Source organism: Diabrotica undecimpunctata, chromosome 8 (genome assembly GCF_040954645.1).
Source record: "Diabrotica undecimpunctata isolate CICGRU chromosome 8, icDiaUnde3, whole genome shotgun sequence".
Classification (NCBI taxonomy): Eukaryota; Metazoa; Arthropoda; class Insecta; order Coleoptera; family Chrysomelidae; genus Diabrotica; species Diabrotica undecimpunctata.
The window spans coordinates 103,063,605-103,124,825 of NC_092810.1; the positions used below are offsets into that span (position 1 = coordinate 103,063,605).

Consider the following 61,221-nt stretch of genomic DNA (forward strand, 5'->3'; position numbering starts at 1 on the left):
AAATCAAAGCACTGGTTTAATATAAGACGAGTATGGGTCGGTTGGGAGGACCCCCTCCACTCCCACTCAGCTGTCACAAGCCCCGCCCACTGACGGCACAATCCCCGCCCACTGATGTCACAAGCCCACCACGATGCCGGCTGACAGCTGTCATCTGTCATGTCAACTGTCATCGTTCAAACGTAAAGATATCGTCAATTCTTCTTCTTTCGTCTATCAAGCTTACGTATCCTTATATCCTCACGTCCCAACCAATACGTATCCTTATGCCCCACGCCTCGACGTGTATAGACCAATACGTATCCTCATGGCTCCACGCCCGACGTATATCGACCAATGATGGTATAGGAGCTCTCCCAAGTAAACACTTGAATGGTGACATGTAAACGCTCCAAACGAGGACGGTGGTATTACGTATAGAATACAAAGACAATACGAAACACAGAATTACGTATAGATTAGGTAATATACAGGGTATAGCTAGAAAGTCAAAGCAAATAATGTATCGCTGGAAAGAATATAACGTAAAGAAGACAATGACAAGAATCAAACATGACGACCGGACAAGGAGGTAATAGATTTGTAACACCGAAACGGCCTGACGTACAACGACATGTGTGGTATCGTCGGAAAGGGGAGAAGAAATACGTTAACACAAAAAACAAAGATGGCGGCGTATTGCCAAAAGGACACTAAGCTCGTAACGTCTAAACTGCTTAACGTACAACAAGGTGCAAGGTAGCGATGGAAAGGGGAGGGGCAAACAAATACGCACACAGAAAAAAACATGGCGGCGTATTGCCAAAAGAACACTAAGCTTGTAACGTCTTAACGGCTTAACGTTTAACAATGTGCAGGGCATCCATGGAAAGGGTAGTTGGTAATGAATATCTTAGGACAAAAAACACAAACGTAAAGACAATGCCAAAACGGCATTATATCGTTTCTCTGTTGTTATTAATCAGATTACTACGTGTGATACGTTAAATTAAAGAGAAGGCATATCCAATACGTTAAAACAAAAAAAACAGACGGAAAGACATTGCCAAAACGGCACTATATTGTATCCCCTTGTTATTGGTTCGAGTTTGACGTATGAGAAATAAAATGAAAGAGGATGCTAATGAATATGTTATCACAAAAAAACAAACGCAAAGACATCGCCAAAACGACAACCACGCAATAAATATTAATATACTTAAAACTTAGTTTCAATGTTAAACAACAGTTAACAGTTATCTAATGCGATCTAAAATATAGCAGACGTATACCAGACGCAAGATGGGACAGAACAATCGCTACCGAAAATCTATCGGAAAAACGAAATTTGTCAGAGTAAAAAATGAAAAAATCGTAAGAAATTGTATGCGTTAAACACAGAATAACGAAGGACGTATAATCAATCAGTGCAAATCCTGGCCTTTGCTAATTATATCAATATTGCTGGGAGAACGGATAACGCTGCACAAAAAGCGTATATAGCATTAAAAGAATCAGCTACAAAAATGTTATAGTAACGACGTCATTGAAGCAGTGAACGAATTTTTTTACCTGAAAGCGCTCCTTAACATTGAAAATAATACTACCGCAGAGATAAACCGCAAAATTTGCACGGTCAACAGATGCTATTTTGGGCTCAATCTCCTCCCTAAATCCACAAGTATATCGAGAAATACAAAAATAACAAGACTCTACAAAACAATAATACGCCCAGTCCTAATTTGGTTCAGGGACCTGGACTCTAACAAAAAAAAAATGAAAGCATCTTAGGATGTTTCGAAAGAAAAGTACTTAGGCGAATCTATGGAGCAGTGAATGACAATGGGGTGTGGAGAAAACGATTCAACTTCGAAATGTATAAAATATACTAGCAACCTGATATCGTAAAACATATTAAGATAGGACGTCTGAGGTGAATAGAGCATGTAATGCGGATAGAACAAAATGACCCAGCTAAAAAAACGCTCCTTGATAGGCCCATTGGTCAAAGAAAAAGAGGAAGACTCAGGATAAGGTTCCTTGAAAACATCGATGAAGACATGAGAAAGATGGGAATACATGCTTGGCGGAGTAAGGCGATGAATAGGGACGACTGGACAGAAATTTGTGAGGAGGCTAGGACCCACGCAGGGTTGTAAAGCCAGAATGATGATGATGTTTAAAATACTTTCATTAATTTTCAATATTCTTCAAAAACCAATACTGTTGAAATCGAATACGGCTACAAACCTAGTGTTATATATCATGGTTCTATATAACCTTGTAGACGCAAAGACAAAAGGGTTTATATGGACAAAAGATAAATTCAGTTCTAATAAATTAATGAATAGGCAGAAAATAGCTAGACGGAATAAAAATAATGTACAAAAATTAAGAAAAAAAGTTATGGAATAATTTGTTATCCACAATCAGAAGTCAAATGTCTTTATAATAAGTAAAGCTCTCGAAACTAGGGATGGGAAAAACCTACCGGTTTTAACCGAAAACCGGTTTTTTTACTTCGCAATAACCGGTTTTATCGGTTGTTTTTTGTCCCGGTTATAACCGGTTTCTTATTTTTAAAGTAAAAACCGGGTATTAGGTTTTTAGGGGTGGTTAGAATTAGGTTAGGTATTATTTTGGATCCCAATCATAATTATTATTCTCAAGTAATTATTCCAAACAAAACTATAATTCAAATTTTATTTTATTTTATAAATACACAAACAAACTTGTAACCTATTGGATTAAAAAAACCGAAAACCGGTTTTTGCAAAAACCGGTTTTTTTGGCCGGTTATAACCGCCAGGTTAAACTGTAAGCAAAAAAAAACCGGTATAACCGAAAACCGGTATTTTATCAAAAACCGCCATCCCTACTCGAAACGATATAAACGATAAGATACAAATATCTAAAAATTATTCGTGGATCTTTTATTTTAAAAAGTAATATTTTTTTTGGCATATGCATTTGCCATTCAGCCAATCACAAATAAATTAAAACATTAACTAGATTGGGTCACGGATAGTAGGTTTAAAACAAATGGGATAAAACAAGGGTTACAATTTTAACTGGGCTTACAAATTGAAGTTAATTTTCGAAATAGATTCTGTTAAGTAGTTATATACAATTTTGTTATTTAACGACAGAAGGTAACAAATGTTATAGGGTGGAAGATTTTATGTTTGATTAATTTTTTTATTAAGTCGTCAGTTTGTTGTATATATTTTGTACATTCAAAGAAAATGTGGTTTAAATCTGCTTCTTTTTAACAAACTTCACATAAATTGGAATTTACAATTTTAAGTTTTGCCAAATGAGCCGGATAACATGCGTGTCCTGACTTCATTCTGATAATAGATGTAATGTATCTACGGGTTGTCTGAGTGCATATTGTGAGTTAGAGTGTTGACTATTTTCATAATATTCTTATTTCCACTGATTGTTTACAATATTCTTGATTGTTACAAATACATCTGGTATGCAGAGCTTATAATCTGTTTCCGCACCAGAATCAATGGCTTTCTTAGATAATATGTATACATACTCAATATGCTTAAGCCCTATGTGAGCTTTAATCCACAAAAATTAAACTGTTCTTTGTTCCTGATGTAATTCAAAAATAATTTTTTTGATTAAAAGGATGTAAATATTTGTGCTTTTGCTAGGAAAAGATAAAGTCTCAATGCCTGTAAGAACCTACAAAGAATCAGATGAAATTATTGTGGAGTTGTCATTGGAATTCTTATTATACTTTAATGCTTTCTAAATTGATATGGCTTCAGCAGTAAAAATTGAAAAATTATGATCTAGAGTAAACATGTTTTCTATATCTTTTGAAGGAATATAAAAAGCGCATCCAGTGCCAAGAGAAGACTTTGATGTGTCTGTATAAATAACTGTTGATGCTGGCCAGTTTTCTAATAAATTCCTTGTAGCTGATTGCAGCATTTACATGGTACCTTGGTTTAATTACCGTAACAGTTTGCAAAAAAAAACATGAAATTCTTCAAAGTTTGAACTATCATATGTGTATGAGTTGGTGTAATTGCAATTTGAGAGATTTCTAAAAGCGTAACAAAGTGGAGGAGAGTTTTTGTTGATCCAATATTTATTTGTTAAATCTGCATTATTAAGTTTGCTAATACTGCAGTAAAGAAACAGGTTTCTATGCCGAATATTAATCAGAAATTTTTGACTAAGATATTCTCTTCTATATTTGAGTGGAAATTATTGTGCTTCAACATATAACGAATTGGTTGGAGTTGATTTCATAGTACCTAGGCAAATACGTAATATTGTATTTTGAAACACGTCTATATTCCTCAGGATATACTTAGCTACTGAACCATACAAAACACATCCATAATCTATGATTGATTTTATGTACTATCGATAAAAAAGTAAAGTAGTTTCTACATCGGCTCCCCACCAAGATTTAGAAATTGCTTTAAGGAAAGTTAATGTGTAACTTCCAAGTCAATTTATGGTCAAGAATAATCCCTAAGTATTTAATCGAAGAACAAAAATTATATTTCCGACTGTTCACTGTTAACTTGTCTATATTTGGGAGATTTTGCTTTGTGAAAATACATATACTAGATTTACTTGGTGCTTTTTCTAACTCATTTTCTTTAAACCAGCTATTGGAGAAATCGTCCCTTTTTCCAAAAATTTGTATGCACTTATCGTATGTTTTGGAAGATGCATATATAAGAAAATCATCAGCGTATTGTATTATATGAAAACTGTTATTGAATAAGGAGACATTGTTCAAATCAGATGTATATAGATTCAATAATAAAGGACTCAAACCTGACCCCTGTGGAAGTCCTAGGTTGTTCTATCGAGGACCTATAAGTTTATTGTTATTTGATCTCAAATAAATTTTTCTGCAAGTGTAAAAGTTGAGAATGGTTTTCACAAATGCAGCTGGTATATGAAAATTTCTAATCATTTTTTCCATAACAATGTCAAGACAATCGTTATTATAAGCACCTTCTATGTCCAAACATATTGTAGGTGGGTATGTATAATGTCCGTTACTAATGTAGCAAGAGCATCTATAGTACCACATACTTTTTTGTATCCAAATTGAAGGTCTGGAAGCATTTTCTTTTTATCTAACCACCATTCCCGTCTATGTTTGATCATTCGTTCTAATGTTTTTAATATTCAAAACATCAGGAAAATTGGTCTGTATGACTCGGAAAAATTGAGATTTTTACCTGGTGTGAGAATAGGAATAATAATTACTGACATCTTTAAATTTATGGATAACCGAATTATTGATAGTGTAGTGTTTTTATTAAATCTAATTTATTGTCTTTATTTATTATAAAAGGTTTAACATTTATAACACTTACAAGTTTATTAGAATCTTTATATATTTATTACAGTTTTACACTTATCATTAAGAACTAGAACACAACTACTTTAATTTATATCATTTATTTACAATATTTATTTCGATCTAAAAACTCGACTTCATATTCAAAACTAACTGTAACTTAAATAAAAGGTTCCTCTATATTTATACTAAACAACCGTTAGACTAGAATTCCGGCGATTCCCTTCGAACAGACGAGAAGGTCACCTGAAATGGTTTTCATTCGACCTGCTTCTGGAAACTTCGAATCGTAGGAGACCCGTCAGGTATTACCTGTGATTTCTGCCGGCTGGTGTATGATCTAGAAAAGACTTGAATGGAATAGAATTAGAAATTTAATGTTTACAGTTAAATATAAATCATATATTTATGGTAACAATAGTTATGTCATTGAATATATCCAATAAAAATAGTTTAGCAATTTTTGCAAGAAACTGAATCATAGAATATTTAATATTATCCAATCCTAGACTTGAATTATTTTTGTTTTTGAGTGCATACTCAAATTCAGTCATATTAAATGGTTCTAGTAAAAATTCCTTTCCGTTATTCGTAAAATGTATTGTAATTTCCCGTTGTATGACAGATGGTGGTGTTATTTGATCTGTCAAAGCATTTTGTGTTCGATATTGGTTTTCGGTTTATTTTCCTGGCTTCATTCTATAAAGCTGATGATGGAGTATTTTTATTTAAGGCGGAAACAAAATTTTTCCAGCTTTGTTTGTCTATTGCTTTTAGTTTTTTCTTACCGTGTGCTATGATCTCTTGGCATTTTAAATAATTTTCAAAATTTGAATTATGTTTATATATTCTTGTCTCTTACTGATGACTCTATCGCAGTCTCTATTCCACCAAGGGAGAGGGTTTCGAATTTTGTTTTTAAAAGGTTTATACTATGGAATTGAAATATTAAATATTAAAAGTAATGTTAGAATACATAATATATAGTTGAACTTACTTCAGTATTTTTAGTACTTTTAGGCGTATTCCTATTCCTCAGAAATGGTAAACACGTAAAACAAAACTATTTTGACTTATAATTTTTATCGGTACCATTACCAAAATTACAGCTATCTTTTTTATTTCTAATTCACGGGAGAAATGACTCAACAGTTTTTTTTTATTACCTGTCAATTTCCACCTTCTTCACTTTAAAATGGCAATATCAATAACAGGATCGTGCCGTTTATTTTTATTTTTGTAATCTGTTGGATGGAAATTTCTTTTTCATGATATATCTTGATGAGATTTAAAACATATTTATTGGTCCAGTTCATAATTCACTTCAATGACTTCACAAGCACCAATAAATACAGAGTGTATGTATGCCACAACTTACGTCCAAACTATGCAGGCCGACAGAGCTTCCTTTGAAACAGACCACCACTAAGCCGAACCGTATTTCAAGCCGATCGGCTTAGCGCGGCATCAAAAACGCCGAGCGGCATTATATCTACATAAGCGCGGCATTTGCTAACCAGTCATATCCATCGGCATAATGTGGACTCACCTTTAAACAACAACTACATAACGATATAATACTGCACTGTGTTTATACGTCATTCCCCACCGACACCTTTAGACTCGGTGAGCTTTACGTCGCCCGAATTGTATTTCCGAAAAAGGTATTTTGTTTCAATACCTATGGAAATTTTTATAATAGAAAATGTATCTGAAATTATCCCTAGAACTTGCTTTATTTTAAAAAGTTTACATAACAATTTTTTTTCGTATATATTTATTTTATTTTGATAATCAACGAATACGAAGAGTCGTTGTCTATGCGAGAATCGTGAGGTTTCTACATAAAGTGGGGGAGAAAGACCAAATAAAACATGTTTAAAAACTTTTAAAGGCATTTCTTTTAGTTCTTTTACTGGGACTAATATTAGTATAACCCCAGATTAAATGACGAAATTACGAAACGTTTATATCGTGTGTACTATGAGTGTTACTGTGTTTAATTTTAAAATGAAACTGATTTGCAAAAGTGACTAACAGTATTAAAATAATAAAAATGTTTCTATCTATGTAATATTTAAATATAAATAAATATTACGATTTTCCAGTTGTTTACTTGCCACGTCGCCAAAAAACGGCTGGCAGTAACTTTTTGTCGGAGGCCACGTCCGTCATTTATAACTGACAGAGGTTTTTACGTTAACGCCGCACCGTTTTAACGGGAATAGTATAATGTTAATTGTATCATATAATTTTAACGGATAAAAGTGGTCTCGTTTAGCGTGACGCCCTATATTACGTAAAAAAGATAAGTGGCAGGTAGTGTGTTAAAAAAACAAAACAAGCTTTGAAAAATTAATATTTTACCATTGAAAGCCGAGATATTTTAAATTTATTATTAAAAAATAAAAAACTATCAACTTTATCAGATACTTAATATTTGCTTATAACTTTGCTTCTTCGCAACGTAAAAGAGTTTAAAGTACCTCATTTTGAAGCTATGACGCCTATGATTATAAGCTTTAAGGGGACTTTTACTTTTTAAATTTTCAAAACATAAATCTTGTTTTTTACGTAAAAATGTTCCTTAGTATTATAAAAATACTGTCCTAAAATTATATTAAGAAATTCGAAATAGAAACGAAATTATAGCTTTATAACGGTAACTCGTTTGTATACAACACCGCGCGCCCCGCTTTACCTGTGCACCTACAACTCTACAATTAATGCTTTCTAAAGCTTATAAAAGCGAGCAAGTGTTTTATATTCAAAAATTATCATTTTGAAAATCGGAAAAATGCCTGGTTCTAGTGGTCATTTAAAAGGCAGTCGAAGTAAGGGGACGCATAGAAATAATTATAATATGAATATGCGCAAAATATGCATGAATTTACCCAAAACTTTCTTTCTTTCTCCCCTTTCTTTTACCCTATCAGGGTGTCGGATCTAGGCTAGCTATTTTAATTTCCATTTACCCATCTCTTCCATTCTTTTCTGTTTCCTGCCATTATTTTGAATTCCTCGAGTGATTTTTGTTTAAGGTTTCCCGCCTCTACTACTTGCTGTATCCATTTTTTTCTTCGCCTGCCCCTTTTTCTTTTTCCGATGTTTTTTGCTTCATAAATTTTTCTTGTTATTGTATTGGATTGCATCTTCATCAGATGTCCATACCAGTTCATTTGTCTCTTTGCTATTTTGTTCATTATCGGTTCCTGGTTGGCCATTCTCCTCATAGTCTCGTTGCTTAATCTATCCCATTTTGTCTTTCCAACTATCCTTCTTAGATGTATCATCTCCATTGCGTTTATCCTACTATGTTTTTCCAGAATTGTACAGTTTTTACTTGCATAGAGCACAGTCGGTATCACTATTGTGTTATATATATTTATTCTTGTTTCTCGTGCAAGTTCTCTTTTTCCCATTATTGGGACTAACGCATAATATAACTTGTTTGATTTCTTTGCTATATTTGTTATTTCTCAGTCTATTTTTCCGTCATTAGTTATTATACTTCCCAGGTATTCGTAAGTTGTTACTATTTCCAATTCTGAGTTTTTACATTTTATCTTTATTTGATTATCTTCCTTATCTCCTTTGCCGCTGATTATCATTATCTTACTTTTTCCTCGTTTATCTCCATTTTTAGTTCTTCTATTTGTTCTACCCATATATTCATTAGTTTCTGCATTTTATTCTCGGAATCTGCTATTAGTACTATGTCGTCTGCATACATTAAGGACTCTATTGTTACCGGTTGTAATCTGCGGTAACCTATTATTGTCTGTAGTTGATTGGTTCTGACTCTAGTGTTTCTTATCAATTCGTTCATTACTATTATGAATAGCAAAGGCTTCCTCCTCGTCGGATGAGTTATCGGGTTCTGGTTTATTTCTTTTGCTGTTCATTTGATTTTGTTACCTTCTATATGAATATATATTTTCTATATTAATATACACCAATATAGTATTTTCCTATATTAATTTAACTTTTTTATTACAATAACACTTAATATTTATTATTTTAATTTATTTTAATTCTAATCTTAACTTTAAACTAATTTATTCTAATGCCGGATCTGGATTTTTGTAATAAACTTATGAGGCTTTTATTTTAATATTTAATTTTTGTCGGCACTAATTACATTCTTATCTGCCAAGAAACCAAAAAACGCGTAGGAATGCCTAAGCGGGTCGACCCCTCGGACTTAAAACATTCGCCAAAACCAGTTTTTTAATCTTTCACACAATTATTTATTTACTCAAAACGTGTTAAAATTATTAAAATGGTTATATCTTACTTGTCTGATGGTATTTCCTTTATTCACTACTATCACCTGTATGCACTTAACTTATAACTCTTATTTTTGAACTTTGTTGAATTTTCTAACTTGTAATTCCCCAATTATTTGAAGTTGAAAGTGAAATAATATTCCTTAGAATTATAACAACAATAAATGACCAAATGTTTTTTTTTTAATTTTCCAATAAAAACCTATGGCTTCTATCTGTGTATATATATTATTTAATATTTTAAATTTACAAAAATATTTGGTTTTAAATCTATTTCGCAAAAATTATCAGCATGAACATCAGCTACCTTAGTTAGTTTCTGGAATCCCCATTGGTTTTTGAATTATTGTTTCAAATTTTTGTAAAATATCTTTTCATTGTCATCTTTTGACGAGTTGATCTAATTTCTTTTATTAGGGCTATGCTTTCTACCAAGGACAACTTTAATGATTCTAGTTGACGAAGCAATAGTTTCTTGAAGTAAACTAAAATTTGATTTAAAAATGAAAGTTGCTACTGAACAACGTTGTTTCTTAAAATATGTTTAGCATCTTCCACAGATTCCGAACATTCATTCCTTAAAAGGTCAATTAATTTTTTAAATCTACGAAATAGTCTGAATAGAAAAAAGCGGCTTCCAACCTTGTTCCCCGTCATGTTAGAATAGTTTCTGGATGATATATAATATTTAGAAGCATTTCTTTGTTGAAGTTGAATTTTTATAGGAGTTTTAAACAATACTTTTTTTGCGTTTGATATCAAGGAGTTTACAACATGAAACTTTTTTCTAATTTTTTCCGCACTCTGTTCATTACATGTGCTAAACAAGTAACGTGTTTTCAATTGGTTCAACATATTTTTTAATTTTGTCCTGCTATTAAGGTATAGCATCTAATAAAAAAGCAATAATTTAGAGCTAGGAGCAGCTGCAGGAAAAAAAATTTTGATATTTCTGCTTGTACAAAACGTGATAATATTACAAAGTTGGTTTTTTCTAACTGCTTGCACAAAATTTAATAGGATTTTGGTAAGATCTGATCGCTTAGATTACCAATCATTAAATAAGCGATATATCTTCCTGACGAATCAGTGGTTTCGTCAACACACACGTAGAAGTAATTGTTACCGATATAAATTTTTATTTATCTATTACTGACAAGTGCAACGAGTTAACGTGATTTCTCTTTAGAGTTCTTTTACTTGGAATGTTCAATTTACAATCTTTTTGAAAAAAGAAGTTTTAAATTTTCATTGAATAATTTTAAGAGCAGTATATGAAGAGATTAATGCACGGCACAAGTCTTCATTTAAAGTATCTTGTACCTTTCCTTTATTCGAACTTGACCGAGTAAAAGACTTAATCCAAGCCAAAGCTTAATATTTTTCTCCATATTTAGTTTTGTCTTTTTTGGCTAAATGTGAGGCAAATCTGAGACGTTGATCTATTTAAAATTTCTTAGAAATTTTTAATATAGAAAAGTATTATATTTATGTTGTTACAATTTTGTCACCAAACAACAAACTTGTCCATATTCTAGATAGGTCTTTGTAAGGTTTAATCCAAAGTAATCCACTTTTGAAAACAAAATGATTTGCAAAAGAACAACTCTATTCATACCACACTCAATAAACTTGTTTATTTTACTGCATGGGAATATACCAAATATAATATTCCAACAAACCTCTAATTCTAATTATAATTCTCTAATAAGAACTAATCTTATTCAGTAATAATTAAAGCAATATGGAGTCGGGCAAATTACCCCACGAAAGCATTAAGCTTACTGATCAGATTTACACTAATTAGGATTTTGTAAGGATGCAGAGAACTTTCTAGAGGTATATAAACCTACATATACCTATCTACTACATCTTCAGAAAGTGTTAATATATGTATATATATATATATATATATATATATATATATATATATATATATATATATATATATATATATATATATATGGTTTCTGTGGTTTTCCGGGTTTGACTCCACGTTGAATAATTTTGGTTTTGAGAAAAACCATTATTTTGACAACGTTTCAGCAAGGCCACACTACTTGCCATTGTCAAATCAGGTAGCGATGCTTGAAGTAAACAGTCTTTCTAATCAAAGAAATAACGTTGTTTATTTGTTCTTTATCTTGGATATGTTATGATTACGCTTTACTTTTTTTTAATCTTGGATGACCTGGGAAATGGGCTATCCGACAGGCCTTTCTGCGGCGATGCCTCTTTCGTAGGGGTTTTGCGCCTTTTTCACTTGTTTACTTTACATGTGCAGTGGCCTTGGTTTTTAGCTTTGGTCACAAGCCCCTTTCACTGGGGTTTTGTGTGTGCGGAACGATCGGCGGCTGACTTGGCAAACAGTGTTTGATTACATCGTCATCCGACCATCTGGAGAACCGGGCCACCAAGCCGTACCTAGCAATGCACGGCATCAATGCTTATAAATCTCGGTTGCCCCATCTGGGGTACCTGTGCAAACAAATTCTGTCGTCTTTTGAATAAACTCAAAAATAAGTTCAGTGAATGGTGTGAAGTAGTAGTACTGTTGCCTGTACTATCTTCTTCTTCTTCTTCTTTTTATATAAACATGACTCTGTCTGTTTTTCAATGTGCCTCCAGTAAGTTGTCATTTCATCGTTTGCGTGGTCTTCCTACTGATCGTCTTTCTATTGGGAACTGTCTCTTGCCGTCTTTACTGCTCTATTTGTTGTCATTCGGCTTATATAATCGTTCCATTCTACTCTTCTATTTCTTACCCAGTTTTTGATGTTCTCCACCTCGCATCTATGTCGTATATCTGTACTTCTAGCTCTGTCCCATAGTGTCTTACCATCAATTTTTCTGAGTGTTTTTATCTCTGCTGTTTCTAACATCCTTTTTGTTCTCTCTGTGTCAGGTCTTGTTTCTGCCGCGTATGTCATTATTGGTCTGATGACTGTTTTGTAAATTCTGCCTTTCGTTTCTTTCCCGATATTTTTATTTCTCCATATTGTTTCGTTTAGGCAGCCTGCGGCTCTGTCTGCTCTATTCACTTGATCATCAACTTCGGTTTCGAGCTTTCCGTAGCTAGATAATGTGATGCCTAGATATTTAAACTCCATCACTTGTTCTAATATCTGACCTTCCAGCTCCAATTTACATCTTAGTAAATTTGCTGTTATAACCATGCATTTTGTCTTTGTTGGGGAAATTAACATGTTAAATTTTCTGGCGGTTATATTAAATCGGTGCAGCATTCTTTGAGAGAGTAGTATTGCGTCGTCTGCATAGCAGATTATTTTAAGTTGTTTTTCTCCCATTTGGTATCCTTTTTTAGTTCTTACTTTTTTTTATTATTTCATCCATAATCAGGTTGAACAATAGAGGACTCAGGGAATCTCCCTGTCTTATCCCATTGCCAGCTTCAATAGGGTCGGTTAGTTCTTCTTCTACTTTACTTTTGTATTCTGTATTATGTGGGGGAATACCAGTGGACAATCATCTTATGTTAATTTCTTTTTAAATCTAACAAGACCATTTACTTATTGTAAATACCGTATTACAAATTATAAATAAAGGAAAAAGTATGTGCTTTATGTTTCATATATACTGACAAATAATAAATACATGATTAAACACGAATGTCCAGAAAGCATTTTTATAATTCTATTGTATTTGTTTAAATAGAACTGGATAATATAACGCTTCATAAGAAAAATAATACATATTTAGATCCATATCCATGTTTTTTAATCTAAATCTTCCAATTAATTAAAATATCATTATCTATTCTACTTCTAGATAATTTAAACTTTTTCTCTTTTTACAAAAGTTTGTATTAGATTATAAACTCAGAAGAAAAGAGTTAATGATTACGATTGCAATACCGACTTTTAATAAAAACTCATAAAACAAAAAGATCCCTTTAATGATTGTGACAGAGCTTCTTTAGACAGATTATAATTAATTACCATATAATAGAAAAAGTTTTTCTACCTTAAAGAGCGTTTCTAAAACGTTTTGTCATAATTGGGATTATAGGGAATGCCGAAAGGAAAGAAATCTATTTGGGTTTTTATTTTTCTTTCGGACGATTAAAAACTACTTAAGAATTTTTAATTAAAGTAGGATAACTAAAGTAAGCACATAAGTTATGAATAATAATAAAAAATTAATAGCATAAAGCCGTTCTAAAAACGAAATCTTTATACACTAAGTACAACATTAGGTAAGTAGTTATTAACTTGTTTATATATACATATATATATATATATATATATATATATATATATATATATATATATATATATATATATAAATATATATACAACAAGAAAAAGGTTAATGCCAGTTGATAGTAAAATAAAGGTAAAAGATATCGGCATAGCTTGCAACAAAGAAAAAAATATATAATAAAACATGTGTATAAGATGGAAGGCAAATTGGATCTCTAAGTACAATAATAGAGAGAGTACCCAGTTGATTTATGACAGCACTAGCTTCGACTGTTTTTTTTTTAATTAATTAGATGGCTTTGGTAAAGACCAATTAGCCAGGTGATTTTTTCTCTAACTATTATATTTTGAAAAAAAAAATAAACAAAAAAAGGAAATTTAAAGAAAGCTCATCCTTCTTCACAATAACAATCTTGTATACTAAAACGCTAAGCCCTTTTCTTGTCCACCACTTTACTGAAAAACCATATTAGATAATTAAAATATTTTTTCGGAATAATATTAGTATTACGTATGAGATTGTCAAGATATACTTTTGGTACAAAAATTCACTTCCGGTTTTGAGATGACCGGAAGTTAAAATTTACTTTAAGTTTTAGACCCCACAATGTATATATGGATCGAAAGGTCTCGTCGAGACGAATCTAAATATGTACTTCCGGTTACGATACGACACCGGAAGTGACCCGAAACGCGCATAAAACGTCGATAGAGCAAATCTGACATCGGATTCGTGATCAGCATGCAAAATTAACTGCTAAATGATATCCATGTCGACATTTGATGAACTAAAAATTGCATTCCGGTTTTGAGGTCGACTTCCGGTTTCGTTTTTATTAGTCAAATCAATAGAGAATTCAACGTAGAGTTCAAAAATGTAATTTCACGAAATTATCATTTATAGTTTTTGAGTTCTTGATAAAAATATTTTTACTTCTGATCATTGTATATATTGTATATTTTTCTCGCAAAATAAAAATTTCATTTAAAAAACTCGATGTCGAGTTGGTCCGCTAGTGCTTAAAGTATTAGTAGTGTAAAAGTTAAGTGTGAGCAGTGTATGTTTTTTTTTTAACTTTTATTTTAAGCTTTTATTTTCTATTTTTTTTGTGTTATTTTTTTTGTTATTTTTTTTTTTTTCGTCGCCCACTTACAAGATCTAACTAGTTGCATAATTGCTAACAAAGAGATGGTTAGTAATTTACAATTTCATTTTGCACCTTTTGGTGTGATTATATAAGCAGTACAATATATTAATATTCTTATTGAAAATTATACAATTTAAATTTATGGCTAAGCAAATTTTGTTATTAACAACTTCATTATAAAATTTATCTGTGCTTTGAGTATTTAATGAACAACCAAGTAGAATGTGTGTTAAGTCTCCAAGTTCACCACATAAACATGAGGAATCATCAATTAAACCGATTTTGCATTTATAGCTTGGTGACATTGCATGACTTGCTCTTATTCTGTTTAAAGTAATAATAAAGTTCCTGTTGTTTTGGTTGTGGAACCATCTTATTATTGGGATTTGGACTTGACATGATTTATAATTTAATCCTATTTGTTTGCTGTTTTATAGTTCCTGCCATTTAGTCCTAAGTTGAACTTTAACTGTGTAATTCAAATCTGTATATGGAATACACTAGTTAATAGAATCTCTGTGTAAATCTGATTCGAATTTTGCAAACTTATCAGCAATTTCGTTTCCTTGTATACCCGAATGCCCTTTGATCCAAACTATTAGCACCTCCCGTTGCGAGCTAAGTATTTCGTGATTGGTCTGTAATATTTCTACTTCTAGATGACTTAAGTTCTTGGCCGCACTTATATTTTTTAGTCTCTCTATGACACCTCTACAATCCGTAAATATGACACTTTTAAGTCTATACGTCCTAAGTATATATTTTAGAGCTTCACTTATTGCAAACATTTCTGCTGTATATATCGTTGCCTCATCTGGTAATCTGAACTCTTCATGATATTTTGAGGTGTGATCGTAAAAAGTGGAACCTGTACGAATTTGTTTTGATCCATCGGTGTAAATCTAATAATAGTCAGGCCATCGTTGATTGACCGTTTCGAGGAAGTGGTCGTTTTTGTCAATCTGATACGTCTTAATTTTTTTAGAAAAAAGGATATGCGGATGTTCTGAAAATATTGGTTGGGTTTTTGATGTGTACAGTACCGGCCTAAATTGGGAAAGAGTGGTATAACTTTCACAAATTAGCGGAGTTTTCTTTCTTAGCCAATAAGACTGTGTGAGTACTGAAATTGACAGTTCATGGATAGGAATTATATAACTTGCGGATTTAGCAAATGCTTTTGTAATAAACTTGTTACTAATTAGTTGCCTTCTTAGTTATAACGGTGGTTCTACAGCTTCTGCTTCCATAATATTTATTGGGGTTGACTTGAGATATCCAAGACATATTCTTAGACTTTTGTTTTTTTGGGTTTCTAGTTCGTCTAAATTAATTTGTGCCGCTGATCCATACAAATGACTACCATAATCCAGGATTGATCTTATCATGGTTCTATAAAATATTAAGGCGATATTCAGCCCCCCATTTTGTATAACAAAAGGCTATTAGTATGTTAATAGCATTTTCAGACTTTTTTGTTATTTGATAGATACAATCTTTCCATAGCAGTTTCCGATCTAGATATAATCCTAAGTATCTCACAACATTTTTTATTTGGAAATTATAAGGTCCCAGTTTTACATGATCCTGTTCAATGTTTTGTTTTCGGCTAAATAGACACATCTCTGTTTTGTGTTCAGAAAGTGTAAAATAATTTTCATTCAGCCACTCGTGGAAGATATCATAAGTTTTATTTAATTCATATTCACACGTTTCAAAGTTTTTCCTTGTACAATAAAAAACAATATCATCTACAAATTGTATTGTTCATATATTTTGAAGTTTAATACTGACATCCATTGTATATAATAAAAACAAAACAGGACTTAAAATACTGCCTTGAGGGAGTCCTAGGTTCGTAGGTCTAGGTATAGTGGTTACCTGATTTATTTTTATAAGTATTTTCCTGTTTGTGTACAGCCAGGTTATAAAGTTCGCTAATTGCGTATTAAATCCAATCGAAATCAATTTATTGGTTAAAACATCTAGTTTAACGTTATCAAATGCACCTGTAATATTGAAACCGGCCATAGTCATGAGGTTACTAGTAAATCCAGCTAAAATATCTGTTACAATTACTGTTACTGCTTCCAATTTTGACCTAGATTTTCTGAAGCCATATTGTATATCAGGTAGAATATGTTCTTTATCTAACCATTGCTCAAGACGATTTTTGATAAGTCTCTCAAAGGTTTTCAACAGACATGATAGCTTCGACTGTTAACTCTTAATTCTTAATGATCTACTTCTGTTATTTTCCAGGTATTTAACTTACTGGCGTTTGTTTATACATTCTTGTTTTACTAAAATAATTTGTACACAATATTAAATAAGCTTATGATTACATCGCAAGTTTCACTTGGTCAGCGTCTCGGTAAGCGTGTTCTAGTTACACCGATAGTTTTAATGTCATAAACAAACAGTCGCATTGAGCAATAAGCAATGATTAATATTATTAAAAGGAGTTTAAATTCTTAAACTGAATTGGGTTACTTAAATATGATTTCTGGATGCTTAAATCCCGTTACATCGAGCTTGGTCGTGGTGGGACAAAACTAACAGGTACCTATTGTTATCCACCTAAGTAATGAACGATGTAAAATAAAATATGCAATGAGTTGTATACACTCGCCCTTATAGAACATAATTGAAAATGGTTTCTAAGGCCGCAGGGTAATTTGGTTCGCCATGAATTTAACGAGAATTAAGCAAACGAAAAACCAGTTCAATACCTATGAGCATGTCTATAGGTTCTGGTTGCTAAAATGTGTGATCTGGAAGTTTCAGATCATAAATATGAGTGAGATCGCTTACAATTGCGTCCAACGAAAAAATTGGACCGTCGTTATCACTCAGTTTAATGAGACAGAAAGTAAGTAGTACCATGAGTGGTACCTGTTGACATTCTATTCAGAACTTCAGCAGGGATTGATAGCTTATTAAGAGAAAGCTCTAAATGCCAAACAGAACTGTCCGAAATAGAATGGGCTGTGGAGCCTGTATCCAGCAGGATGCGAGTTCTATGAAAGTTGCCGAAAACATATTTGATATATATATCAACCGCATGAAAAGAAATTTTGCTACAAAACATTAAACGCGGTTTTGTAGCGAAATAAGAAATATTGGTATTTAAGGAAGTGGTTGTCTGAAGGAACAAAATTAATTTGACAGTTGGTTAAAAAATGAAGAACAATGCCGTGATTTCCGAACCCTACAATTGTGCGAAGAAATGGAGCGACGAAATGGGATGAAATCAAGCAGTGTGTATAAGCAATATGTTATTTAACCAACAAGAAAAGTTTTTGAGGCCGCTTGGTCATAAAACAAGACTACCATTTATATAAAGGTAAAAATCACAATACACATTTAACACCTTGATTAGTTCTTCGTCTCATTGCGCCGTCTCCTTTCGAAGGTTGGCGATCCAAATGGCAATTGTAGTTTTGGAAACTGCTGCGCGAAAGATCTCTGCGGATGAGCGGTCGAACCATCTCCTCAGGTCTTTCAGCCACGAGTTCTGGCGTCTTCCTATTGATCTTTTGTCCTGTACTTTTCCTTCCAGTATAACTTGAAGTAATTTATATCTTTCGCCTCTTAACACATGACCCAAGTATTGCATTTTCCTCTCTTTGATTATTCTTAGTAATTCTTTTTGTTTACACATGCGACGAAGTACCTCAATATTAGTAACTCTTTGTACCCATTTAATCCTCAACATTCGTCTGTATATATACATCTCAAAGGTATCTATTCTTTTTTCTATTTCAGAGTCCATTGTCCAACTTTCACAGCCATACAGTAAGACAGAAAAAGCGTAACATCTGATCATTCGGATTCTAAGCTGTAGACTAAGGTCTTGATATTTGTTCCCAAATATTTTATGGAATTTACCTGTTCTATTATTTGACCCTTGGCATACACCTGTACGTTTGTTGGTGTCTTTGAAAATACTAAAGGTTTAGTTTTGGAAACGTTTAGATGTAAACCGAACATTTCTCTCTGTGGTGAACTACTGCATTTATTATATTTTGTAGTTCTTGTACGTTGCTTGCTATTAAGACGGTATAATCAGCATATCTGATGTTGTCTATGCTGATTCCGTTAATCTTAATTCTGCCTTGAACCTCGTCTAATGCTTCTCTGAATATAGACTCCGAATACAAATTAAAGAGTAGCGGTGATAAAACGCAACCCCTCCTCGTCGAATTTGTATGTCTTCGATTGTTGTGTGCTCTATTTCAATTGTTGCCGTTTGGTGCCAGTATAGTTCTGAGATAATTCGCAAGTCTTGTTCGTCAACTCCAGTTGTTCTCAGAATTTCGATCATCTTTTGATGGTTAACGCAGTCAAATGCTTTTCGATAGTCAATAAAACATGCATATACATCTACATTCATGTCTCTGCATGGTTGCGTTAACACATTTAAAGCAAAAAGAGCCTCTCGTGTTCCCAATCCATTTCGAAATCCGAATTGAGTGTCACTCATCTGGAACTCGCACTTCTTGTAAATTCTGGATTAGTCACCTTAGTGTTACCCCTAAACTATTTAGGGGTATTAATTTTTTCTCTTGGTTTGTCACAATTTCCCTTTTTGGATAATAAGATACTTTCCTATGCCTTTGCCTTTCGTTTCCTTTTTTTTTTTTGGTAATGAATAACATCTCTAGAGGATTCTATAAAATTGGTTTTACATAATCCTATAAACTGCAGTCCCTCACTCCAGTCTGCTTTATTTTACTTTATTTACCTGAAAACTAGATATTTTACTAAAATAAATAATAATTTCATGCTCGCCAGCCTTTAAATAGAAGCGAACCTACCACGACTCCGTTCAAACTATAAACCAAAATCCCTTTGTGTCGCTCGAAATTACCGACTCATAAAGGATGCAAGCGGTGTTACCAGTTTAATGAATAATAATTTTAATACATATGAAAGGTTTCTTACATGTAACGACATTTTATATGATTCAATATATAGAAACTATGGCTACGGCTCCACGAGCGACAGATTGTCGCTAGCAGTGGCAGTAAAATATAGCTTGATAAATGAAAACAACAGCAGTGATACTGAGTGGCTCCACGCGCTGTGGATTGTCGCTTCGTTTCGAGACCGAGACGCGTCGTCAAGGTCGTGTCGCGTTCGAATAGATCCGGACCTATTTTTTAGCAGTAATTTGTAGCGCGTTTGTGACTCCACTAGCAGTAATTTGTCGCTTGTAGCGGTAATTGTCATTTAATCGGATATTTTTGTTCTTGTTTGTTTATTTCTCTGTGTTTGTTAAGTTGTTTCTTTGTTTTTATAAATTACTTTAAAGTTTTTTCATACAATTTTGTGTCTCAAATCGTAACAAAAAATTATAAGTTCTAAGAAAGAAATAAATCCAATATTTTCTTTATCGATATTCTAGATAACAAAAATCAATGGATGGTTTTTTTTTCAATCCCAATTAACCGTATCAAACTGTACTTAATAATAGATGCCATTATTAAACAAGAAAAAGTTGAATAGAGAGAATAAACAGTTTTTATTGATTTCCCGAAAATAAATTTTTTGGATTTCCTTCTTCGAACTGGTGATTCATTTATATATAAGTGGTTGTCTAATCATGTCACATAAATAAAATTTTAATAATTATTGTTAATAGTAAAATTTTATTATCCTTCAGTACTAATGTTTCGTTTTCGATAGCTTGGCGTGATTCATAAATAAAAGAATGCAACAAAGCAGATTTTATGTCGCATCAGAATTTTTTAAATTATTGTAACATAAAAAAGCAAGTTGGAAAATGAAGATTCATTACATCAACCCAATATGATAAATGAATATAATCGACATATGGGAACCGTCGATCTACTTGATAATTCAGTAGCTAATTACAGAATACGCATAAGGTAAGAAGTTGTGGCGGCCCCTTTTTATTCTAATGAAAGTTAAATAGTTAAATATTTTGTTTTTTTTTATTTTTAGGTAGATACATGTATAGGATTATAAAATATGTAATTTGAAATCTTACTTTAAGGTAGGTAATTGCTAATTTTTCTTCTGGGCTTAGGCTATCACGCATTGATGTATCCTGTTTTCGTATGACATCTTCTATTTCACATAATAAAAAATTAAAAGAAGACACTGACATCCTGTAATATTCAAACTTTTTATTGAAATGGTAGATTATCAATACTATATTATTGTATTATCGGTCTGAATTTATTTTACTTACTTATTTATTTATTTTATCTGCTATATACACGGACACTATATAAACGGACAAGATGCCACTGATTGTAGCTGCGTCATATTAACGCTCATGGAGCCACTACAAGACCAAAACGCGGCGATATGCCCGCTGTAAACTGTCGCTCGTGGAGCCATGATTTTACTGCTTTACTGCCGCCGTAATTTTACTGCTACTGCTAGCGACAATCTGTCGCTCGAGGAGCCATAGTCTAACTATTATCTTTTTCGGTACTGTACATTTACACAAAGTATTTTATTTTATATTATAAAGGACGAGTTTCATTATTTTTTTTTTATTTTTCTACTTTAAAGTAATACAATACTACTATCTAAATCAAAAATTTGCATATTGTAGAATTGGTAAACTATTATCTAACTTTCTTTAGAGGCGTTTTTGCCCATTTCAATTCCATAATTAAATTTTAATCTCCTCCGCAAATCAAATATTTTCCCGTATTCGCTAATCCAATTAACATGTGTTCTGGACAAAGCTAATTGACTAATGTTTTGTTTGTACAAGTTTTTATAGTGATTTTAAATTTTGAATCCTTCTTTATTAATGAAATTGGCCGTTAGTGATGGAAATTCAAGTTCAAAGTCTATTCAACTGAACATATTTTTCTACCTGTGAAGTATGATCATTTTAAAATAACTAAAAGCTTTAGGAATCAGCAAAACTCATATTAATTTGCACCTGCAACAGCATTAGTCTATAGACCAGTCAACATATTATACCATTGCGATTCAGCTTTGCTATAGTAGGCATAACCTTGGTCAGTGTTTCATTTATTAAATATTTGTTATAATCAACGCTATAGTTATATGCTAAGGTAATATTAAGTTAAGCAACAATAATTATTACTGGAAAAATAAGAAGATTACGAGAAAACGACGTTTTAAAATAAAAATATAAACATATGTTATGATGCGGAGTCATTGATAATATTTTTAGGTCCATAAACGTTACCGTTGATAATTCTGACTTCAATATAGATGGACTGTAGTAATAAAAAACTGGTGATTGCACTATATTTGAGATTTTATTAACACTACTGAATGTACTAAAAAACTAATATAATTAAAACGAAATATGTATGTCTTATTTTAATGTAACCAAAAAATGTAATGTTCTAAAGTCCTCTGTCTTTTTTCTTGCGCATGCGGTTGTTTTCACACTTCTTTCAATGCGCCACTGCCGTCAGTGGAGTTCAGCCACACACAGGACCGGCTTAGTTTTTAAGTGAATGAATCACAATCTTAACATACTCCCCCCTTTTGAACAGCATGTTCAAAAATTCTTATCAAAACACATCGTCATTAGGAGAAGGGAGTGGACAAATTTTCGAAACACCCCGTTTAAAAGTATTTTGCGAAGTTTTTATAGTCACTACCCGCACTACACCATCATCGCCTGGATGGACATCAACAATTCTTCCCAAAATCCATTTAATAGAAGGCAGGTTATCATGCTTTACGACGACCCGGTCACCAATATTGACATCCATTTTCCAGTTTTCCATTTGTGTCGTTTCTGCAGTTCAGAGAGATAAAAACAGGACCATCTTTTCCAAAAGCTTTGATTCATTTGCTGCAATAATTGAAATCTGGACAGCCGGTTAATTGTAATACTTTCATATAGTGGGTCAGGAGGTGATGTGAGAGCATGTCCAATCAATAGGTGAGAAGGGGTAATTGGGTTTAAATCGTTGGGATCTGAGGACATAGGATACAAAGGTCTAGAGTTTAATGTTGCCTCAATTTGCGTTAATAGTGTTGAATACTCCTCAAATGTTAAAATAGATTCTCCTATTACTCTGTGGAGATGATGTTTAATGTTTTTAATATTTGACTCCCAAAGACCTCCAAAATGTGGAGTATTTGGTGGAATAAAATGCCACGAAATTTTTTGCTGTGAACAGATTGTAACAAACTCAGATTGAGAATTTTCTAAAAACTTATATAACTTTTGCAGCTCTTTATAAGCTCCAACAAAATTAGATCCATTATCGGAATATAAATGATTAGGAGTACCACGTCGAGCGGCAAACCTTCTAAATGTAGCAAGAAATGCTTCACTCGTTAACTCAGTGACCAGCTCAATGTGAACACCCTTAGTGGCAAAACATATAAATAAACAAATATATGCCTTATAAGTTTTATAAGGTCGGCCCTTTCTATCACGCAACAGTACTGGACCAGCGTAATCAATTCCAGTATTTGCAAAAGGTTTTAAAATTTGAACCCTATGTTTAGGGAGGTCAGCCATGATTGAGGCGGTTTGTCTAGGTTTATTTTTAAAACATTGTATGCAATTTCGTACCACCTTCTTGGCAAGACACATGCCAGCAGTCGCCCAGAACTTCTCACATACTGAAAACAATAAAAGTTGTGGACCTGCATGTTGTAATCGTAAATGTTCGGCGTGAAATATTAATTTTGTGAATAAATGTTTACCATCTAGGAGATATGGATGCTTTTCATCAAATGACAAAGAGGAATTTTTAAGTCTACCCCCTACTCTCAGAAAACTGTTTGAATCTAAGAATGGACTTAGAGAAAGTAACCTATGTTCATGAGGCAAATTTTTTTGTTGACTAATAATAGAAATTTCATTTTTAAAACTTTCCTTTTGTGCAAATTTAGTTAAACATAACATACTGTTTTCCATCTCTAGAACGCTAAGAGGACCTTTTGTCCTTGTACGTTCCTTTAGGTTTGTAATGAAGCGTAAGCAATATGCAAAAACTCGTTTTAATCTATTAAGAGAGGAGAACCGTTGAACCAATAATAATTGTTCGGTAACAACAAGCGTGTGACAAATTTTACGGATTTCTGGAAGCTCCTTGTTATCTCCAGCTTGAAATAATCGTGGCCAGAATGGTTTTTCATATAAAAATGAGGGTCCATTCCACCATACCTTGCAATTGGATAGTTCATCTGGATACATGCCACGAGATGCTACATCAGCAGGATTTTCTTTAGTATTGACATAGCTCCAATTCGATATATTGCTCAGCGTTTGAATTTCTGAGACCCTATGCTTACAAAAACTTGTAGTTTATTGGCCTCTGTATTCAACCACCACAATACTATCTGAGAATCGCACCAATAAAAAACATTGCATTGACATGTAAGTGCGTTTGACACTTGATTGACTAAGCGAGCTAGTGCTAAAGCACCACATAACTCTAATCTAGGAACCGTTAATACTTTTATAGGTGACACTCTGGTTTTGGAACATAGCAATCTGACATACACTGTTCCATTTTCATCAACCGTTCGAACATATAAAACTGCACTATAAGCATCTTTGCTAGCATCACTGAAGGCATGCAGCTCCATGTGAACTATTTTATCACACATAATATACCTGGGAATATTTATTTTATTAAGAACAGACAATTTTGATTTAAATGTTACCCATTTATTGAGCAGGTCTCGTGGTAGTTCATCATCCCAATCTAAATCAAGCAACCATAATTGTTGAATTAATATCTTAACTAGAATAATACATGAACTTATTAAACCTAAAGGGTCATATATCTTAGCAATATTACTAAGTAAACTTCTTTTAGTAATAGGTTGTTTATTACTGGATGTTGAAACATTGTATGTTAAGACATCAGTATTACTAATCCATTGAATTCCTAAAGTTTTAAGCCTATCACTCTCTCCTAGTTCCAATATACTAAAGTCATCAGATGTATCTTGTAAACCCTTTAAAATATCTTGGCTATTAGAAGCCCATTTTCTTAATTTAAATGAAGCTGATTTTAATATCATCGAAATTTGATTACAAATTTCTATTCCATGTTCTTCACTGGTGAAGCCAGTTATTAAATCATCTACATACATGTTACGGTCAATCAATTCACTAGCAATTGGGTAATCATGTTTATAGTCAGAAGCTAATTGTTTTATGCATTTTATGGCCAAATAGGGAGCACTAGTCGTACCATAAGTAACTGTTTGCAACTCAAATGGTGCGAGGTCCTCATTAGGATTTTGTCGCCAAAGAATGTTTCGTAAATATCTTTCTTCAGGGTGTATCAAAATTTGACGGTACATTTTTTCCACATCAGCAATTACAACAAACTTGTGCTGTCTAAACCTCAACATAATTTTAAATATATCATTCTGAATGGCTGGCCCAGTATATTGGATATCATTTAATGATATCCCAGAATCGGTTTTAGCCGAACCATCAAATACAATCCTAACGTCAGTAGTAAGACTGTCTTCACGAAAAACAGCAAAATGGGGTAAAAAACATCGAAATTGACTGGATTCCTTTTGTGTTAATTGCCTCATATGTTGCAAGTTTAAATACTCATCCATAAATTTAGAGTATTTGCTTTTTAAAACATCATTCTTTTCCAATTTTTTCTCTTGAAACCGCAGTCTTTTAACAGCTAAGTTTTTTGATTCCCCTAATTGAGTGGCTTCTAATTTTAGTGGAAAACGAACAATAAATTTTCCAGAAGGATCTCGAGAAACTGTTTTATTGAAATAGTCCTCACAAAACAAATCTTCCTGTGACATCTGTTTCTGTTCATGATGAATCTCCTCGACAAACCAGAACTTTTGAAGATCGTCATTTATTAAAAAATTGCAATTAACCTCTTTTTTCATAGGAATATTTATCGGACCTGATACTACATAGCCAAAGACAGTATTAACTAGATGAGGTAGATTTCGACCGAGGTTTATTCTTTCATTTAGTACAATCTCCCAAAACAAATCCGCTCCAATTAATAGATCAACATTTCTAGGACAATTAAACATAGGATTAGCAAGTGCAATGCCTTCAGGAATGTGCCAATTAGAAATATCGAAGTTACAAGATGGTAAATTACTTGAGATTCTTTCAACAATGATACAGTTTAGGACAGTTTGAAAGTTATGAATATTAGATTTTATTAGTACCTCACATTTGTACCGTAAATTAGAATTAATACCAGCGATACCAGATACTGATACATCAATGCGATTGGTTTTCAAATTTAATTTTTTACACAAATTGTCAGATATAAATGAACACTGACTACCCACATCCAAGATGGCTTGGACTTTATGAAATTTACCTGTCTTATCTTGAACATCAACAATTGCAGTAGGTAAAATAACATAATTGTCATTAAATACAGTATTACCACAAATAATGGATGACCCATTGAAATGATCACTTTGTTTAGATTCTGAGTTAACAAAATCCTCAGAATTGTTTTGATTATCAGCAGAATTGTTATTAAAGGAGTTAGATTTCTTATGATGTAATAATGAATTGTGCTTACCCTTACAAAACTTACAGTTTCCTTTCTGGCAGTGTGTATTAAAATGGCCATGACATAAACAATTAGTACACAGTTTCAATTGTTTTATTTTGTGCCATCTTTCAGCTACTGACAATTTTAAAAATTGGTCACAAGTATAAATAGAATGTTTTTGTTTGCAATAATTACATTTTAGTTCCCAAGTATTTTCTGAACTGCTAGCTAAAAATGAATGATGACGTGTTTTACTTTTATGACCACTTAGTCGCGTGTCTTTATTTTCTCTAGTGCTATTTGTTTCTATTGTTTCCAAAAAATCTGCTCTATTTTTCAAAAACTCAAAAAAACTAGCTAAACTCGGCAACATCTTATCTGTACGTGATTGCTCCCATTCCCGATTTGTATTTTTATCTAGCTTTAAAGAAATCATAGCATCCCAATGCTCAGTAGGAAGTTGCAATGTTTTTAACGCTCTAATATGCTTGTTTACATAATCAATAAGCCCTCTTAACCCTACTGCTGATTCTTTGGGTAAGGACTCAATTTCAAATAAATGTTTTAAATGATTATTAACTAACAATCTTTTATTGTCAAATCGGTCACACAATAACTGCCAGGCATCCTGGTAATTATGTGCTGCAAATTCTAAACTTTGGATAATTTTCAAGGCTTCTTCACCTAAGCATGACCTTAAATAGTGATATTTTTGAATTTCTGAAAGCGTAAGGTTGTTATGAAAAAGTGCTTCAAATGTATCTTTGAATTCTAGCCATTTACTAAATTCACAATCAAAAGAAGGGCATTTAATGGGTGGTAATTTAATTGCATTTTCGTTAAAAGATTGACTATTATTATTTACTGACCCTAAGGTTTGGGGAATTGAATTACTTTCAATCTTTTTAACAACCTCTTGTGTCCTAGCTACACAATCTATTAGAGTGTTTAAAAATATGTCTGCCTCTTCACGTTGTGCACTCTTCAAGTTCATCGTCTGGACAAATGTCCTCAATCACGGCTTGAATCTCTTCAAATTCCGTTTCTAATGATTCTACTTTACCTAATCTGATTTTTAATTCTATTATCTCTTTATTATCAAATTCTTGATTTGTTACAAATCGATTATATAATGGTTCAAAATAGTTTTGAAATTTAGTTAGCTTATGTTTAATACCTCCACGCTTCCGTATCTTTGCATTTAAATTAGCGGCCATCCTGTATTCTTTTATGTAGAATAATTATTTAGTATATAATAGTAATAGATCCAACTTTATTAGAGCTCAATGAATAAATCGATAACTTTTATAATTATAACCAATATATTTATTACAGCAAATAAGAAGTAGCTGTTAATGTAATATTGAAATTGTAATTGTTTATAATCACTTTTTATTGTTGTTTTGCATTAGGAATTTGAGATGACTATAATTGCGTTTAACTGTGTTTAATGGTTTAATTCTCGATATCATACATGAACATAATAGTGAGATACCCTTATAATAGCTATGTGTATTTAATATAGAAATATTAAACTGAAAGAATAATAAAAATGGAAATAAAACATACACATTTAAATGGAACAAAACATTGAAAATAGCTTTACAAGTAGAATTGATATTGTATTATATATTTGATTTTGTATTGATAATTGATATTGTATTATATGTATAGACAATTGTTAAATGACTGCAAATTGAAACAGCATTAACTCTACAACGACAGGAATTTAGGTAAAATGGATTTGACCTACTTGTATTACCGGCGCCATTCCATAAACCACGTGCAAAATCTCAAGCTGCAATCCAATTTTATCCGGCTCGAAGGACCAAATGATAATTCTGACTTCAATATAGATGGACTGTAGTAATAAAAAACTGGTGATTGCACTATATTTGAGATTTTATTAACACTACTGAATGTACTATAAAACTAATATAATTAAAACGAAATATGTATGTCTTATTTTAATGTAACCAAAAAATGTAATGTTCTAAAGTCCTCTGTCTTTTTTCTTGTGCATGCGGTTGTTTTCACACTTCTTTCAATGCGCCACTGCCGTCAGTGGAGTTCAGCCACACACAGGACCGGCTTAGTTTTTAAGTGAATGAATCACAATCTTAACAACCGTGTAATTTGAATTGTAAGAACTACTAATTTTTTTTACAAAATGATGTTATTGGTTAGCTAGATGATACGAGGGCAGTGTACCAAGCTTAACTCTCCTGATAGGTTTGGGAAGTTGTTTTCTTGCCAGATTTCGATTTCGATAAATTTTCTCCTGCATAAATAAAGATCTTTTAATAATAAATTAGTCAGATAGTTATATCGTTGCATTTTTTTCAACTTCTATTTAATAATAATAAGACTTAAAAAAATGTATTTACCTGAAAGTAATATTATTAGTAGTTGTTTTATTTTTTTAGTTCTTCTGACTGATTATGGCATATATTTAGTACATAAAAATCAAATGCATTATCAGGGGCCCTCTGATCTGTTGGGAATTTGTCTTTATTGTACAGCTAGCAATTGAGGGATTTGTAGTAAACTGTTTTTACTTGCGGAAAAACAACTCCAATTCTTATAATATATAAAATTGACAGCATAAAATACCATAAAAATAATTCTCATTACTTACTGTTCTCTTGCTGTCTGCTAAATTAGTTAAATTTTTCCCTAATCGGTGACAGTTTGTGTTCTGAAATTTTAATATTATATCTGACATAGTCTACAGAACATTAGCAACGGGAAATTTTGGGTAAGATGATAAAAAAAAATTAACCAAAATACATTGTATACAAATAATAAATATTCGTACTATAACACTTCCACCTGGTACAGTTCTATGCGAAAGACAGACTGTACCATTTTTTTCATCATGTTTTTGGTCTCCATTTATTGGTATTACTGCTGATTTTATAACAGGACATTCATATATTCCATTTTTTTTTGTTTGAACAATTGCTCGTCGCACTTGCCCATCAGGTGATTTTTTAACTTCAATTACCTTACTCTTTGGCCAATTGCATCTTGGTAAATATTTATCACATATAATAACAATATCGCCCTGTTTAATTGGTACAACTTGTTTATGCCATTTTGCATTAAGTAGTAGTTCATGTATGTATTCAGAAATAAAGCGTCGCCAACATTTATTTGCAAATTGCTCTCTGTATAAACGGATGAATGATTTGGGGTTAGAGATTCAGATTCTTTAGATTCTATTGGAACATAAGTAAGTGGTCTTGAGTTTACTATGTTTTCTGCAGCTATGAGACAACTATAAAGTAATTGGTCAGTAGGTTTCCTGGTTGGTAATGAATCATATGACGTCTTCAAAACTACAAATTGGTCAACCTATGGTATTAACGTTAATGGTAACAAGTTAAACCACCTCAGATTCGCTGACGACATAGTGATTATAGCAAGCACATTCGAGGAACTGCAAATTATGATGGGGGAACTAGCAGCCAGCTCCCAATACGTCGGCCTAAAAATAAATATGAAAAAAACAAAAATAATGACCAACACAGATTACCCCAGACGTATAACTATAAATGGCAGTGAGATAGAATAAATCCAGGAATATATCTAATTAGGCCAAATCCTGAGACTTGACAAAGAGAACCAAAGTGCGGAAATTACTAGAAGAGCAAGACTAGCATGGGCAGGATTTGGAAAACTTAGTTGGATACTTAAGAACCGCAAAATACCCCAATACTTGAGGAGCAAAGTGTTCAACCAATGCATCCTTTCTATCATGATATATGGATGTCAAACCTGGACCCTAACCAAGGCAAACATGAATAAACTAGCCACAACAGAAAGAACAATGGAAAGAGCAATCTTAGGTATACGACTGTCAGATAAAAAGAGGAACAACTGGCTAAGATCCAAAATAAAAGTGGATGACATAGCAACAAAAATTGCTAAAATTAAATGAAGCTTCGCGGGCCACACTGCTAGACAAAAAGACCAACGTTGGAATACTACAATACAACATTGGAGACCTTACGAAAGTAAACGACCAAGAGAAAGACCACAGATGAGATGGGTTGATGATATTAAAAGAATAGCCGGAAGAAATTGGAAATATGTTGCTCAGGATGGAGACCGATGGAAGGAGTTGGGAGAGGCCTATGTCCAAAAATGGACGACAGAATGCTAAGAAGAAGAAGAAGAATGAATCATATAACGAAATTTTTACCGCTTTCACTAGGTGTTCCCAGGCCCCACCTATATGTGGGGAAAGCGGTGCGTTAAAGTGAAATTTTAGCTCTGGGCTAGTCAGTGAATTGGCTAATAATTTACTGTCAAGCTTTTGTAGCTCTTCTCTCAATACTCATTCAGCTGCAATGAAATTCGTACCTCGATTACAATAAATATGCCTTGGTTGTCCTCTTCTGTTAATAAAATTTGTCAAGCATAATATAAAACTGTCCACATTTAGTTTGTAAGCTACTTCGAGATGGACTGCTCTAGTCGTAAGACACGTAAATAAAGCTTCCCATCTTTTCTCCGTCTGTCTTCCAACACTTACATTTATTGGAACAAAATAATCTATACCAGTATGTGTAAACGAAGCAGAAAATATTGCAAGTCTACATGGTGGTAGAGGTGACATTTCTGGTGGTTTTGGCTTAGCAAATTTGAACTTGCAATTTTGACAATTGGTCCTAATCTTATTAACTAGTAATCTAAGTTTTGGTATATAAAATTTTTGTCTTATCTCATTTACTACAATTTCAGGATTTCTATGGTGATACCTTTTATGGTAGTCTTCAACAACTAGTAAAGTTAAAAGACTTTCTCTTGGTAAAATTATTGGCCTTTTTGTTTCTGAAATAACATCTCTAGCTTTATCTAATCTTCCTCTTATACCAAGTAAACCATCTTCATCCAGATGTGCCGATAATTTAAATAAATTGCTTGATGTATTAACTGTTTTCTGTAAACTACCAGAATTATTAATTTTTAATTGTTGTATTTAATTTTTGAAATATTTACATTAAGTTTGCTTTATTAAAATATTCCTAGCATATAAAAGTTCTTCCTAAGTTAATATTTTTTAAGGCTCTTCAGATTTCATCAATTTTGCATAAACATTTCTCACAAATCAAAACATAGGTATATGGAGTTACTCTTAAAATTCTATTAAATTGATTGAATCGTTCAAAATCTATTAAAAGTGGACTATAAAATTAAATGGTTAAGATTTCATCAGCTTTTTCCTTTTTAAGGGTGGTGTCTGGAGGCCAACTGCTTTCTAATTGATACAAAAAATCAGGACCGTTAAACCAACACCTCGTGGTTTTCAAATTGGGACGTTTTGTCCATTTAGTAGCTTCGTCGGCTATATTATTCTCAGTAGATACATATCTTCAGTGTAATACCATTGAGTTTTGTTAAATTTCGGCTACCCTGCAAGCTACTTATTTTGGTAATTTTCTTGGGTCGTCATTTCTTAACCAGCTTAAAACTGTTAAAAAATCTGTCCAATAAACAACGTTATTCACAGTTAGGAAAAGATGTTGACACATGTTTTTAGTAAACCTCAAACCCGACGCCATGATATGTAAATGGTTCTGTCACTATGTTATTATCCATCCACTTTACCTATATTATTCCATTTTTTTGTCAATGACAGACATCATCATGTCTCTGTTTTTTTATCTCTCTTAAGGTAACTCGCAACTTGTAGGAATTCTATTTTCCCTCATAGTTTCCGTACCATCATAACCTCTTTTTTTCAAAAAAAAATAGCAAATTGAAGCCTCTGAAAAGATTGTCGAAGTAAAATCTGAGCGAAAGCATTTTTACATTATCCGAAAACTCATCTATTAGGGAAAGTAAAAGACCAGCAAATTTTCCAAAATCACTTTCGCAACTAGTGTTTACCTTCTGGATTATTTCTCGATACATGTCAAAGTTCACCAAATAACCAGAAACAGAGTTTAGAGACCACATTTTATACCCAAATCTGATGGGTTTACCCCGAATTAACTATTTACATGAATGCTTTTTAAAGTATTTGATCATAGCCTCATCGTAATTTAACTTCTGTTCAGGTATCCAGTTCTCAATAAAGCGGAGCCGGCGTTTGAAAAGGCCCATCAGTAGTCGTAGCTTCTACATTTTGTCACCATGTACAGGCTGTGTGTTGTATACGCGTTGCAGATAATTTTAAAATCTGGCGAAAACGATCTCTTCCCATGGACTAAGTATCTAAAATATTTTTCATATCTTTTTTGGAATCCCAGTAAATCAAATATCTCATTATATCCGGTAACAATCATAATCCCAAATACACATTTTATTTCTTTATAAGAAATTTTTTTAATTCGGTTTATTACATAAAAGTGCGTATTTTCTTTATTTGTCAACAAATAGTTTAATTATTTCTCGAGATGTTTTCAAAAAAACATCTCGAATATATTTAAGTAGTCCATACCACTATATTTATTATAATCTGGTTTAGAAAAATTCCTACTCACACTTTTAATCCAGGATATTTTTTCTGACCAAGGGCGGACGATATTTGAAACTGCCTCTGATTCAGGTACGTCGATAAAAGTTCTGACGGCCCGAGAAGGGACTAATTCTGCTGCTGCTGTCAACTGTCGACTGTTTAAATAATCCAGAAATCCGCCACCATATTAATCACCAGCATCCTCGCGGTGAGGAAATTAGCATCAGGAGACTCTATGAATATTTCGAAAACGTTTAGGTTTTCTTCATAAACCATTTGTAGTGCTTCCTCCAGCATAAACCCACCTCTAAAAGTATAAAATGAATATACTAGAGAATTATTAACTTACAAACAAGAGGCCTAGCTTTTTTAATCGCATATATACCACATACGCACCATGCAAGACACATACAATATTTTTTGCCTACCTAGACCAGCTAGCGATACACTTCGCTGACGACCAAACCATTATAGCTGAAGACAAGAGCGATGTAGGCTACATGCTTAGAAAACTGGAAGATGAGTATACCAAATGGAGCCTCACAATTAATATACAAAAAACTGAGTACTTAGTTGTAGGAGAAAAACCAGAAAGCCTACAAATCGAAATGGGAACTATAAAACCAAAAGACAATTTTAAATACTTGGGAGTCCTAATAACATCAAAAGCAGAAAGTAGCGAAGAAATGCACTCCAGGATTGGCCAAGCAAGATCAGCCACCAGACAGCTACACGGACTATTATGGAATAAAAAAATAACAAAAGAAAATAAAAGAAGAAATTATAAAACAATAATAGAAAGTATTGGGCTGTACAGCGCCGAACTCTGGGAAATAAACCAAAGAAACCAATCAAAAATTAAGGCCATGGAAATGAACTACTGGATACGATGTTGCCAGCTCACTAGACCTGATAGGGTGAGACACGAAGATATTTGGAGAGAAATGGAAATCGATCTAGACATAATAGACACAATCGAAGACTTAACTGGTATGGACACCTTCAGAGAATGCCTGAAAATAGATGGCCAAAAAAAAATAGAAGAATGGACTCCGCCAACTAGAAGAAAACGAGGTAGACCAAGACGATCCTGGAGAGACGATGTCGACGATGCAATGACCGCCAGAGATCTAACAACTGAAGATTGCTTTGACAGAAAACGCTGGAAATTAGGATGCGAGAAGCGGCGCCAGCTGTAGAAGACTCGCTTGTTATATATAGACCAGCTAGTGTTACCATACGGTAACATCAATATTTTTGAGTTATATTACAAAACTTGAAAGACTTTTATAACAAAATTAGGTCAAGAACTAAAGAATAAGTATCTATAAATACCCTTTTGTAAGTATTTTTCATAACAATTCCAAAACCAAATTTTAATAATAATTACTCTAGACTAATCTCCATATTCGAAAGCTTGTAACTGTTACCACAATTTTTAAAATTTAAATTAAACTGCTAAACAGATTTTACGTCGACAATATAACCAACAACGAGTTCTTTCACTTACTAAAAGCATGTTCACAAATAACCAACACATTCCGATCGAACCAAAAGACGTGTTGTTACTTCTGAAATGGACTTTTTTAACGTTACTATATGGTAACGTTAGCCATTAAAGGGTTGAGAAAACTTAAATTTTCCAATAAATACTTTTTTTTATTTTTTGTATATTATTACAATATACAGAAAATACCAATTGTAAACAATATAAGCAAATTCTTGAAAAAAAAATGGCAGTAACGAGGTTAACTTGTTTCTAGTATTTTTTATACTATTTATTAAATAATTTAACCTATATTAAAGCACTGTATTTAATTTGTACAGAATAAATTATTTGACAAACTAAATTTTTTTGTGAATTATTTTAAGTATTATATAGAAATCTTTTTATTCTATAGAAACTAAAAATGATGTAAACTGGAATTTGTATGCATCAAGTAACCGATATTCATATAAACTATCTGTTTAAATCAGCTCCCATTAGATTCGACACCGAAGGAATTCATTTTCTTTTCTTTGAACCTTTGGCCTGGTCTTTTTATCAGCTTCACTTACACACAATCAATCTGCTTTTTGCAGAAATAATTTGCCCTCCGTGTTTGTTTTTTGCTTCCTTCTGAAGAGGCTATGAGTAAGGAATTCATTCCTTTAGAAAACTTGGGTAGGAATAAATTTTTAAGGCTAATGACTTATTAGATCAATCTGGCGTAAACATTTTGGATTGAGTAATTGATGCGGAATGAGGTTTAAATAATGGATAAAGAAATCAACATATCTCAGTTTTTATTCATACATAAACATGAGAGAGAAGAATTGAAAAAAAAACTACTGAATAATGAATACTGAATATCCTCAATTACATTCTATAAAACGATTTAATTTACCATTTTTGTTGGGATTAAGCCATTTTACTTTCAAATTAAGTTCATTTATTGTATGTATTAGTGCTGTTGGACACATTATAATATGTTATTATTACCTTTACTCGACGTTTTAATCTCAAAGAAGTATACTGGATGTAAGACTCAGGTGAATAGAAAATTAACACACACTAACAGATATCTAAATTACAAATCAAATCATAACATCAATATTAAAAAGTCACATATAATGTAAAAGACCAGATATAGCCACAATTACTTCTAACGAAAATTCGTTCTTAGAAGAAAAATATTTGTTAACATCTGTTTTATTAAAACATGATTATCCTTTATCGTTTATAAAAACGTAATTTTCAAAAATATACCGAATGAAAGAGTATAGAAGAGTATAGAGAACTTAGAACGGGATTCTATAACATTTGCAAGAAACAATACGAGGAAAATATCAATATTATACATGAAAGGACTATCGGAAAACCTTAAAACGATACGAAGTAAATTCAACATATTAACAAGATTTAAAACAACAAACACATTGAAATCTATTTTATCTAAAACTAAACCTAACAATGAACAAGAAAAATAGAGAATTGTATTTATTAAATACCCTGTCAATGCAAAAATTTTTATTAAGCTGAAATATCAAGACCAATAAACGTTAGGATAAGTGAACATTTAGTCTTATATTAGAAGTAGAGAATTTGATAGACCTTAAATATGTAAACACGCATGGGAAAATGAACAGATGGTAATAAATCTTTCTTCTTCTTATGGTGCCCTATCCAATTAGTGGATGTTGGCGACAATACTGGCATACTATTCTCGATCTTGTGTGGCTCTAAAGAGTGCATGAGCATCGAGGTTTGTACAATCCCTTATGTTTTTAAGCCACGAGTATTCCTTTCTTCCGATGCCCCGTTTTCCTTCTATCTTCCCTTCCATAATAAGCTTTAAGAACTGGTACTTGGAATTTCGAAATATATGACACAGATAAGCAGTTTTTCTTATTTTTATCATTGGCAGCAATTCTCGTTCTCTGCCCATTTGATTTAATACTTCGACATTTGTTGTGTGATCTGTCCAGAGAATTTTAAGTAGTCTTTTAAATATCCACATTTCAAAGGCCTCCAATCGGTTCATCACATTAGCCTTTATGGTCCAGGTTTCTATATCATATGGCAGTATGGAGTCAATGTAACATTTTACAAAGCGATATCGAAGCGTTAAGTTAAGGCTACTGTTGCTTAGCAAGGTTCTCATATTAGTAAATGCTGTTTTGGCTTGCTTAATCCTGCTACGTATCTCTATGTCTGGATCTAGATCTTCAGTTATCCAACTACCGAGATATCTGAACTTGGGGACCTTTTGGATGTTCGTATTGTTTACTCTTATATTTAATTGCATATTTCGTGTTCTGCTAACCACCATTACCTTCGTCTTGTCTATATTAATCTTCAAGCCTAGTCGTTCTCCTTCAGTGTTTATTCTATCTATTAGTCGTTGTAGCGCTTCTTGGCTATCAGCTATTATGACTGTATCATCAGTATAGCGAAGATTACTAATAATCTGTCCGTTGATTTTGATTTCATCTTCAGTGTCACTTAAGGCTCTATCGAAAATCGTTTCAGAGTAAAGATTAAAAAGGAGGGGTGACAGAATACAACCCTGCCATACACCTTTTTTGTTTGAGAAATATGATGTAGATTCCAGTCCTACTCTCCCAGGTGCCACTTGATTCATATAAAGGTTCTTTATGATTTTAAGGTTATTCTCATCTATCGAACGTTTCTGGAGCAATCTTACTAATTCTGAAGGATTAACACAATCGAACGCTTTCTGGTAATCTATAAAGCATAGGAAGACATTCTTTTGCTAATCTTTGCATTTCTGAAGTAGGACAGTTAAGCTATAAATTAGTGCTTCTCTTGTGCCAAATCCTTGTCTGAAACCAAACTGTGTGAGGCTAATGTCTCTTTCACATGTTGTAAATTCTAGTGTGTGTTATCTTTAAGAATAATGTTAGGATCTGGCTCAATAAGCTGCTCCTTCGGAATTGGTAGCAACTATTAGCATTTGGCTAATGAGTCAGATAAAATTAAATTATTAGAAGAATTTTTTACCAAGCAATAAAAAACCAAATTTGTTTAATTTATTTATGTTTTGTATTTTGAGAACGATTTCTGAAGCAAAATTCTAAACGTCAAATAAACTTAATTTTAAAATAAAATTGTGGCTTATTCCTAATGAAATGCCACAAGAAAATAGCTCAAGAACAACATAAAACTGTTCCCTTTAACAGCATCCTTCTTCTTCTTTTTCTTCTTGTAGTGCCTATCCATTTCTGATGTTGACGACCATCATGGCAATCTGTATTTTGCAAACTGCGACTCTGAAAAGATTTGTGGTTGTTGTGTTAAACCACGTACGTAGATGATTTTTTAGCCAGGAAATTCTTTGTCTTCCTGGTCCTCGTTTTCCTTAAAGAATTATTTGCAGCAATCCATATCTTTCGCTGTTCCTCACGATCTGACCGAGGTATTAATACCTTACAAGCCTCTAGCCCAATACAACCGGAGAGGCGAGGTAGACAACTTGGATGTATTACCAGCATTTAGAGGTGGCCAACTAAATGAAGATTAAAAAAAATCTGTACTGGTCCATGTTACAATATTCTGAAAAAAAAAATTATTACTTAATAAAACAATTTTCAATGAAAAGTTCTATTATTATTTGATATTGATTTTTACACCATTTAGAAACAAGATTAGTAGAGGTTAAATTATTGATCTCCGATATTAGTTTTTGCTACATAGTCTAGTTCCAGGCTGGTCAAATATGGTACAATTCAAGTTTTCTTCCATTAAAGTAAGAGGACAGTTCATAATAAATATATACTTTCATAGTTAATTTAATATTTCGTTTTTTACCAAAGTATGAAGGAATTACACTAATGGACTTAAGGGAAGCCTAAAATAAAGTTTACCTTATGTAAAATTTTTACTTTTTTTGTCCAACCACAAGCAGCAAATTTCTATATAGAAATTGGTAAAATAAAGTTAAAATATACAGCATAGAAAAATCACTTTTTACAAAATTCATAGATGAAATAAAGATTTTATTAAAATAAAGTTATTATTTAAAAATATATTCTAGTGAAGAAGAATAATTGCAAACGTTACTGTAATCTTACAATAAATTCTTTACTAAATACTTAAGTATCAAGAGAAGCAGGTAATAAATTTCAATGTTATTCTTTCACCGATGCCTTTTACAGCTAGTGTTGGGGGGAAATAAACTTTCATGTTACGTGTACGGAACATACATTTTGGGAAAGCTCCACTGAAAAATATTGGACATAAAAGGATTTTCATGTTAAGCGAAGAAAGCGTTGTTTGTGTTTTTATTTGTTGTTGTGTAGCACAGGTCGTTTTCTAGAGAAAATTATGCATGAGATAAAATCTCTCAGTTTCCTTATTTCGCGAATGAAGAGATATAAACATTCGCACATTATACCGTAAAGTCATTCAAAGAATATACCTAATTTGCTACGGGGTATTAATTTTTGCAGTGCTTTTGTTGACTTGGATATAAAACGTGAAAATTTACCTCAATCCTTAAGGTAAGATCTTAATAATCTTAAGGAAATAATTTTCTAGTTTATTTATTTTGCTGTTTTTAAACTGCATTTAGTTGAGTTGATAAAGTAAAACGAAATTGTCATATTTTATTATAAATAATTGTTTTTAGTTTTAGTTTTTCTAGTGTGTAATGATATTTAATAATTATCGATACATAACTAATAAAAATAAAAATCTTTTAGTATTATGTCAACTAGTAGACTAGGAGGAAAAAGAAATTTGACAGGTCCCCTACTGCTTTTGACCAGTAGAAATCTTGCGTGTATTGTGGGCCAATAAACAAGGTCTTTCAGGTGCTCCAGAAGTCTGAGTCAATAAAAAATGTGTAAAGCTCCTTGCCTATGCTAAATATCCATAAGCACAACAAAGATTTGAGACAACATATATTAAATATTGTAGTTACAACCAATCAGAAAAACTATCCTGACCTATATAAATGATTCGACGTATAAAATCAGCAGAGTTCTATGAGAAAACAAAATATAGACTAAATTTAACATCGACAGAAAAATCTTAAGCTTATTACTATCAGCAAAAACAAAAATTGTATTGGAAAATCACGGAATATACAAAGTCCCTTGTAAGAACTTAGGCAAATCGTACATCGGAGAGACCAACCAAAGAATACATATTAAACGAGAAGAACGTTGAAATGTCATCGAAAAAAAAAAGAGAAGACGTCTTTCCTAGCATAGATAGTCATAGATACAGGACATAAAATAAACTTAAATGAAAGAACAATGCTAGCTAACATTGAAAATGCCTCAGCTTTTTCCTCGATAGAGTACAGTATTCCATTTTCCCCGTGTAGTGAAAGGATTGGCTTTCTAACATTTCTAAGTATTCTTTGGAGCCTCAGGATTGTCCCAGCTTTCACTACGGTGTTATTGTAGTGCCCTTTTGACCTCTCTGTTCAGTCTATTTGCTCTGTTTTTGTCTGTCTGGTTTCTTGTCTTTCTTGTTGTCTGTTTTGCTCTGTTCTTTTTTTTAATCAAGTCTTTTATTTCTTGCGGTATGTCTTTAAATCTACTGGTGTGCATTTCTACTTTCTCTTCTGTAGTGCTGTTTCTGAGTGCTTGTTGGATGATGTTTTCTAACTGTAGGACTGTGTCTTCTATGTCTCGTGAGTTATATATCACTGGAACTATATTTATTCCAGTGCTCACTAGAAGTTAGTCCACTTTGTTTTTTTTTCACTCTTTTAATTGTGGTTTCTTCTTCCCAAGTGCCTAGTTTTAGTAGGATAGGGTAGTGGTCCGTTGTACCTTCATTTAGTGTTTGTAATTTTCTTTTTAGTCCTAGGTTTCTAGCAACTACAATATCTATATGTGTGGAAAGTTTGTTTCCTGGATAGTGTGTCGGATCTATGGGCCCATTGCCATAACGTCGTCGTTGTTTTCTAAATATGCATTTAGTAGTCTTCCGTTTCTGTTCGTAGCTATGTCGTTCCAGTTAGGGAATCTTGCGTTTAGGTATCTTATTATAATTGAGGGTACGTCAGTGTTTAGGAACGTGTTTATGTCTTCTTCGATCGGTGGATCTTAAGGTCTTACGTAGGCGAAGGTAATTCTAAGTTCTCCTTACCTCATTTGTATTCTGATTGTCGTTGCTTGCATATTATTCAGTTGTGGTGTCAGAATTCTGATATGTCTTATACATTTTTTCACTAGTATTGCAGTGCCTCCTGGTCATCCTGTGTTATCGTTCCTGTACATATCGTAGCCCGGAAACTTACGACATCCATTTCGTATCAATTGACCCGTTCGTCCAGTATATTCTGGTTGGTCCTTATTCCTTCTGGATAAAGAAGCCTATTCTCAAGTATCCCCCATTTGCTTGCCTTCTTCTTCTTCTTCTTGTGTTACTCCTATCGGAGATTGGAAATCATCAAGGCTATCCTGACCTTGTTTACAGCTGACCTAAAGAGTTCATTAGTGGTACAGCCAAACCACTCTCTCAAATAGTTCAGTGCACACTTTATGTCTGCGACCGCCTCGTGGACAATTCTAGTGACCAGTTCCTTGACTGAATTCACTAGGTCGTCTTGTTGTTGTTTTAAGATTAGTATAGTGTTCTCAGTGTTTTGTGTTTTTGCTGCCTGTGCGTATAAAGGTCCGCTAGATGTTAGTTGCGGCCTTTTTTGTGGGGATTGCGGTTTTTATGTCTGTTGGCGTCCCCAGGTTGGACATCTCATGAAATTTGCCGGGTGTTGTCTCTGGCAATTTGCAGATTTTGTCTTTTTCTCACGGAGCTCTGGCAATTTCTTCTCGAGTGGCTTTCACCGCATCTGACGCATCGAGGTGCCTTGAAGTATGCTCTCTGCGCGTGATGGTACCCCTGGAAGTTGAAACACTGCATGGGCCCAGTTGCTTTCCTGAGGTCCTCGATGTGAAGCTTCATGTGTATCAGGTTGGTGATGCGCTTTGCTTTTACTACGTTGTCTCTCTCCAATGTCAACACAAACATGGGTCGGTTTCGCTTATCGCTTTTCCTGGAAATCATGTTCTTTATCGATACACATTCAATATCATACTCTTCTTTCAGAGGAGCGAACATTTCTGTAGGCTTTGTACCCGGAGGTAATCTTCTTAAAACCATTCTCGGTTTTATGTCTTCCTCTAATGGGAAGTCTATCCACTGGATTGGTGTAGTTTTATTATAGTATTCTATGATTTTACCAATAGTTCTATAGTCTTCGGGGCTTTTCGCCTGTATAAGTGTTTTAAGTCCACTTCGTGATAGTTTGTTTGCTGTTATTATCTTCTGTTTCTGGGCAATATTTAATATTTCGCCAGTCTGGCTAACGCTCTGTAATTTAATTACAGACCTCTTTGTCTTACTCTGTGTCGTCTGGTTTTTCCGTTTTTGCGGGTTCTCCGTCGGTTTCCATTGATTGTGTTTGACCAGGAGTCGGAGGTAGCGGTGTAGCGTGCGCATCACCTTCCTAATGGTTTCCTTTTGCTGTTGCACTTGGGGTCGCTAGCAAAGTGAAATCTTCCTTCACTGCCTTCTTTTTACCTTTTTTAGGGTCGTCATCTTGTTACCTCTTTTTTGTTGTCTTCTTGGTGTTTGTTGGTTTTGTCTTTAAGACTCCTCATGTGAACTTTACATTCTGGGGCTTCGGCGCCTGCCTGGTCTGGTTTTCTCAGATATCTTCTTTTCGGCTCTTTTTTGGGACCGTTTCCGTTGTTTTCGTGTGTTTCTTGTTATTTTTCTCGTCGTTAAGTTCTTTTAAGTTTGTGTTGATGTGGCCTATTATTTATTTTTGTGAGGCTACTACTGTATTCTGTATTTCTCTATTTTTTGTTTTATGGCCGTAATTTCAGCGTCCTTTTCCTTAAGCAGTGTCTTTAGGGTTTCCAGCTCAGACTTTTTGTCTTCGCTGCTCCATTGTCTCATCCTTTTGGTTGTTGGCCCTTTTTTCAAGGGATATGTCGTCATCGGTAATATATTGTTTGTTTCTGCGGTTTCACTGCGCGCAATCTTTGGTCCTTTTCTTCTTTGTTTTAGGACGTTTAAGGTCCCTTTCGGCTACGTCTTCTCGTAGTTGGTGGTCGTCGTTTCGTCGTCGTCTCGAAATCGTGATCGATCCATGAACGCGTGGGTATGGAAGTCCTAACTTTTTTTACGAAAGCTGGCCCGTTGCCAGCATAGCTTCTGGGTGCCACCCAGTAACCTCTCGCGGAAGGTCACACTCTAGGCAGAACTAGAGTGGAATCCTCTTGATTTTCTCACATGGCTGACCTTGGGACCGTTTCTGCCAGGTGTAGCTTCTAAAATATTACACCTCACAGTGTCATCCCAAACGGTGGCACAGGAAGTATCCCGACGGGCTAAAAGCCTGTATGCTTTTTCACTTGCCTATGCCTTCGTTTTGGCCTCCTTGGAGACTCGATAAAAACAAATCTCCCCGGTTTAGCTTCGTCACGGCATAGGTGCTTACACCCTCGATTCAGACTAATAAGTCCGGCTTCGACCTAGTCGCTACAGCTCCTTAGCGGTCCTCGGCTGGCTCTGCTTGCGCACGTCTGTACTGTTCAGCGACTGGCGCTGAACTACTACGTCCTAATATATCCGAATCAAGAATGAAATTTGGTTAAGCTCATGCAGACAGAGCGGTCATTTTAAAAAAGGTAACATACCAGGGTCTTGCTACCGTTAGTATTAGTTGAAATCATCTATTAAGTAAGCAAGGTTCCAAACACCTCTATTATTAATATTGATCTCAACAATAATCAGTGAGAACACTAAAGATCCAAAAAAATAAACCATACTTATTAATCTTAGGTTCACTACATCAATCAAATCAAGCACTATAGGTGTAAAATTTAAAAATGTATATAATAATTATTTCAGTATTTATTTATTAATATATTGATTAATTTATTTAATAATTTTGTTTAGAGAAATAAAATGGTATGTAATTTTAAAATTATTTAGGTGTGTATTAAATCAGTAAGCTGAATCAAATGTTTAGTTTAGTTCTGTAAAATCCAAGACTAATAAATCATTTAAGTTACAAATATGTCAGTTCTCTTATTGAGTGCAGTTGGATGGTTAAGTATATTAGAAATTTCCAAAAACTGTCTTCTAGTGCAATCCTTTATTACAATAAATTTAAGCCTCTTCAAAATTTATTTTATGTTTTAATGAAATAGCATGTTGTTTTATTCAGCAGAAGGAATGTGGTAACCATTTCATCTGCACCAAGCCTTTAGAATAGCCTCCTGTCAATTTAAATAAGTAATGAATTGTATTGTTATTTTCAATTATTGCTTAAAATATTATAAATAAAACGCACGGATATAAAGACCGTTCTAGTTACTTTGGTGGGCGTACCTATCGGAAGGTTAAATTAACGTGACATAATAGCTTTTAAATAATAATTGACATAGCAATATCTGTCTGATGGTATCACACCGTTATTTGTAGATACAGTGTGTCCGTAAAGTATGGAATAGATTCGATATTTTCTAAATGAAAAGCCTTTTTAAAAAAATCTAAAACACGTCGATTTGTAAATTTAATGTTCTACATTTTACAATCAAATTTCATTATATAAGGTAATACATATTACAGTGATGACGTCATCGGCTCTAAAACACCCTGTCTTTTAGGACATTTTTAGATTGATAAAAATGAGCTAATTTCAAAAAAGTATAATACCTACTCGGGTCTAATGGATATAATTTAAAAGATATGCGATTAGAAAATAAATTATTTATTATATGGAGAGATTTTTGTTTTGGTTCAGAGCATTGACTATACCGTTCTGAAGAGACCTAAGAAGGTCGAAATACGTATCAGCGGTTGTTGCTGCACTGTATCAAAGCAAAAATCTAATACCGTCATTCTGTTTTGTTATTTACTTCGTTGGAAGTACTAGAAACTGAATTCACTACGAATTTTGACTAGGATGAACGGCTTGTGGAATGCAATTTTAGATTCCCTTGCCGAGTAATTTATCCAGCTGTTTGTTTCGCAAATTTTAGGAAACACAGTGGTTAAGATTTGAATTCGGTTTCGCTAAGTAGAAATCGTTTGATTTCTCTTTTTGTTTTTAGATGGCGTAGTTACGTCCGTATATAGTTATTTTAACCTTCTATCACTGACGTGTTCTTTCTAGAACATAACTACGGATGTGGTGCCATGTGGACCCCATGTAATTTCTATTTGGTATTGCCAACATGTTTTAAAAATATGACAAAATATGTTCAATATAATTTTTTTTATATATTTTACATTAGTGTATGCATTTTTTTTATAATATTTTGCCAAATTGTTAGTTATTAAACATATTACAAATTACATGTCAAAATATCCTAAATAATGAAACGGTTTGCTAAAAATGTTGTAATTTTTTTATTGTTTAAAATGTTTATAAAATAGTTATGGAAAATTAAAGATCAAATATACGAAATATGAAAAAACAAAATAAACCAAAAAAATAAACCCCCCATATAAAAAACTACAACACCCCAACTTTAGCAATTTTGGAATTCAGATAAAAAGTTACTTTGTACGTTCTTTACAAATATTAGCTCTACAGTTATCACACATTGATATCTTACAAACATCACATGAATTCTTAGTCTTTTTATCCTTTTTTCGTGGACAGAGCCCATATCTTTTTCGTTTGTGGTTCATATCGAGATGCACGTTTTCATCAATCATCGGTTTGTTCAGTATTGTACTAATGTTCATCCTCAATTCTCTTGGAAGTCTTTGATTGATAATTCTTCTATTCAAATGTCGTTAAACGAGTTGTTTGGCGAATAGCTTCACAAATACTGCCCGTAGTATGTTATTTGCTTCTGGATAGCTTTGGTTTAATATATATGAATTAACTCCTGTGATGTCGATGATGGAATAAAATACCGCCATAGGCCAACGCCTAGTACATCTACTTGAACTTTAATTTGCACATTTTTTTTTTCAAGGGCATCTACGCCCCTTTGGTTTCATTATAAAAGACAAGTCACCACTAGCTCCCTCACTATCATATTCTATTACCGAATCTGTATCATGCTCAGTTTCAATGTCATTTAAAGAAAGAGCCACCTGACTCTTCCATATCGCTACCCTCACTTTCTACCTCGTCATGCCATGCTAACAGAGTTTCTTCACAGTTTTTATCACCGTAATGTACTGTTTTGGATGAACCTGCCATTTTCGTAAATTTTTCACAAACACTGACGTGGTGCCAAAATGACCCCTTTCGAACTTTAGATAGTTATAAACTAAATACCACGCTACTGAAAAACTCGTCAATAAGTGAAGCGAACGACGTCACTGTAACTTGAAGGTACCTGCGAGTCACAAACCTATAACAACAAAAATAAAAAATTGCGCGTAATTTGAATTTAGTCGGGGGTCATGTGGGCACCACGTCCGTAGTAGAAGGTAACTATTGTCTAGGACGGGAGAGATTTTTGTTTTGGTTCAGAGCATTGACTATACCGTTCTGAAGAGACCTAAGAAGGTCGAAATACGTATCAGCGGTTGTTGCTGCACTGTATCAAAGCAAAAATCTAATACCGTCATTCTGTTTTGTTATTTACTTCGTTGGAAGTACTAGAAACTGAATTCACTACGAATTTTGACTAGGATGAACGGCTTGTGGAATGCAATTTTAGATTCCCTTGCCGAGTAATTCATCCAGCTGTTTGTTTCGCAAATTTTAGGAAACACAGTGGTTAAGATTTGAATTCGGTTTCGCTAAGTAGAAATCGTTTGATTTCTCTTTTTGTTTTTAGATGGCGTAGTTACGTCCGTATATAGTTATTTTAATAACTATTGTCTAGGACGGGAGAGATTTTTGTTTTGGTTCAGAGCATTGACTATACCGTTCTGAAGAGACCTAAGAAGGTCGAAATACGTATCAGCGGTTGTTGCTGCACTGTATCAAAGCAAAAATCTAATACCGTCATTCTGTTTTGTTATTTACTTCGTTGGAAGTACTAGAAACTGAATTCACTACGAATTTTGACTAGGATGAACGGCTTGTGGAATGCAATTTTAGATTCCCTTGCCGAGTAATTCATCCAGCTGTTTGTTTCGCAAATTTTAGGAAACACAGTGGTTAAGATTTGAATTCGGTTTCGCTAAGTAGAAATCGTTTGATTTCTCTTTTTATTTATTATCAATTGCACAAAAGTAGCCTACTTCTAGTTTTTGGTAAACTGTAATTATTTTTAGTAACGTTCAATAACAATTAAGTAGTACAATAATTGTATTAATTCGTGAATGTTCCGCATTATTGCTTAGAGTTAATTTGAATTGAGTATAAAGCAAAGAATTGAAATACTCATGATGATTGAGTATGGAGACAAATCGCGAACTCAGATGGAAGTGTATAATTTATTTAATGATAAATATCCAGAAAACACCCACCACGCAGTCAACAGTAAGTAAGATTGAAAAGAAATTTCGAGAAACTGGTACAGTTGAAAATGCACGCGAATCAGTTCGTCCCTCTGTAAATTATGTTACAACATTAGATGTTCTACATGCTTTTGAAGAAGATGCGCACACTTCTGTTCGTAAGGTAAGTAGTGATCTCGATGTTTTCAAAACAACGGTACACAAAGTACGTAAAAGTAAGTAAAGTAAGTGAAATGCACAGTTGTACAGGAATGAAACGAGGATGATCCAGATAAAAGAATACAATTTTTCGAAAGAATGATGGATAACAGTCACCGAAACCCTTTCTTGGTTCAAAATATTATTTTTTCTGATGAGGCTAGATTCAAATTAAATGGCGAGGTCAACCATTAGAATTGTAGATACTGGGAAAAGAAAACTCCAACTGGATGCGTGAACATCATACACAATTAAAAGGTAAACGTATGGGCTGGCATTGTAAGAAATAAAATCATTGGACTCTACTATTTCGAAGGTAATTTAAACGAGCCAGCATACCTTCAGTTTTTAAGTGGGTATCTCGTACCTACTTTAGTTAATTTATTCCCCAGTACAATTAATCTTGGAAGGTTTTGATAAAAGTTTATGGTTTCAACAGGATGGTGCGCCTCCGCATTATGCTTTAGATGTTCGACGGTACTTAAACGAAATTTTTCCGAACAGGTGGATTGGAAGACGTGGCCATATTCAATGGCCAGGGAGGTCGCCAGACCTCAATCCTATGGATTATTTTATGTGGGGTCATTTAAAGAATGTTGTTTATAAAATGAGACCTGCAAATATTGGAGACTTAAAAACAAGAATTTGTAAAAAAATAAACAATATTTCTCAAGAAACCATAAACAAGGTTCTACAAGAATTTGTACAACGTTTGGATTACTGTCAAATACAACAAGGGCTACAATTCGAACATTTAAGATTAAGTCATGTATTAATTACTGGATTACTTTCAAGTAATTTATTATAATTTATTTATAATTTATTAATCTTATAAATCAATAAAAATTAATTTTCTAAGCGGATATAGACTCCTAGACGTTAGACCCCCAGTATTATACTTTTTTGGAATCAGCTCATTCTTATCGATCTAAAAATGTCCTAAAATACAGGGTGTTACATTTAAAAAAAGAGCCGATGATGTCATCACTGTAATGTGTATCACGTTGTATAATGACATTTTATTGTAAAATTTAGAACATTAAATTTAAAAATCGACTTGTTTTAGATTTTTTTAAAAAGGCATTTCATTTAGGAAATATCGAATTTATTCCATATTTTACGGACACACTGTATAATGTCTTAATACATAAGGTATTACTATTAAAAATTTTAACAATTCATTATTGTAATTTATAATGTTGATCTTAAAATTGAATTAAGAATATATTTTAACTGATTAAGCATTAAGAAATGCTTAATAGTAATTACTTGGATAACTAATGTAATATTTTCACCCTGTATTGGTAATTTGTTGGTAATAAGGCTTGAAAATCTCAACAATTCATCATCAAAAGATTAACCTATAATACGTTGACATGGTAGTAAATTTACATACTTTTGATAAATAGACCACTATTATTGGACAGGTAAATTCTAAAAAAGGCATTCTCGGAATAATACTTCAGACATTTCCTTTATACACTTAAGGTAATTTGTCATATGTCATTTCGTTGCCAGTAGTTTTCAACAAGAAATAATCCATCACTTGAACGTTGAGCTCGAAAATGGAGAAAACTCCTTTCTTTTCTTTACCTTCTAACTTTATCAAATGTCTGAATTTGTTTGATGACGACGTTCTCATTCTAGTTGATGACTTTTATTTAAAAGTCGACGCAAATAAATGGAAAAGTGAGCTGATAAAAATAAAGCCTAATCTGAAAACTTATAATTGAAAACCATATAACTTATATTTGAAAATCATTTTATTTAACCATTTGTCTAATTTTTATACACACATCAAAAATATCTTAGAAACATCATTATTATTCCACTTTTTTTCAATAAAAACTTAATATTTTTTTTTTGATAATACATACCATTCCATTTAAAAACTTGTTCTCTACAAATCAAGGTATGTCATGTAAATTTATTTGTAAATTGCTTGTTTTATTAAGACAAAAGTAACAGCGCCTCAAAGTCGTACGATTAATAGCTTATTGATAGCTTAAGAAGTGGATAGTCTGTATTTTCGTTAAGATTTTACTAAAAAAAGATTAATAAACACATATGTTCACATGGTAAGTTCTGGGGCATCTATATGAATAATTTGTCTCGCTGAAAGACATACAGGTTGTCAACGTGCAACTACTCCTCGGTAGGATCGATATGTGGTAGGATTAGCTCTTCGAAATGTACATATAACTGCACGTGAACTCTATGGGGAATTCTTAGATTCCACAACATCACTGTATGTAACCATACTTTAAGTAATAGATTACATGAAACTAAGCTGAACGCCAGACGTCCATTGAGTTTCCCATGTTAGGTCATGAAAATCGAGGACTCAGTTTAAGGTGGGCACAATAACATGTACAGTGGGGTTTGTAAAAATGGAGTTCTGTGTTATTCTTCACAGCTAAAGCTAAGTTTTGTCTCTACTCTGATTTATGAATAGTAAGAGTTTTGAGAGGACCTGGTCCACAAGAGAGATTCAGGCATGTACAGAGTGCTCTTCGATACAGTGGTCTACAAGTTATGATATGGGCTAAAATTATTTTTCATCATTGAACTGGTTCCGTTTTTGTGGAAAGCTCTTTAAATTAATCATAATATATTAATCGTATCTTAGAATCTGTTATCCTTCCATTTGCCACTTCTGCAGATTCTGATTTATATTACATGCAGGATTATGAAAGACCATATACTGCAGTGATAGAAAGAGTGTAACAATTTTTAATTTGCTTATTGGAGATTAAAAGGGGAAACCGAATAATTAATATGCGTGGATAAGCAAATAAATTGAAGCGTTTGCGAACGGCTACTTATGTTTTGGTTGGAAAGCTGAGTCGTGGATAAGAATTCCTTTATTTGAGGAGGATTGGAGGACTAACTATAAAAAAGAAATCAAAAAATAGTTACAGAGATGTCCTAGGACACTACACAAGAAGATTCCTAAACAATTTAAATTAGGACGCCGTTTAAAAAAGTCCTCTTGGTAGTTAGAAAGGTTTTTCTTTTTTAAAAAATTTCAAGGGTAAATATGTTTTTAAAAGAAATTATTTTAAACTCCTGGTTTAAAGAAAATCATTACGTATTTATTTTTATTTCGAGTAATTAGTTATTTCGAGTAATTACAAATAAAAATATTCAAATTTATCAACAAACCTTAGATTGAATTTATTATATATAATTATTTCAAACAGAGCCAGCAGACCCCGATAAAGAAGTGGAACAACTAATTAACGCACCATATCAAATGTCTCTATATACATATATATATATATATATATATATATATATATATATATATATATATATATATATATATATATATATATATATATATATATATATATATATATATATATATATATATATATATATATATATATATTAGTAGATTGTCTTGGGCTTAGGTTCATAAGAAAATTGTTTTGATACTAACACATTTTTATATTTTTTCGGCAGGAAATCCATGCCTTTTTCAAGAAGTAATATGAACAAGCATTTGAAAATTCGGTACTAACAAGTATACATAAACGTCACAATTAAAATAATTATTTTGTAAATTTGATATGTGTATTTAGTAAATTGTAAATATTTTGTAAATAACATGTAGACCTATTTTCTCCAGCAATCCCCATCTAATATTTTACTAAACTAAAAATCGCCGCTGGACCATCACAATGTAAACATAAAACACATCTAACGCCTCCATATCATAACCAATTAAACTAACAATGTTGATTTTCAGATTTATCAAAACATTCTCTACCAACACATGATATTTGTTTATTCGACTAAGCAGATGGTTTAGAGAGATATAACAGATATTTTAGCTTAATTCTACAAGATATGTGAAGGTGTTTGTAGGTATAGCAAATAAGTTAAAAATTAAAAAAAAAATGATGTAGGTATAGGCACGAGGCTTATTAAAACATTATAATACAAAATAAAACTGTCAAATAATTCTGTATTCTGAATGATATAAATTAAAATTATACCTTTTTGATCAATGGCACAGTGGGTGATCTAAAAGGGTGTCAATATTAACAGTATTATCTAGTTCTAAGTGATAAATCAAAGATTCTAAAAATATGTCAATTTTCAGGACTGTATATATTGCCATAATAGTTTATATCAGAAAAATGATTATAAACATTAGTGACGGTTAATAGCTGATCAAAAATTTCTAGATAATTATATGATATATACAGGGTGTCCAGAAACTCTCCTGACAAATGAAAACCGGAGATTCCTCAGATAATTTTAAAACGATTTAACCCAATTTAACTAGTCTGAAAATGCTTTCTAAGGAAGCTAGATCTCTTTGAAGATGGCGTCTTGTAAGTAGTTTTTTTTTATTTTATTCTTTCGTAACCGTTCGTAACCGTACCGTTCATAGGCGTCCGTTTTGGGTAGATCAATAGTTATTATAACGCATAACTTTTTTTTCTTTAACTTTTAATCATGTGGGATACTAGATTATTAAATTTTCAGGTATTTTAGAACAAAAAGGTACTCTTAGGTACTGTAAGTCTGTAGGAAACACAGTTTTCTAGATTAATCGATTTGAAAATTTTTCATTTTTGTGTCATAAAAGTTAAAGTAATAGGTACCTTAATTATTTTGATAAATTACCATTTATTTCAATAAATGCCGCATACAATTCATAAAAAAAGTTTGGGAAAAGAAGCAAAAAATCAATTTGAAACAAAATTTTATTTAAAGGTTTTTAAAAACAAAGTATTTATTACGATAAAACGAAACTACGGTTTACACAAAATAACAAGTATTAAAAGTAGATAGTAACAAAAGATGCTTAATGTGATCACTATTAGTCTCTATGCATAAATTTTACATTTTGCTTAGAAAACGCCGAATTTTTGTAGAAATCCAAAAGTTATTTCTAAATTCGTTGCCAGCATCTTGTATCCTTAGCCAGAGTTGTGCACAATTTTGTACGGAAACGGAATACACAAATGCTTTTATATATCTTTAAATAAAGTAGTTGCAAGGATTCAAATCCGTCGACCTTGCTGGCGAAGCAACTGGACCTCCTCTTCTAATCCAGTGGTCTTCGTAGTTATTATCAAGAAAGTCTCGTATATTCCTGCTAAAGTTGGCCGGACAGCCGTCGTGTAGAAACCGTAAGTTTTGCCCAATATTTAAAGACATTATTATTAGGACATTAAGACAAAAGAACTTAAAATATTATTTAACAAATTAGGTAAAATATTTTGCAAGAAATGTAAATAATTAGCATCATTTAAACAAGCAGGCAATTCCACGGGTTCAATTAGATAATATCCAAATACACCTGTCTAGACGTTTATGCTAAACCTATTCTTCTTAGAGTGACGTCTCCCTACGGAGGTTGGCAATCATAATGACTATTTTTATTTTTGAACTTGCTGCTCGAAACAAATCAATCGATCTGAATTAATACCAATCACGTAGATTCTTCAACCATGAGTTCTGCCTTCGGCCAACAGATCTTCTTCCTTGAATCTTTCCCTATATGATGAGTCTCAAAATTTCATATTTTGGTCCCTTCATCACATGGTATAGGTATATAACTATAAAAACCAGTTTTCTGGTTTATATTGTTCATCATATTCATTTATATTGTTCAATACATATTCAGAGCACATTATGAACCTAACGCTAACGGACATAGACGAGGGAATACTTATAAACGGAGAACGATTGAACAACATAAGATACGCTGATGATATTGTTATTTTTGCAGATAGTCTTAAAGGTCTGCAGACACTTGTCTCCAGGGTGGAAGAAGTAAGTAGCAGGTTTGGGCTTGATTTTAACATAAAAAAAAAACAAATACATGGTTATAAGCAAAAATAGGATACCACCTGGTCAATTACTAGTTAACCAACAACCTATAACAGAAATCACCAACTTTTGTTATCTGGGTGCAAACTTAAATGAACACTGGGACAATCGACGGAAATTAAGGATCGAGAAGGCAAGATCAGCTTTCGTCAAAATGAAAAAAATCTTTAACAGCCACGATATAAAATTGGAAACAAAAGTTCGTTTACCAGAATGCTATGTATTCTCCGTTCTTTTATGTGGCGTGGAGTCATGGACCTTAACTGAAGCATCACTGAAGAGACTCGAAGCATTTGAGATGTGGTGCTATAGACACATGTTGAGGATTTCCTGGATAGACAGAGTTACCAACCAAGAAGTACTACATAGAATGGGTAAAGAGCGCGAACTAGTCATAACCATAAAACGTCGCAAACTAGAACACCTGGGCCATTATTACGCAATGAACAACGATACAACCTACTTCGGACCATACTTCAAGGTAAAATGCATGGGAAAAGAGGTCCAGGACGAACAAGAATATCCTGGCTGCATAACCTGCAAAAATGGTTTAACTTAACCACTACCAGACTTTTCAGGGCAGCAGTCAACATGTAACGATGCTCTGATCGTTTAACAGTTCGAACCGTGGGAGTGTCAATATTTGCGCATCCACTTCTACAACGTGACGGCGTAGTGGTATTCAAACGGCTATTTAAGGCGTGTGAATAGCGGAATTAGACAGTCTTGTAGCTAGCGCTCTAGGCTCCCTGTCTCGCCGGTGTAGTGAACCTGCGAGCCATTGCGGACAGAGACATTTCCGTATTGAGGATCATACTCTGTCCCCAACCAAGCGGAACCCATCGATATTGCGTATTGAGCATTACCGTGGATCTGCACAGAACCAACCGGGACGGAGAGATTTCCGTATTGAGGATCGTACTCTCTGTCCTTAGCCAAGCGGAACCCGTCGACATTGTGTATTAAACATTGCCGTGGGTCTGCACAGCTAAATATTTTGTTTGCGAGCATATTCGGAGCTTTCGCTGAATTGAAGCGAAAGCGAGTATAAATCTGCGCGCGATCGAGTTCCCCCATTTCGTTTCTTTTTAATACTAATTAATTTCTTTTCTTTTATAGACATTCGCCGGGGACTTCGTTCATCGTGGGATCCAGACTGGGACGTAGAATTCGTTTTAGTTTTATTCATTATATAAGTGTACAACGTAAAATTCCTTTTTATTTTTATTTATTGTATATACTAAATTAATAGATTTATTTTTATTTCAAACCTGTGTTTTACTGAGTCTGTCGCCCCGAAAGAGCTACCCATCACAAACTGGCGCCCGAGCAAAATTAATAACATGCCGACAGATAAAGACACAGACTCAGTAACAGGTACGTCGTGGATAAATCGACTTTGCAAAGAGGAATTGCAGAGCGAGGCCGAAAAATGCGGCTTAGATCCCAAGGGAACCGTCGACGAATTGAGAGCACGACTCAGAACCTATTTTAAAAATCGCGAGGAAGCTACAGGAACAATCCCAAAAGAAAAAACTTCCAAGGGAACAGAATCCGACACACTGACCCAGGAAATTTCGGGCATCCGAAGACAATTACAGGAATTAACAATAACGAAACAAATGGGGCAACCAGAATTGCTAAATCAAGTACGAAAGTGGAACACACACTTCGACAAGAAACATTCGGATGCAATAGAATTCTTAGAGAGGATAGACGAATTAAGCTTGGCCTACGAGATCGATAAACAAGATCTACTAAGAGCATTACCTGAATTATTAGGAGACCACGCTTTGTTATGGTACAGAAATAATAACAAAAATTGGAAGTCATGGACAGATTTCAGCGAAGATTTTAAAAAAAGCTTTCTATCCCAGGGGATATTTGCTACAACTAGAAGAGGAAATCCGAAACAGAAGACAGAGACAGAACGAACCAGTAGATAGATATATCACGGAGATTCAAACATTAATCAGACGAGAAGGCTCTTTTTCCAAAAACCAAGAACTCGAAAGGATATACAAAAATTTGTTACCAGAATATAAGCTTTATGCTCGCCGCCGGGATTTCGGAAACTTAGCCGAATTACAGGATTTAGCCCAAGAATACGAAGCTCTAGAAGACGAAAAGACCCGAGCAAATCAGATTTGCCGTGGAAACTGGAGACGCACGGAGCAAGCAGAGTACGATGCGAAAACGGCATGCTTTAGATGCAAGATGCCAGGTCACAGCCGTAAAAACTGCAAAAACCCATGGAAAAAGTTTTGTTCGCGTTGCGGCAGAGAAGGGGTTTACAGCAGCGACTGCTGTTTCAGGCGTCAGGGAAACGAATTACAGACTGGAGAAACAAGGAGTCGTCCCAGTCTGTAAAACAAGATTCGACTCCATTCGTTTTCGCCGTTACACAGCCAGCAAGCAATGACATTCGACTGTTCGCATCACTAAAAATAGGGCAAAGAACACACAGAGCGCTCATCGACACAGGAACTACTAAAAATTACGTCGGGGATAGAATAGCTCAGATATACAAGGACTCTCTAGATAGCTACAGCGGGAGAACAAGACTAGCAAATGGAGCGTCAATCGAGCTTAACCAGAAGTTGACAATTGAATGCGAGATCGATAAGTTACAAACCCGACAAACATTCATAGTAATGCCAGGGTTGACGGAAGATGCATTAATAGGAGTGGAATTCCTCAGGAACCATTCTATCGAACTTAAATTCGATAAACATACGACCAAACAATACATACAACATCAAGAAGAGACATGTAACACTTTAAAAGACTCCACTCAAAATACGGAGTTAGAAAGGTTTCTAAGAAAAGAACTAAGGGAGTTTGAGAATATAACAGGACCCACCAACTTAATAAGACACGAAATAAAATTGAAGAAAAAGTGCGATCCAGTCAAGCAGCCTTATAGGCGGCACAATCCCGCAATGCTACAGATCATCAACCAAGAAGTGGACAAGATGTTAAAAGAAGGAACCATCGATCCCTCCACAAGTGGTTGGAGTTCACCGATCGTACTAGTTAGGAAAAAGGATAACTCGTACAGATTTTGCATTGACTTTAGAAAAGTCAACGAACTATCAGATAAGGACGCATATCCGTTACCCAGAATATCGGAAATTCTGGATAGACTTAAGGAAGCAAATTTTATATCGACCCTCGATTTGAAACAGGGATATTTTCAAATACCCCTAGAAGAAACAAGCCGCCCAGTGACAGCATTCAGCGTACCCGGAAAAGGCCATTTTAAGTTTAAAACCACCCCATTCGGACTGCATTTCGCAGGAGCCACTTTCCAACGCCTACTGGATAAGGTAATACCTCCCGATATGGAATTCGCGTTTGCCTACTTGGATGATATCGTAGTAATATCTAAAACGCTCCAAGAGCATTTAAATCACCTACATGAAGTTTTCCGAAGACTGAAAGAAGCCAGATTACAGCTGAACTTCGAGAAATGCACGTTTTGCCAGTCAGAACTCAGATACTTAGGACATGTGGTTGGAGCAGAAGGAATAAAAACCGACCCGGAGAAAACCAACGCTATAACCGGACTTACAGCACCGAGAAATGTGCGTCAACTCCGCCGGTTCCTAGGAATAACATCATGGTACCGCCGATTCATAGAGAACTATTCGACAATAGCAGGACCGCTAAACATGCTTCTGAAGAAGAAGATAAGATGGAAATGGACCGATAAGCAGGAAAACGCGTTTGAAGAGCTAAAATCAAAACTTACATCGGCCCCAGTATTAGCATGCCCCGATTTTTCGAAAACATTTTACCTGCAAACAGATGCGTCGAACTGTGGACTTGGAGTTGCACTAACACAGAAATACGACGGCCAGGATAAAGTAATTGCATATGCTAGTCGAACCCTCACACCAGCCGAGACAAAATATTCCACAACGGAAAAAGAATGTCTATCCATCGTGTACGGGATAAAGCAAATGAGGCCGTATATAGAAGGATACAATTTTAAGGTCATATCAGACCATCAGTCCCTCAAATGGCTGAAGAACCTTAAAAACCCGTCAGGTCGGTTAGCCAGGTGGAGTTTAGAACTGCAACAGTACGATTTCGAGGTAATATATAGAAAGGGAGTCCTCAACAAGGTAGCAGATGCTTTGTCACGACAACCACAAGAAAACCAGAGCGAAGAACCAGAGTCGGAATTATTAGCATCAGAACTGGAATCATGCAGTTGGTACGATAATTTATATAGGAATGTACTTCAGAACCCAGACGATTTCCCGAATTTACAAATATCAAACGGGAAATTATATAAACACGTTTGGAGCAGCCGTAATTTAGCCGACCCAGAGTTTAATAACCCATGGAAATTATGCGTACCAAGATATAAAAGGAAAGATATTTTGGAGGAAAATCATGACTCCACCACAGCAGGCCACTTAGGAATTGCAAAAACAATTTGCCGAATAGCGCAAAAGTACTATTGGCCTAAGATGTTTAAACAAATTGCAGACTACGTTAGAGCCTGTACGAAGTGCCTCCAATATAAACCGTCTCAAATGCAACCAGCCGGGAAAATGCAACCGTCCACTGTAGAAAAGCCTTGGCATACTGTCTCAGTTGATTTAATGGGACCATTCCCAAGATCTGCAAAAGGAAACATTTTCTTAATAGTCGTGCAAGACCGGTTTACCAAATGGGTCGTCGCCCAGCCAATAAGAGCAGCATCTACGAACTCAATCATCGACACTCTACGATCTAAAGTAGTCATGCAATTCGGTATCCCGAAGAAAATCATCTCGGACAACGGCGCGCAATTTACAAGCGGAAATTTTAAGGCGTTCCTTAAGTCCTATAACATAAATCACATTCTAACACCGCCGTACTCACCTCAATGCGATCCAGTAGAACGAATGAACAAAGTACTGAAAACGATGATAGCTACTTACGTGGATAATAACCATAAAGACTGGGACAAATTCATACCAGAATTCTGCTACGCCATAAATTCGTCAAGACACGATTCAACAGGATTTTCACCAGCGCTTCTTAATTTCGGAAGGGAATTAGACATAACAGAGGCGACAAATGGACAAGATATACAGGGGTATGCAGAAAACTTAAACAAGTTAGAAGCGTTAAGAGATCTAGCGAAAGTGCACATGGAACACGCTTTCGAGGACCAAAAGAAACATTACGATCTAAGACGAAGAGACTGGCAGCCACATCCAGGAGATCGAGTCATGAAAAAGGAACACCATCTATCATCAGCTAGTGCAGCTTTCACCAGCAAACTAGCGCCGAAGTACTCAGGACCATACATAGTAACGTCAGTAATATCACCAGTAATAGTAAAACTGAAATTGGCCGATAGTAGTAGCCCCAAGCAGATGACGGCGCATGTAAAAGATTTAAAACCATGGGAGGGGGGAAATGTTACTACAGAAATCCAATCCCCACCACAACCAAACGGTATTTAAGTGGCAATGCTAGCAAGCAGAATTCAGTTCATCAACATCAAACATGGAAGACATATTAGAGATACCGGAAGAGATGACCCCTCTGGGAACGCCAGAGAGACCCGAACTACCCGTGACACCAGGAAAAGACGCGGAGAGGATCATGAAAAGGTTCCACGAACTTTTTGGGACACCACCAACCCCACCGAGGAAGAAGAGCGTACCTGATACCAAAACGGGACAAGAAGCCCAATCCGCGTCCACTCCAGGAGAACCGGAACCCGGGAAACACACCGACCTTATAGAGATCGTCCCAAAACACCTGATCGAGAGGGGGACCAAAAAATACAGGATATGCTGTAACAATGGGAGGAAGATTGTAATAAAGATACCGAGAGGGATAGATGGCATCACGAGGCTGTAGACACCATATACACAAAAAAAAGGTATGTTACTTTTTTTTTTTTTCAAAGAGAAGGGGGTGTAACGATGCTCTGATCGTTTAACAGTTCGAACCGTGGGAGTGTCAATATTTGCGCATCCACTTCTACAACGTGACGGCGTAGTGGTATTCAAACGGCTATTTAAGGCGTGTGAATAGCGGAATTAGACAGTCTTGTAGCTAGCGCTCTAGGCTCCCTGACTCGCCGGTGTAGTGAACCTGCGAGCCATTGCGGACAGAGACATTTCCGTATTGAGGATCATACTCTGTCCCTAACCAAGCGGAACCCATCGATATTGCGTATTGAGCATTACCGTGGATCTGCACAGAACCAACCGGGACGGAGAGATTTCCGTATTGAGGATCGTACTCTCTGTCCTTAGCCAAGCGGAACCCGTCGGCATTGTGTATTGAACATTGCCGTGGGTCTGCACAGCTAAATATTTTGTTTGCGAGCATATTCGGAGCTTTCGCTGAATTGAAGCGAAAGCGAGTATAAATCTGCGCGCGATCGATTTCCCCCATTTCGTTTCTTTTTAATACTAATTAATTTCTTTTCTTTTATAGACATTCGCCGGGGACTTCGTTTATCGTGGGATCCAGACTGGGACGTAGAATTCGTTTTAGTTTTATTCATTATATAAGTGTACAACGTAAAATTCCTTTTTATTTTTATTTATTGTATATACTAAATTACTAGATTTATTTTTATTTCAAACCTGTGTTTTACTGAGTCTGTCGCCCCGAAAGAGCTACCCATCACAAACAAAATCAGAATGACCATGTTAGTGTCCAACATCCGTAACCGATAGACACCATAAGAAGAAGGTTTATATAGTGGTGATTAGTTCTGTTTCTTTAAAAACCCTCTGTAGTACTTCTTTATTTATAATTATGTCAGTCCATGATATTTTTAATACTCTGCGGTATAACCAGAGTTCGAAAGCCTCGATTCTTTTTAAATTGCATTATTTTAACGTCCAAGTCTCAGCTCCATATAATAATATTGAAAATATATAACAGCGAGTGGTACGTAGGCTGATCTCCAAATTTAGATTTTTGCACGTTAGGAGTGGCTTCATTCGTATAAATGCTGATCTGGCAATATCTATTCACCTGTTTATTTCTGCAGTATGATCATTGGTTTCATTGATCGAAGTTCCCAAGTAGTGATATTTTTATACTTGTTCTATCACGTTACCATTGATTGTCAATAGGTGATGTATATTTTGTGGTCTTTTTGTAATTAGCATGTACTTCATAGTTAAGCTTTCGACAAGATGTTGTAGATCTTCTATACACTTTGCTATGATCACAGTTTCATCTGCATATCGTAAGTTGTTATTGAATTTTTCATTAAAGGTAACTCCCGCTTTGATATTATTGAGCGTGTTTTGGAAACTATCTTCAGAATAAAAGTAAAACAAAAGTGGCGATAAAATACATCCCTGTCTAACTTCTCTACAGATCTTCATTTCTTCTGAGTATTGCCCATCAATTTAAACTATGGCACTTTGATTCCAATATAATGTTTGCACTATATTTATAATTTTACTGTCAGTGCGCTTGTTCATAAGTATTTATATTAGATTTTCATGTCTCACTTTATCGAAAGCTTTTTCGTAATCAACAAAGTACAAATGTAGATCAACGTTTACCTCCCGACATCGCTGAATCAATATGCTAAACCTATGCTGATGCCTAAATTTTTGAACATGTGGGGATTGTTACCAACATACGAATGTGTATTATAATATGTATCAGTCAAGTAATGTGTATCAGTAATAATGTGTATTCTGCACATAAAAAATGTCAACGTTGCTTTGACGCAAAAAAGATGTATCTGAAAAAAATCTGCATTTTGCTTTTTCTGATTTTGTAACCATATAGAGATTATTTTACTAGCAACAAAATATCCTTGTAGCAATGCCGGTACTTTTGTAAAATGAAAAGAATATAAATTTTCGTTGTGTAAGATATTTCCTGTGGAAGATTTTGAAATTGTGTGATACATGGCAGATAGTTTTCGAATGCTAATTTCCAAAGTTTTCTTAATTTCCATTAAAATATCATCTTCATGTGCTGCTGTTACATCATTATGTCGCGCTATTTATCATTAAAATTTTCAGCGTATCTATGTTACTGCTCGAGTATTACAACTGTCCGCAATAAACTAAATGTACCTATCATTCGAAAAAACCACTTTTATTGAATTGAACTTGGTGTGTTTGAATGCCACAATGTAAAAATCAAAAGAGAAACACGAAGTAACAACAATTTCATAATAAAAAACATAGGTTATACTTGTGTTGAAAGTTGAAAGCCAACTAGAGCAAAAAATATTAATTTAATTTTTATGACAAAAAAAAACGAAAAATTTTGAAATCGATTTTTCTAGAAAACGATGTATCCT

General features: G+C 33.8%; 2 protein-coding genes across 2 annotated transcripts; both read right to left on the bottom strand.

Annotated features, from left to right (window-relative positions):
- Window positions 1-22,697: 22,697 nt before the first annotated feature.
- Window positions 22,698-24,173, bottom strand: LOC140449036 (uncharacterized). The gene has a single exon (XM_072542176.1). It carries the CDS (start codon window positions 24,171-24,173, stop codon window positions 22,698-22,700), a length of 1,476 nt encoding a protein of 491 aa, XP_072398277.1.
- A 65-nt stretch (window positions 24,174-24,238) lies between these two features.
- On the bottom strand, window positions 24,239-40,728 carry LOC140449038 (uncharacterized). The gene is made up of 4 exons (XM_072542177.1): window positions 40,720-40,728; window positions 30,862-31,441; window positions 28,247-28,285; window positions 24,239-26,721 (listed from the first exon to the last, which is right to left on the bottom strand). Exons 1-4 carry the CDS (start codon window positions 40,726-40,728, stop codon window positions 24,239-24,241), a joined length of 3,111 nt encoding a protein of 1,036 aa, XP_072398278.1.
- Between the last annotated feature and the right edge of the window lie 20,493 nt (window positions 40,729-61,221).

What these genes read in the sequence shown, in the direction of transcription:
- LOC140449038 (XM_072542177.1), bottom strand. An exon ending in GCATATTTATTGTAATCGAG is followed by an intron (nt 28,286 to 30,861) that starts GTACGAATTTCA and finishes TTGCAGCTTGAG; the next exon opens with ATTTTGCACGTGGTTTATGG. An exon ending in GAATGGCGCCGGTAATACAA is followed by an intron (nt 26,722 to 28,246) that starts GTAGGTCAAATC and finishes ATTCATTTTTAG; the next exon opens with CTAGCAGTTCAGAAAATACT.
- LOC140449036 (XM_072542176.1), bottom strand. Translation starts at nt 24,173, where the DNA reads ATGTATCCAGATGAACTATCCAATTGCAAGGTATGGTGGAATGGACCC.